Below are 72,089 nucleotides of genomic sequence, written 5' to 3'. Positions count from 1 at the left end.
CAAAAAAGAAAGTTCCAAATTTTTTTCAAGGGGTAATTTCACCCTTTAAAACCGAATTATGGCACCAACGGAAAACAGGGTCGTATTACGGATGACTTACTGTACTTGTATGCGAAGTTTCATAATTTTTTGAATTTCCGGGTTCCCTAACCTTCCTTGTCAGTTATCCATGAAAACGTTCTCATCGTCAGTACGATGATTTAAATAACATTTGCGTGCTATGCGAAGTTGGCACCTCATATTTTCAAAATGCTATTTTTTCAGGTATTTCGCCGGAACTATTTCTAAAACCTATCAGGAACTATAGAACTATTGCGGGTGCAAATAGAACTGTTGCTAAAAGTTTTGTTTTTTGAAAATGAGGTGCTAATTTCACAGACGTATTTCAATAATGCTATTTCCGAGCGCTTTAAGTAGGTACCTACAAGTCGAAACTTTAAACTGTTATAATCTCATCATGGAAATATCTGACAAAAAAATGTTTCAGACGAAATTTACTTGTTTTTTCCTGTAGAATCTAAATATGTAACGTTTTATAAGGGGTTCCATTTAAAATTATAAAGGTACCCCCGCCCCCCATTAAAGAAGAAGTGGGGGCCATTTCATGTTTATGTAGTTAGAAAGGCCCTTCAGATCCATGCAATTTAAGACTAAGAACTTTAAAATCGATGTCATAGTTTTCGAGATATTGAGCTGTTAAGAGTTATGTGGGCCACCCTGTATATATATATAATGTTATATCAAAGGTGAGTATACGTGTATATACGTGTAAAGCGTGGTTAATAATAGAGAAATGTAAGTATAATATAACGATTAATATATGGGTGATTGGAAAAAAAAGGTTTGTACCCGGGGGGGGGGGGGGATTAGTATGTAACACCTCCCTCCCCGGGAGAAATAAATTTTGGGCACTATGTCCAAAATTTATTTCCCATATGAGAAGAAAATGTAGTTCTAGTTGCTTTAAAGTCGCACACTCACTCCGAACAATATATTTTCAATTTCTGTAGATTGATTGCTGTTGACGAGGGTCCAGCGTCTTCTGGATCGGGCTCACTGGACTCACTATGTTTTGTTGGTGTTGCTGTTGTGGTTGCCGCCGCCGTTGGATCCCGTGATGGACTGCGACCCAGGTGGATAAGGAGATGCGTGATGGATGAGAATATTGCACCTAGTATATGGAGACTACAGCCATATACCGAGTGTAACGTGTATCCGTTTATCAAGGTGTCTATTAATGCTTTAAGAAATTTGAAGATAATGAAAAGTGCAAGAATTGCAGCGCTTATTGATCCAAATTCAGTGAATCCATTCCATATCTTGCCAATTGCAGATTTTGCTACCCTTTCTATAGAATGCTCGTCGAGCAGGTCGACGAATGAGATGGCGCTTGGTGATATACCCGAGTTGGTGACTCCTCGTGCGATTTCATGGATGACGGCAGATTTTTCAGCAGGAAACATAATGTGATCACGCAGACGTTGTAGTTCTGATTGCGAATAAATGCCGCTAGTAGCTAGCGACGTTGGCGTTAAATAATTCCAATTTAATTGAGAAATTGGTTTTGTTTTCTACGAAGCTGCGGTGATCAGTGGGGATGGTGTTAATTTAACCCACTGTTCATCTACCTTGTAGATCGTTGGTAGCGATGGGTTGCATTGACGTTTGGTGCCAAATCCCGTCAGAATTCTTGTTTTTGGTACCAGGAAGTAGGTTTCATTGTTGTGTATCACTGGTAGTTCATTGTAGCATTCCTCAGTCTTCCTTACTTTGACGTTTGCGGGGATGCATTGGAGGATGTGGATGACTTCGCCGGCGTTAACAGCTATGTAGCCGGGTTTCTTTGTAACTATGTACGCGAATTCTTCCGGGACAAGAGTGACTAACGAAAGCGCATTTCTTAAAATTTGGTTCTCGGCTTCACATTTTTGTAGAACGATGCTGCGGTACAATGACGTGAGCTGGTTCCTTATGTGTTTTTCAACGTAGATAAATTTTGAATTTATGTACGTAAAGATGTCTAGATTGTCAACAGGTGTTGGTTTCCGCCTGATTATGGGGTTGCCTTTACTGCTGTCGATGATGAATAGCCTTGGATGTTCGGTGGTTACGATTGAATAACCGCACATGCGGTGTTCGCCAGTTTTGGCTAAAGCGAAAGTTATCTCGCTAGTGGTGAGGCTATAAATGATGGGGTGTCGTTCCATTGATTCTTCTTCTGCTTTGTTAGCTAATCCCTCGTAAAGGACGTCATAGGACCTCAGCTCGCACGTATCGGAAGGTAGGGGTTGCCAAAACGTATATCCAGAGGCGTAATCGATGCATGATGCTGCGGCCAAATCGCAAACTGTCCCAGATGGTAGAATAATTTTCCCAGTGCTAATTTTGATTCGTGCTGCTTGATTGCGTAGTCTAATTTCGACGGTTGCTTATACGAAGACATATGTACATGTCCTGTAAGAGTCAGAGTAGGTGGTTCCTGCACAGGTTCCATCGGGACCTACCGACCCCGCGAGGTTGATAGTACGATGCGTAGTGGAATTTGGGGAGATTCCTGCAATAGGCGAACCTCCTAGTGAGAGCGTACCTTCTTCGTGTAGGCGTTGACACGACGCTCTGCTGATTTCCTGCATATATTCTGCTAAGCCATTCTGAACGGCTGATAAATGCGAGTGCATGCCGCAGTAGTAAACAATTCTTTTTATGTTGACTTGGCATTGAGTGACGTCAGCGTGGTCGTACTCAGATAGCTGGAGTAACTGTATGTACACGTTGGTGGTCTTGATCTCGGGGCCCGGAGAACGGCATTCTTCCAGGTCTAGCAGCGAAACGGTCGTATCATTCATTGTTGGTCCTCCACAGTCGAATCCGATGAGGCTTTCCGTGGGTTGCAGTGTCATCGTCACGATGAAGACAAAGATGAGGCAAGAATACATCCTGTGGGTAATGATCTTATTTCGCCTTTTTACATTTATTTTGGTGAACGATTTTATCTTTATTCTTAATCCTAATTTTTATGTTACGCGGAGGTAAAACTTTCAAAATCTGATGTGGGCCATGGTATTGATTGTCTAACTTGCTAGTTGGTTCTTTTAGTACGTAAACCCATTCGCCTGGGTGGAGTTCTTGAACATTTAGTCTAGCGTCATAACATCTTTTGGATCAATCCTTAGCCTGTATCAGATTTTGGCGTGCTTTATCTTGAATTTCACTTAATGTTTCGAATAAATTGTTTACATATTCAAAATAAGTGATCCCTATTCGATTGTCAAGTTCCGGTTCCGAACTCGGAATTCTAGCGGTTCTGCCAAATACTAATTCGTGTGGGGTATAATGGGTTCCCTCATGAACGCTCGTATTATAAGAAAACATAGCAAGGTCAAGCCAAGTATCCCATTCTCTGCCCTTATTGGTCTGTACCTTCAAATATTCGGTTAAAACATGATGAGATCTTTCAAGAGAGCCATTAGATTGTGGTCTATACGCGGTAGTCTTACACTGCTTGATATTGAATCGCTTTGCAAGATAGTTTATCACGGAAGAAATCAGGTTGGGTCCCTGATCGGTTAGTATGACCTTCGGGACTCCAAATGCACAAATTAATCGTTTCAAAATTTGGTCAGCAATAGTAATTGAATATGTGTTTTTAAGGGGTACAGCAATGGAGTACTTGGTAAGCAGGTCTTGCATTGTTAGTATGTACATATTCCCGTTAGGATTTATCGGGAGAGGACCCATTATGTCGATCGCTACCTTATCAAAGGCGCGCCCCGGTGTATCTGTGATAACCATCGGTTGCCTTGTTTTTACACGCGTCAATTTCTTTAGTTGGCAAATTTTGCAAGACTGGACGTATTGTTGAACTTGATTTTTCATACCGGGCCAAGTATATTTTTGGCGAATTCTTTCCAGCGTTTTTGTAATTCCTTTGTGTCCATTAATTACAGAATCATGAGTTTCAGCTATAATTTTCTGTCTTTGGTCAGTTGGAGGAACTCGAATACTGCCCAAGCAATACGTAACTATAATACGATAATCTTTCAACAATTCTCTTAATCTCTTATCTACGAGATACCAGGAAACATCTCCAAGGGAATGAGATTCTCTAATCGAAAAGCTTTTGAGATCGAGTTCGTCCAACACGGACTTAATAATACGTAACCCGGTGAGTGCTTGAGTTGTTGTTATCGGTGCTGTCGGTCTTTCCTGTATTGGGACCGATATAATATAATGATTGCCGTTAGGTTTTACGTTGGGTGTATCCGGAAGAATGTCAGTGGGATCAGGAAGTAACCCCGCTGCTTGTAGTTCTTTAGCGCCTTCGCACGCCGGTGTGCCCTGATGAGTCAAAAATACGACAAGGTTATCCTTTTGGAGAATTAGTGGTTCCTTCGTACGAGTAAGTTTTAAAACTTCGAGCTCTGATGCAGGATCGAACAATGATTCATCTGATTCGGGTTCAGTCGCGGTATCAGTGGATTCGGATGAGTCTCGATCCTCTTCCTCGTCTTCTATGTTATCGCGAGGTGGCTGGTCTTCGGGTTGGTAGTCATTTGAAGTTGATGGGCCTGGCTGTGTTTCCATGGATATATCAGGTTCTGTAGTTTGTCTTAGTTCCTTCTCGGGTGGTTCGAGAGACGTTGGTGATTCTGGGCGTTTCCTTTTGTTAAGATTTCGATCGGGTTCTGGAGATGGAGTCAAAGATCTTGGTTCTTTCTCGGGTGGTTCGAGAGACGTTGGTGATTCTGAGCGTTTCCTTTTGTTAAGATTTCGATGGGATTCTGGAGATGGAGTCAAAGGTCTTGGTTCACAGTTTGATGGGTGTAGCACGTCGTCGTCTGATGGAGATACGTCAATGGGTAGTATCCGTGGTTCTGGGGGATTGCGGGATAAAGCGTCCGCATTGAGATTGGCGATTCCTTGCCGATAACAAACCTCATATTCGTATTCGGATAACTTTAGTTTCCATTTCCAGAGCCTAGATGTCGGGTCCTTGATGTTATTTAGCCATACTAGGGGCTTATGATCGGTGACTACCTTAAACCTCCTTCCATATAAATAGGGTCTGAAATGGTTGATGCTGTACACTACTGCCAAACACTCCTTTTCAATAGTCGAACACTTTTGTTCGTGTGGGTTGAGAACTCTCGACGTGTACGCGATGGGAAGGTCTTTTCCTATATCTCCCTGGCTCAGAATACCATCTATTGCGTAGCCAGATGCATCGGTTGTTAAAATAAAAGGTCTAGTGAAGTCGGGAAACTGTAGGATGGGTGCCTTACATAGTGTGTCGCGTAGGGTATCGAAGGCCTTTTGCTGGTTTTCTGTCCATTTAAATGGTTTGTCCTTCTTTAATATATCTGTTAATGATTTTGCAATTTTGGAGTAGTTTTTTATAAATCTTCTATAGTATCCGGTGAGACCTAGGAACTGTTTAATTTGTTTTGGATTCTTGGGTAGCGGGAATTGTCGTACCGCTTCCAGCTTTTTAGGGTCGGATTTTACACCATCTTCACCCAGAATGTGTCCTAAATATGCGACCTCCTTTCTTAAAAATTCGCATTTATTGGGTTAGAGTTTGACGTTTCCTTCTTTTAATCGTTCTATAAGTCTCGTAAATTTAATTTGGTGTTTCTGGAGTGAAGAGGCATACACGATGAAGTCGTCCATGTATATAAACAGTTCCCAGCCCTGAAGGCCGGTAAGTAAGTTATTCATATATCTTTGGAAAGTCGCTGGGACGTTTTTCAGTCCAAAGGGCATACGCGTAAACTCGTAGTGACCATACGGCGTTGAAAATGCGGTTTTTGAGGCGTCTCGCTCGTCCATAGGTATTTGGTGAAAACCAGAGGCTAAATCCAAAACGCTGAAATACTTTGCTCCACCAACTTGGTCGAGAATTTCGGTGATGTTTGGTAATGGGTAGGCGTCTCTCACAGTTTTTTCGTTCAATGCCCTAAAATCAATTACAACCCTCCACCTTTTCTTCCCAGTGGAATCGGGTTTTTTGGGCACAATCCAAATGGGTGAATTATATGGTGATGTTGATGGTTTTACTATGCCATCACGTATTATCTCCTGGACTCGACGGTTTATTTCTTCTTTGTGGATTATTGGAAACCGATATTGCTTAGAGTTAATCGGTATGTCGTCAGTAGTTCGATGCGGTGGTTAACACCTTTTGTATGAGAGAGTGGCTCGCCTGGTAAGTGAAAACATTCTGGGTAGTTCCTTATTAAGTTAATAACGTGGTCCTTTTCTTCAGGGTTCAAATGTTCCAGACGCAGTTGTTCCAGGATCAGGTCGATTCTCGTAGTTCCGTCTGCTTCTTGTCGGGTGTTGCAAGTATTAACATGAGACGTTGGCTGGTTTATAGTGATGTATGGAATCGACTCAACGACCGGTACCTCGACAGTTTCGTCCTTGGTAGTTCTGTTGTAGCACAGTACATGTGTACAACCTTGGTTATTTGTAACAGCACAGCGCCCGAAAAAGACACCTTTTTTAAAAGTGTACAGTTCGATGTACCCCGTTTTCTCATTCGGGTGTAGCACATATATATTTATTGGAGTTACGGACCTTCGTTTCAATGTAATAACATTGTGAGTGTAAAAAGGGATGGTCCACTCGTTCCATCTGATTGTTTTATTTGAATAATTAACCTTCGCTGCATGGTCATGAAGAAAATCAGCTCCTAAGATCCCATCATGGGGAATGCTAAAATCGTCTTGTACGACATGGAATGGGACTGAGTACCCGAGTATGCGAAGAATGACTCGTCCTAGAGTCGGAGCTAACCCTTGATATCTACATCGCATACGTAGTATACATTTTATAGCAATGTCATTATTACTATATCTACATAAGATATAATGCAATATATATTTAATACGAATACCATTATTGGCATATCTATATTAGATATGTAATATACATTTAATAACAATGACATTATTACTATATCTACATGAGATATAATGTGGTATACATTTTATAACAATGTCATTATTACTATATCTACATGAGATATAATGTAATATACAGTTAATAAGAATATCATTATTGGCATATCTACATTAGATATGTAATATGCATTTAATATGAATAACATTATTGGCATATATACATTAGATATGTAATATACATTTAGTAACAATATCATTATTGGCATATCTACATTAGATATGTCATATGCCATTAATAACAATGTCATTAATACTATATCGACATGAGAAATAATGTAATATTCATGCAACAACAATATAATTGTACATATATCTACATCAGATATGTAATATACATTTTATAACAATGTCATTATTGCTATATCTACATGAGATGTGATGTAATATACATTTAATAACAATATAATTGCTACACTATCTGCATCAGATATGTAATATACATTTTATAACAATGTCATTATTACTATATCTACATGAGATGTAATGTAATATACATTTAATAACAATATAATTGTTACTATATCCACATCAGATAGGTTACATACATTTAATAACAATGACATTATTACTATATCTACATGAGATATAGTGTAATATGCTGTTACGTCCGGGTTTAATTTTCTATAACCCGCCCTTGCGTTTCCCGTCTTGTGCGCTGCACTTGGAAGAAGTTCCCTTAAGCCGGGTATCCACCAGTATCAAACGCCCGTATCGTATCACCGTTCCGAACCCTTTTGAATAGGCAGGCGTTGCCTTGTTGCATGCAACGGCGTGCTGCGGCTCGGACAACATTTCTTCGTTTCTTGATAGAAACGGTTAGGCAATAGGACTGGGCCACTACAGGCGAGGAGTTTCGTTTTGCTGCGAGCCGTTCCAAAGGAACGGAGGCAACGGACCCATCCGAAAAATTTGTCGATTCTTTTTGCCGTTCCATCGAAGGAAAGGTTCATGCGTTTTCACTTGACATAGCGTTTCGTGCCGTCACTTGGGTTTCAATTTGTTTGAAATCTTGCAGTATTATTGGATTCATTTCAAAATCGATGAAATTATTTATGCACTTAATCTAATTTAATTTAGATAAATTTTATCGTCTAAATACATTTAAACAGATCAATTATCTTCGGTGATACGCTGTACATAAAAGAGCAATGTTAATAATCACCTGTATGATTATTGAAAAAGGACAATGTTAATTTTCCAGAGATTTTTCCGTTGCCGAGTATCGAAAGTTCTATTGGGCTGTGATACGGAGGTGAAGGAACGGGCCGATCCGAAAATTGTCGGTTTCTTGCCGTTCAAAGCATAGGTTCGGAGACCACTTGAAACGTAAAAACAACATACCCAGGCGAAGGCCCGAAATGCTATTTCAAGTGGAAACATGACACTTGAGGCACGAGATAATATGATTTGGAATCGGATATATCAGTGAGATAATACTAATGCAACGACTGAACTTTGTTATGTTTCATGTTTTTCTTATAAAACTGTTACCAAAATATTTGTGACGTTTTTCTGATTAAAATGATACCAAACACGATATGGTTTGGACAATTCTTATTTATAATAGTATTTCCTACAGTGTGATTCTCTTGTGCTCGCAAATTCATTGTGCTATAACTTAGTAAAATCGAATAAATCTGTTGAAACTAGCAAATGGTTCTACTGCTGTTGTCGAAACAACATTGATCTTTTTCCGTATTGATGAGAAATATATAACTTCCTAATCGTGGTGGGGGTTTCGGTGTAGAAACTTCCACTTCCTCTATTGGTTGAAATTCGTATTTCAGATGTAATAAAAGTTGTACAGTACTAATTGTAAGCGACGGACTCCTACAGTAAAGAAACAGCATGCAGCAAATCGAAACTTCTCACCTATAGGAGTTTCTTTCAAGAAACGAAGAACTATTGGCCGAGCCGTAGCACGCCGTGGCATGCAACGAGGCAACGTCTGCCTATTCAAAAGGGTTCGGAACGGTGATACGATACGGGCGTTTGATACCGGTGGATACCCGGCTTTACGGGAGGCGTAAGGAAGGGCATTTTCTTGATTTTTCCGATTTTCGTATCCTGTTCGCGCTCTCCCTAACTTGTGTATCCCTTCGTTGAGTGCGCTGCACTTGAAAATATTCCACACGAGGAGCACAAAGAAAGGGGTTTGAGATTAGAATAATAATTCTTCTTTTTCTTTTCTGTTATTAGCTTCAATAGTTCAACTGTTAGTATACCAAGTTTGTGTACCTCGCCAGAGCGTAGCACTTGGAAATAATCCCAGGCGAGGCACACAAAGGAGGCTATATTTAGCTCTTTCAAATAATACAAGTCAACCTTTCCTTGGGATGATTGCCTAGTCGAAACGGCGTAGTTCAGAAACTAAGAAAGTCAAAACCGTTAAGGGAGAGGTATCATAAACATCCTTCGCTGCGCGGTTAAGCAGTGCAACGCACTTGGAAATTTCCCAGCTTACCGCGCCGTACAAAGCAAATTCTTGTTCTACCCTACTAGCGAGATACCTCTCCTACAAGCAAAGCATGCGTCAGCGGACCTTTCCACAAGAAATGAGTGCAATTGAGATCGAAACAATTGGTATGGAACGGAATGAAACTGTATGAATGATTATCGAATGCGAAGGTTTGCGTGACAACCACTGACGTTTGAAATTTGTCGACCGACGTTCAAGAACGTTCTAGTCGAAGGTCGACCAAGGCAATAAACATTGACAACGAACTACGGCTAAACGTTAAACGTAGAACGTTTAGAAAATACGTAAATCGTTAAAATTTGATGTACGCGGAACTAATGACAATTAAATGCAGTAACATATTTGCATACATCCGCGATTCGATGATAGTTATAAATATCTATTGCCTTTTTCCGTAAACCGCCGAAACGCGAATAAGAACGTAATAATTTAACATTATTCATTATTAATTATTCAATACAACAAGTTAAAACATCCATTAAGAAAGCTAGATCTTCTTCGATACCGAAATATCATTTATAAATATCATTTGTAAGAGCCTCTTTGATTAGTAAATTCGAACAAATAAAGTCGTAATAGATTTCGAACATTCCAGAAGTTTTAGAATTGCGAGGCATGGAATTCACATAGCGTTAGAGGGGTAAAAAGAGAAAGACGGCTTACGAAAGACAGAGTCAGAAGGAAGGTCAAGAAGGGATGAGAACTCAGGAAACGCGCCTATACAAAACCAATACGCGCGGGCCTTCCCCTTCGACACGTACCCTGATTTACCAAATGATGTCCCCACTTTGGGCCCATGATCGCGGGTCGAACCCTGAGATATGATCGCTTGACTGAGGCAAATCACTCTTCGTCGAAAAATCGTGAGGTACGTGTCGGAAAGCCCGTGTTCGCGTCGAGCAATAGTTTACGCGTGAAAATTGTAGTAATTAGCTGACCGGTAAAGTCCTTGTAAAAGGCAGAGTGCCGGGAGATTGCGGTTCTCGTTTTCCGCGTAAAAGACTCTTACGAATACGTTAAAGGATCTAGCCGTATAAGCATAGTGAATCGGCCCCAGCAACACTTTCGGTTGATATTTATACCACATAATGCTTTTTGCCTAAACAACAACTGTGTGCAATTTCTGTTGTAAATAGCTTTGTTCCTTATCTAGTATTAATTTAGTTTGCGGTTAATGGCATTAGTGTGCCAGGTGGCGCCAGTTGAGTTCTATTATATTTTCTTTTCGTTTATGTCATGTCTTTGTTTGCTTTTTTATGTTCTATGATGTTCTTCGTTCTTATTCTGTAATAAGTAATGGCGTCTAATATAAAGTCAGGTTTAATCCTGTGGACAGTAATATAATTAATCCTGTTCTTATCCTGTTCTTATTAAATACATTATACGCAACAGGTTATGGGCCCAGTAGCGCGGGTCAGTGCGTAAGTTGGTGGAAAAAGAACAGTGAAACGCTCGTGCGATCAGTACGAAAATAAAAAGGGTCTGTCGCACAGAAGACGCCATTTTTTAGAGACTTGATCATTTTTCTTTGTGAGAGCTCGGATTCTTCGGCAAGTAAGAAGGGCATAAAGGATACTCGCAGGGAGAATGGAAAAGGCAAAGAATTTCCACATACAGAAGTTCGACGGAAATAATTTCCAGCTATGGAAATTTCAGATGGAAATTATATTACGTGCAGAGAAAATTCTGGACGTTGTCGATGGTAGCTTGATCCAACCGGCAGTGACTGAAATAGAAAAAAGGAAGGCGTGGGATGAAAGTAATTCGAAAGGTATGTTGTTCATCTCTACGGGCTTGGAATACAGTCAATTACAAACTGTCGTCGCATGCGATACAGCAGCACAGATGTGGAATCGTCTTAAGTGTGTGCATGAACAGCGCAGTTCGGTGAATAAGGTAACGCTCAAGCAGCAGTTTTTTAGTTATAAAATGCATCCAAATGACAGTATCGCTCAGCATATTAGTAAAATTGAGTCGATGGCCTTGGCACTAGCAGATGTGGGTGAGCGCGTTACCGACGTGGATAAAGTTGCAAAGACACTCGAAAGCTTGCCGAGTAGTTATGGTGCGTTCATAAATGCATGGGATTCGTACGACGAGACGAAACAGACATTCGAAAACTTAACCTCTCGCCTTCTCAAGGAAGAGAAGCGGCTTACGCAGGGAGAAGATGTCGAGGCGGCATTTGCAACGTTAAATGTGAAAAAGAAAAATATAAGCTCTCGTACTCTTAAAAGTGAAAAAAGCGCTGATCAAGGAAAATCGACTAGCAAGGCGAGTGTTGTGTGTTTTTATTGTAAAAAGACTGGTCACATGAAGCGAAACTGTTACAAGTTGAAAGCGAACAAGACAAAAAAGGACGACCAAGACGGCGGCTCAAAGGATAATTTAAAGAATGTTGCGTTGAGCGCTGAATTTAAGAACATTTCAGTCTCCGGGTGTGAAAATGCGTGGCTTGCGGACAGTGCAGCGTCAAAGCATATGACTTTTCGAAAGGAGCTGTTTACAGAACTTCGGTCAATAGACGGTTCGTCTAATGTTGTTCAGATAGGGGACAACTCATTTGTAAAGGCGGAAGGCATTGGCACAGTAAAGGTTCTGGCACTCGTCAACGGACAGTGGGAGCCACGCACACTGGAAAATACTTTATATGTACCAAAATTAAAGAAAAATCTTTTTTCAGTGGGAGCGGTTACGAGTAGACAATTTAAGGTTACCTTCGACGATAGTAAGATTGAGGTGCGAAATCAGAATGTCGTTGCTACGGGCATGAAAATGGCTAACCAGTGTTATAAGATGCTGTTCAAGGAGAAAGACGTCGAGCAGGCGAATACAGTGACGGAAGCAACGGTGAAGCTATGGCATGATAGATTGGGCCATCCAGGTATCAACAGTTTTAAGGAAATGGCCAATCAAGGTTTAATTCCAGGAGTAAAATCGAGCAATATCGATAATCTATTTTGCGAATCTTGTCAATTTGGTAAGATACATCGATTGCCATTCCATACCACTTTGAATGCTCGTGTTTGTAAATCTGGAGAGATTATACATTCTGATGTCTGTGGAAAGATGCCGGTTACTTCGCTTGGTGGCGCAAACTACTTCCTGTTATTCAAAGATGAATGTACATCATATCGGTTTGTGTATTTCATGAAGGCCAAAAGCGATACATTCGAAACATTTTTACAGTTTCAGAGGATGGTTGAAAGACAGACAGGCAACAGGATAAAAGCGTTCAGAAGCGATAATGGACGTGAATATATTAATGAGCAGTTTGCTGAACACTTTAAAAAGACTGGAATAATTGCTGAAAGAACGGCGCCATATTGTGCAGAGCAGAATGGTCGGATCGAGCGTGAAAATCGATCAATCGTGGAATGTGCACGTACTATGCTCATCGATGCGAATCTTCCAGAAATCTTGTGGGCGGAAGCAGTAAACACAAGTGGCTGCATACTGAACAGACGACCAAGCAAGAAAAACGATAACGTTACTCCATTCGAAAAGTTTATTGGCAAGAAAGTAACTCTCAAGCACATGCGGAAATTTGGAGCGGAGGCTTATGTTCACATACCTAAGATTGCTCGTACTAAGTTTGATAGGAAAGCTGAAAAAGTCATCCTCATTGGTTACGATGAATACAGCACGAATTACAGACTGTATAATCCGAGTACAAGAAAGGTGACGGTAGCCCGAGATGTAATATTTAATGAGGGGAATACCTCAGGAGCTATAGTTAGCGATCCAGAATACGTGGTTTATCCGTCAACGGAAGATGTACAAGAAAACAATCCACCAGATGAGAATGAACAGGAGAGCAATGAACAGCAAGTCGGAAAAGAAAATACATCGCAGCAGTCAGCGAATAAAGGTCCTACACTTCGTGACAGGAAAACTCTCAAGGCACCAAACCGATTTGATGCATGTCAGGTGGCTATTGACATTGCATGTGCAGCGGTATATGATGAACCTCAAACGTATCAGGAGGCAGTTACTGGTGAGAATTCCAAGGAATGGAACGATGCTATGAAGGAGGAAATAAACTCGTTGAATAAACACGAAACTTGGACGCTGACACCTGCACCTCCGGATCGACAGATCGTTGACTGCAAGTGGGTCTACAAAATTAAAAGAAGACCAGATGGGAAGATTGAACGTTTCAAAGCACGATTATGCGCTAAAGGATATTCACAAAAAGCAGGAATTGATTATACGGAGACGTTTTCTCCGGTAATTCGGTACGATTCAATTAGAATTCTTCTGGCACTTGCAACGATTTGCGATATGGAGATTCTGCAGTTCGATATAAAGACTGCATTCCTTTACGGTGATCTAGCAGAGGAGATCTACATGAAGCAGCCGGAAGGTTTCCAAAGCGGCGATTCAAAAATGGTTTGCAAGCTGAGGAAGAGTCTCTATGGACTTAAGCAGTCCCCGCGATGTTGGAGTCAAAAGTTCCGCAAGTTCTTGTGTCTGTTTAATTTAAAACCACTGAATACAGATAAATGCGTGTATCGAGGAGTACTTAATGGAGTGGAAATTTGGCTGGCACTATGTGTGGATGATGGTATGCTAATGAGTACATGTTCTGACACATTGGCACTTCTGATGGAGGAACTCGGCTCGCAGTTTGAGATCAAGATAGACCATTCAAACTGTTTTGTGGGGATTGAAATCAAACGAGATAGACAGAGCAAAAGAATGTTTCTTGTTCAGCAGGGGTATATTGAACGTGTTTTGGCTAAATTTAATATGCAGGACTGCAATCCACAGGCGACCCCAGCGGATCCAAATGCAGAATTGCAGAGTTCAAATCAAAATAAAGATTTTAAGAAGGCTTTTAACATACCATATAGAGAGGCTGTTGGAAGCCTGATATTTCTTGCAATTGTGACACGGCCAGACATCTCTTTTGCGGTGGGTCAAGTAAGCAGATTTCTAAACGATCCGTCTGAGGTGCACTGGACAGCGGTGAAGAGAATTATGCGATACATCGCAGGAACAAGAGGTTACGGTATTTGTTATCAGGGCAATTCTAATGAACTTTCGGTATATTCAGATGCGGATTTTGCTGGAGATAAAGAAACTCGGAAATCTACAACAGGATACATTAGTATCCTAGCTGGAGCACCGGTTACCTGGTCATCGCACCGTCAAGGGTGTGTAAGCAGATCAACGACAGAAGCAGAATACATTGCAGCTTCTTCAGCGGCCCAGGAGACAATGTGGCTGAGGATGATGTTGACCGAACTCCAAGTGATCTCTGACGAGTCTACCAAACTCTTTGTGGACAATCAAAGTGCTATTCGTTTGGTGAAAAACTCTGATCACCACAAATTAACCAAGCATATAGACGTTAAATTTCATTATATTCGAGAATGTGTCGAAAACCATAGTATATCTATGCAGTATGTATCTTCAGAGAAATAGTTAGCAGATTTCCTGACAAAGGCCTTACCACGCGATAAGTTTTGTTTGAATCGAAGGTCAATATCAATATTCGATGTAAATGAACAAAGAGTGGGAGTGTTGTAAATAGCTTTGTTCCTTATCTAGTATTAATTTAGTTTGCGGTTAATGGCATTAGTGTGCCAGGTGGCGCCAGTTGAGTTCTATTATATTTTCTTTTCGTTTATGTCATGTCTTTGTTTGCTTTTTTATGTTCTATGATGTTCTTCGTTCTTATTCTGTAATAAGTAATGGCGTCTAATATAAAGTCAGGTTTAATCCTGTGGACAGTAATATAATTAATCCTGTTCTTATCCTGTTCTTATTAAATACATTATACGCAACAATTTCAACCCCCTACCCCCTCTGATAAGGGAGATATGAGGGTAAAACCGAAAACCTTTATCATTTTTTTTCTCGCAAACTATTTAAGATATTTGATCACAGTAAAGTGCAAATAGTAGATATTCATTAGCTGTATATCATGTATTTTTTCAAAATTTTTATTCGATGATTAAGGGTTGAAAATTAATAAATAAATTTTTGAAAATGATTTTTATAAACAATCCCTTGGATGACACCCACCGAAAAAATTAAGAATAATCCTTTACTATTTAACTAGTATCTGTAAAAATTTTAACAGTGTCGGATTGGTACATCATAGTTAAAAAAAAATAAAACCAATGCAACGCCCTTTCATAAGGCAAAGCCGGCCTGAACGATAGAGGCGCTCAACCTAACCGACCTACAGGGGAATACGTAGCGCCGACCCGCCACGTTTCTCGTACCAGAAACAGCTCTCAAAAGTATGAGTTCTTCTTTCCCTAAACTGTGTGTTATTTAACAGTCATTTATTTAAATAATATATTAACAATTTAAATTTTTTAATTAAGTTTTCTGGTCCTAACTTTTAACGTCCGTGTTTTCACGGTGTTTCTCGTTTTAAGTATGTGGGAGCCCTAACAAGAGCTGATTATGTTGTACGTTACAAATGGCACCCTTTGATAAATGCAACTAATGTGTTCCTCGTTTTAAGCATGTGGGAGCCCTGAAAAGGGCTGATTATTAAGCCCTAAAAAGAGCTGATTGTGTTATGTATTGTCAGGTTGAAGTATATGATTTGAAACAGAACACTCAAAAACTTTTTTTAAAAAAACACGCTTGTAAATAAGTTTTAATCTTCGTCGCTATTTTCATCAATAACTGGAATAATGTTAGTACATTTCCAGGTAGTACTGGTACGCTATAATATAATTAACCCTTTTCAGGACGACCATATACTTAAAACGAGGAAAACCTTAGTTACAACTATTCACAGGCACCAGCTACAATTTAATTAAAAGTAATACGTGCGTGAAAAGGTAAAGACGGAAATAGTTATAGAAGTCTATGTTCTTTACAGCGTTGAATAGAATGATATTGCAGTTATACCTGTGATACCTTCTTCGACTATTAAAAGGACAACTAATGGCATCTAAAACAGTGCCATTGTTCAAGACATGATATAAATCTGTGATTTAGGGCTCCCACATACTTAAAACGAGAAACACCGTGAAAACACGGACGTTAAAAGTTAGGACCAGAAAACTTAATTAAAAAATTTAAATTGTTAATATATTATTTAAATAAATGACTGTTAAATAACACACAGTTTAGGGAAAGAAGAACTCATACTTTTGAGAGCTGTTTCTGGTACGAGAAACGTGGCGGGTCGGCGCTACGTATTCCCCTGTAGGTCGGTTAGGTTGAGCGCCTCTATCGTTCAGGCCGGCTTTGCCTTATGAAAGGGCGTTGCATTGGTTTTATTTTTTTTTAACTATGATGTACCAATCCGACACTCTTGAAATATTTACAGATACTAGTTAAATAGTAAAGGATTATTCTTAATTTTTTCGGTGGGTGTCATCCAAGGGATTGTTTATAAAAATCATTTTCAAAAATTTATTTATTAATTTTCAACCCTTAATCATCGAATAAAAATTTTGAAAAAAAACATGATATACAGCTAATGAATATCTATTATTTGCACTTTAATGTGATCAAATATCTTAAATAGTTTGCGAGAAAAAAAATGATAAAGGTTTTCGGTTTTACCCTCATATCTCCCTTATCAGAGGGGGTAGGGGGTTGAAATTGCATACAATTGTTGTTTAGGCAAAAAGCATTATGTGGTATAAATATTAACCGAAAGTGTTGCTGGGGCCGATTCACTATGCTTATACGGCTAGACCCTTTCATACTTTTCAATTTCTATCCTTTCCTCTTTCAATTTTAAATCGTTCGTAATTATATTTTCTTTTTCTGCGTCGCGTCGTTTTTGAAATTAGTTTCGTATCGTCTCGTAACCGTAATACCGTCGAAAGGCCGATCGCGAACGCGTAGTGCGTCTGACAGGTTCTCATCTTTTCTTCGCCTTCCAGATTTCCAGACAACCAAGCAACTAGCGATTATCAGACAATTTATATTATCATATATCAATTTACATCGAGCTTGGTAAATTATCTATTTCATTTTGTCCAATACGACGAATCTGGATATAGTGAGGCAAAACGGGCGATCTTGAAACCGCGTGTTCTGGAAATTTCCCACGAGACCGTTCTGTTCAACATCGTGATTAAGGTATCGAAGATATTTTGCAATTTTTAATAACAATTCCGTTTAAGATAAAGAGAGGCGGCCCACGAGACCGTTGGTCTTGGAAGTTTTCCCCTTGGTACCGTTTCCTCTCTCTGCGTACTAATTGTTCACTGAAATCGCCGCTCGAATCATCTTAAAATTCTGACTTACGATTCAATAGATTTCAATATTACCTAATTTCACCTATCTTGTTAATACATATATCTAAATTTCATTTTTCTGTATTTCCAACAGCTCGAACTCTATGTAAACTAATTCATTTACTGTTATGCTTTTCTTTTTTGAAATTATATTTCTTTTTGTTACACATAACTAGTTTCACATTCATTTTTAGTTTAGCACACTTCCTTGCTATATATTCACGCTTACCATCTTCGCACAAATTCGCACGAGGGGCCCGTATGGGACTAGAGCATTGACGGACTCAATCAACAATCTTTCTAGAATCTATCTGAATAATATCGATTCTTTTTAATTTGTTCCAATCGTTACCGACCTAACATCGTCGAACACGATTGGGACTGGTGGCGGCGATAATACCGTTCTCAACCTCGTATTAATCATCCAAAGGAAAAGAAATAATAATATAACTAAACACTTAATTTCTTTTTTTTTATAATTTGTACGTCGCGGGCCGTATCACGCTCGCGACGTAACAATACATTTAATAAGAATATCATTATTGGCACATCTACATTCGATATACGATATACATTCAATAACAATATCATCATTACTATATCTACATGAGATATAATGTAATATACATTTAATAAGAATATCATTATTGGCATATCTACATTAGTTCTGTAATATGCATTTAATAACAATGTCATTAATACTATATCTACATGAGATATAATGTAATATACATTTAATAAGAATATCATTATTGCACTAATCCCTGCCCACAGATCAATGTACACATAAAAACAGTATCGTTATTACTATATCTACATCAGATATAATGTAATATACTGATCCCTTCCCACAGATCAATGTACATTTCATAATAACATCGTTGATACTATATCTACATTGAATATAATGTAATATACTGATCCCTTGCCACAGATCAATGTACATATAATAACAGTATCGTTATTACTGTATCTACATTAGATATGTAATACACATTTAATAACAATATCATTACTACTATATCCACATCAGATGTAATTTAATATACTGATTTAATCCCACAGAATATTACAATAGATCTAATGTAGATATAGTAATAATGATATTGTTATTAAATGTTTATTACATATCCAATGTAGATATAGTAATAACGATAATGTTACAATCTGTGCATTGATCTGTGGGAAGGGATTAGTATATTACATTATATCCAATGTAGATATAGTATCAACGATATTGTTATTAAATGTACATTGATCTGTGGGATGGGATCAGTATATTACATTATATGTAATGTGGATATAGTAATAATGATATTGTTATTAAGTGTATATTACATATCTAATGCAGGTATAGTAATAGCGATACTGTTATTATATGTACATTGATCTTTTTTATTTTTTTTATTTTTTTTTGGCGAGGGGGTGGCAAATGCTTTATGCACACCGAGCGGGGAGGTGTAAGCCCGGTAGTGTGGGACTCCTGATACCCACTAAAAACCGCACCCCTCGTACGTACCCTATGTCTGTCTACCGGAGACCAGGCAAGCCGGAACCGCCTGTGGGCATTACTTCGGCCACCTGTTAGTCCCCCCTTATTCATTTACCTCGTATTCGTAATCACCAATTTTAATCTTAATTAATTATGATGTATGTTTCCCCACTTTCGGTGCTGATTCGTCATCACCGAGCAGAACACCGCAGGTTCCTTGGGAATTTGACAACTCTAAGGCCCTACTAATTTAGAGTCCCTAGTTCCCCTTTATTTCCTATTCATCGCATCCTCTAGAGAATACTTTTCCCAGGTTTGGTTACCGTTATGAGCCACAATGCACGTTGCCCATCTCTATTACCCGTAGTGTATGGTCGACGCCAGGCGCCATTACCGCTCATCGCTGTTTGACACGTATGTTTCTATTTCGCTTCACTTCCTTAACTATTAAATAATATAATATAAATATATTTATAGCACCTCCTTTAAGTTAAATATAACCAGTTCATATAGTGGGTTGTAAGTTTTAGTGTGTTTATTGGCGTGCTGTTGTAGTTGGTGCTCAATATTTGCATTCTATACACTACCCCTGCATGTCTGTGTGCATGTGTGAATGTAAATTAACATTATATCTTTTATTTACTAAGCAACCGCATTTGTGCACAGATAATATTACAAAGGCACTGCCTCATATCCCTTCAACCTATTTCTATCATTGTGTGTTTTGCCCACCACCGTGCTACACTTCCTTTTTCTTTTTTACCTTTGATTCCCTCTTGTCATTTACCGCTGTGTACCATTAACTCACTATATTTTTGCTCGTTTATAGGTTATTCACCCTCGTGCACCAGCGAAATCACGTAGCCAACAGGCCACCGGCATCCAGATTAATAAATACCCACACTTTGTCCGGGTTACCATGTGTTATGTCGTCGATATTTGATATCACGACTTACTTTCTGAGTATCGTGCTCATTCCACTACCCAGGCAACCAAGCAAGTATATCTTTAAGTACCAATTGTATAAGCCATTTGTAATTAGCTAAACATTGAATAGATAAATACTATAGTACCGTCACTACCCTTGGCCTTGTGGTCCGTTCCATAGATAAAATAAATATATAGCTACGTATAATAACTAAATAAGTAAATCTTATCCGGTTGGCGAAGCCTAGTGTAATATCCATAATTCTATTTACTATATTAGAAATCTGAGAACAGCCTCCACTAACCCGTATTAGATGGAGCCAGTCCAGTATCCTGATCAGCGAAGGAACTGATTCAAACTTTGTTTCCCTTCTCTTATATAACTCTACATCTAATTAGCATTTCTTTTTGGGTATTCGTCCTACTTATTCCCAAGGGGCAACTCCTAGACTATCGCGCACTACCAATCAGTAAGGCGAAGATGGAACATCATACATTGTTTTTAGACTACCCTTCCGTATCGTGGGTATCCTACAGGTTTATTCAGGTATGGGCCCTCCACTTAGATTTCTTTATATACACAACGCATATATATACAGTTTACAAATCATTACACCTTATTCTTACTTTTTTTGCTCACATGGAAATTTCCCATTTCCTTTATTTCTGCAGGTACACTTCCCATTGAGAATTCAGACTGATTCTTTCTCGCCAATTTTACTGGATTATTAGTGATTGATGTGGGACCCAAACTACAAATATATTTAATGTTTCAGGTACGCATTTAATCATTTAGGCATTATTTTCCTTATCCTTTTTTCTTTCTTCTAACCGGTATAGCCTTTCCCATTTTTCTTTTGGTTTCAGACAGTTTCCAAGGAAATTTCTCACAAAACCATTCATATTTTTGTTTTTCAATAGCTTAGTAAAGTTTTGCACGTTCCAATTTTCTGGGTGTATATTATTTACTAGCTCTTGTCTTTCTAATTCCCATCTAGGGCAATTGAAGAGTGTATGCTCCTGATCATCGTTCGGGTCATCACAGAACCAACACTTCGGCGACCTCTCTGTTCTTAATTTATTTAGGTGAGCACCTTTCCCTGTTAGTGCCTGCATTGTATGGAAGTCTAGAGTTGGCATTCCGTTCTCGGTCCACTCTTCTATATTTGGAATTAATCTGTAGGTCCACCTTCCTTTAGTTAGCATATTCCACTCCTCCTGCCATTTTTCCTTAGTCTTGTCTCGTTCTTCCTTCTTTATTTTATTAATCGCCTCGGTTTTCTCCTTTATCCTATTCATTTCTCCTTCAACTTCTTTACGTATTCTAGTAAAAATTTTGGCCCTTTCTTTAGCCGTGTACTCCCATGGGATATACCCCGTAATTACACACAACACTTCCGTGCAAACGGTCCTGTATGCCAGACAGGTCCTGTTTAAAGGCATCCTCTGGACATCCCTCAGCCGCTTAATATTTATTTTATATTGTAGTGCTCGCGCCCATATCGGTGCGCCGTACAAAATCACCGATTCGACCACTCTGTAGTAGAGGTTTCTAGCCATTATCCCCGCTCCTTTATTTTTGTTTGTCATCAGGATGCTGAGGTATACTGCGTATCTGGTTGCTTTCTCAGTGGCCTGCGTAATGTGATACTTGAAAACCTGGTTATTTTTAAAAAATACCCCCAGGTATTTTGCTTGCTTGCAGATCGGAAACATCTGTCCCTCTATTTTGACAGGTATGCCTAATGGGCGTTTCCTGCCAGTGAGTAGTATACTCTCAGACTTATGGGGGGCTAGGTCTAACCCTTCGCTCTTGTACCAAACCATCAAGTCTTTGATGGTATCATTGGCCGTCCTGTTCAGGTTCCAATCAATAATCACTATCCCGACATCGTCTGCAAAAGCCACCAGGTATACATCCTTTCTTAGTCTAATTTTGAGCACCCCATCATATACTAAATTCCACATAAAGGGGCCGATAATCGACCCCTGGGGGACCCCTCCAAAAACCAGAGCTTCCTCCTTTCCATTACTTGCATTTACCACCAGCCAGCGATCACTTAAATATGCTTTGGTTAGTTTAATTATCGTTTTGGGGAATTTCCTTTTCTTCATTTGTTTAATTACGCTGTCCCACCTTAGCGAGTTAAAGGCATTTTTAACATCCAGTAAAATTAGCAAGCAGTGTTTGCCATTTTTCTTCGCTGCATCCCACAGTCCCATGACTCTCTCCATAGCATGGATAGTACCCATACCTTTCCTAAACCCAAACTGATTTTCCGAAAGGTTTTCTTTCTCTTTAGCCTCCAGTAACTTGTCTTTAATTACATGTTCGAAAATCTTCGCCATATTGGAAGCAATGCATAACGGTCTGAAATCAGAGGGTTTGACTTTATATGTTCCGTTTCCTTCTTCCTTACCAGGTTTGCCCTTGGGTAGTAGAACCAGCCTCGTCCTTTTCCACTCCTTTGGCCAGTAACCTATGTCTAGGCAACTGTTTAAAAATTTGGTCCAGAATTTGATTGCTCCTAATCCAGCGGCTCTGGCTACCACAGCCGGGATTCCGTCCGGTCCAGGTGCTTTTTTAATCCTAATTCTACCGTATGCCGTTTTAATGTCACCTTCCGTTATACGGATGTCAACATTATCATCCATATCAGTATCCTGCCCCCTATCCTCACCTAGATCCTCTCTATTAATTTCTTCCCCATCTAGTACTACTGGTGGTTTCATAATGAACAAACCTTCTATAATTACTTTTGTTTGGGCCAAATCCAGTTTCACAGGTGGGGTGGATCCCTTTAGTTGTTTCATTATGACTTTATATGGTCGCCCCAATGTGTCCTGTTCCACTGTTCCGATCATTTCTTCCTTTTTTGCTAACCTGATCAATTTCTTAAGTTCATGTTTGGCTATTTTGTAGTTCATTTCGTTTCTATCAAGATCTTTGTGCATTTTTTTCGTACTTCTAGTAACTATCCTTCTTTGTTTATTTACATGCTTTCTTGCGTTAGCTATATCTGCATTCCACCAGTATACCGGGATCCTACCAGGCATACTATTGGTAGTCTTACTACTTCTAGTCCCTATCTCCTGGATTACGGACATGGTTTGTTCTATCTCTTGTTTCGTATACCAATTCCTATGTTCGTCGTTACCCTCGTCTTCAACTCTGTCTATAAATGCTTCCATAAATACTTTAGCATCTATTTTCCATTTAGTGTTATCTATGCTAATCTCTCCTTATTTTTAGGTTTTCCTATTACTACTGCGTGCCACAGGTAGAGATGATCGGAACCCGTAAACTCAGGTAACATATAGCTTGTCTTAATTTTTTCTTTGAATATATTATCCACCATCATAATATCAATCTTAGACCCGTTTCCTTTTATACAGGTATTGCCACCTTCAGTGAAGACCGGGTTCAAGTCATTTGTCAACATAAACTCGGCCAGTGCGTACCCCCTCTGATTCCAAATATTGCTACCCCAGACCGGCGATTTTCCATTAAAGTCCCCTGCTATCACTATACCTTTCCATTTACTTAGACCTATAATTCTCCTTAATTCATCAAAACTATCATCTGCTTCGCTACTATCAATGTTGGGTGAAATATACATACTCGCAATCAGCATATCGTTGTATTCTATTGCAATTATGCCATTCCCCCTACTTACTATATTAATCTTTTTCCCTTTGCTAAACCCATTGCTTGTTAATTCACACCGCCGCGTCACCCCTGTCATCCTTGTACCAATATCCCTTACTCCTGCGTCTGTTCTGCTCGGTGATGAGTACTAAATCCGGTTTTCTATTTTCTACTGTAGCTTCTAATAAATCGTGTGCTACCTTGCATCTATTAAGGTTTATTTGGAGTAGATTTAGTATGAATTTTATTTCTTATTAATTCCCCCGCTTATCGCCTCCTTATATTGCAGGCATCTTATTGAACCCGCCACATGAATGATACTAATACCAGTATACCCTTTGTCCATGCACAGCCTACACTTCGACCTATCCGCCTGACATTGGGCCATCGTTTGACCTTCTTCTCCGCATCTTCTACATATAATCGTATCACCTTTAACATTTGTACATTTTAGCGCTATATGCCCAAAGTTATGACACTTAAAGCATCTGATTGCACTGGGTAGCTGCCTTATTCTGCACACTACCCATCCTATCTTTACTTTGCTCCCCTCTATTTTATTTATAATATCGCCAGGACCTTCTATTATTGCCACTTGCGTCCCCATGTATCCCTTCCTGAGGGTTTTGCAGATTATATCCTCTACTTTCACTCCACCTGCCTGGGCTACACTCTGTATTATTTCTTCCTTTTCCACTGCCGGGTCGATATCTAGTATCTCCAAACTTACTTTTGGTGTCAATTTCCTAACTTCTATGTCATCGCCCATTATTCCTTTCGCCTTCGCATGAAAATCTGTACTGTCCGTCTTGTTATCAAATTCTACTAGAATATCCCCTGCCCTTGTCTGTCTTAATCTTTTAATTCCTTTTACGACGCGACCCATTTTGTCCTTTTTGTCGCCTCCGCAAACGTTAGTGTACTATTCACTTTAATCGAAACTGCCTCATTTCTTTTGACCAAATTTGGTTCTGTCCTCTTTAGCTCACTCTTAACTGACTCTTCTCTGTGTATGTTTTCCGCTACTGGGTGTGTATTTTTCCCTTTTTCCTCGTTCTTTTTCCTTTTTGTTTTTACTATTTCCCATTCTGACTCTGAGGATATCACCTCACTATTGTTCCTAATAACTTGCACACTCCTGATGGTTGGCAGAATTCTGTTTTCCCTTATATTCGTTCTCGTTTTTTAGTTCATCTTTTCATTTTCGGGTGGGGTTGTTACTTTCCTCTTAGTATTGATGCCCCCATTTTCTATCCCATTGTCCCCTTCTCTGTTTTTGTTATCATTCCCTTCTTTAATTTGATCGTGTAATTGGTATCGGAAGATTTTCTCTAATCTATCCCTTTCCTGACTCTCGATTTTTTCCTTTTTATATATTTCCTTTGCTTTCATAACCATCTCTTTAGCTTTTGCCAGTTCCAGCCCTATCTTGATGCTTTTGTCTTTGATGGCCACATTAGCATTTTTCACCCTCCGTAGGTATCGGATAACCATTTCGTTATCATTTTCCAGCATCCCAAGTACCTGGTGCAGTGCCGTCATAGCGAGACCTACTCATCCTGACTCACTGTCATAGTTTACTTTTTCCTTTTCCTTGGTTTCCCCTCTCTCATATTTCCTTGTCTCTGGAACTGCAAATTCTTCCTCATCTCCAGTGAGGTCAATGTCTGTCAGAAATACTTCCTGTGCTACTTTATCAGGACTTCTCGGGATCGTTCTGGCTGGACTAAATGCCATTTTAAATTCACTTTGTAGATTCTCCTTTACGGCAGATCTCTTATCTTCCCTGACTCGGTCGTCATTATAGCTGCCATCGATCCCATCGGTCATCTTTTCCTCAACTCCCTCTTGCACTTTGGTTTCTTTATTCGTTTCCCTATTCATGCCGATTTCCGTTGTCTTCAATTCCCTTCCTGCTGTTTTATTATTTTTTTTGGTGTTGTTTATTTTATCTATAGTATTTCCCACGAGTAAGGTCGGAATTCCGTGTCCGTCCCCGCAGAGCCGCCTTACAGGGATAAGCCTTCTTACTCGGGGGGGGACGGCCGGTACCCCCGAGGGACCGTTTGCGGCTACACAATTTCAGTCCCTGTAGCCATGAGTCTCTCGGCACGGTTCCTCACACCTTCAACTAGGACTATATTTGAGTCCGGACCCGGTTCTATATTAAGATTTGCCGCGCTATGTCTCTCTCATTTTTCCCTCGTTTCCTTCATTCGCTCTTAGGTACCCTCACTTTATTCTTGCGTTTTCTTTAATGGGTCAAATACTCCGGTCGGCGTACTCCCTACGCTGTTTCATGTGTTTCATCCGCGTAGTTGAACCTTACCTCTTATCTTTTTATATTTATATTTGTATTTGTTTCTAATCTCTACATATCTTTTTCTTGTTCGTTTCTAATCTGGTTTACCCCCCTCTCTATTTCACCCGGACACACGTGCGTAGTTTCGCTCATGTGCACTGCCAAGGCGTGACTTAGTATTACTCTGCAACTACTACGCATTTCCCATACCCTGGGTTGAGCTATTTACTGTGTCCTATTTTCATTCTTATTCCACTCTTTTGTTATTACTAATTTTTCTCTGTCTATTTTATTATATATGTTTCCAACTTAGAGTTGTAATTCGCATCTTGTTTACTATCTTTGTATTATATTTTACGTGTTCAGTGCAATGTGTTCTCTCTTTAGTCATGTGGAAATCAGTGATGTTTCATTATATAGAATTTAATAAGTGTTTTATATCGGTGTTTTTAGTTTACTATTCTTTTTTAACTTACTTTCTCACCTACACCATGAAAATTGCTCCATTAGCTCCCTGTGTTGTTTTACGTCCGCTTTTTATTTTATTTTCTATGTCTTTATTATTTCCTGTATTATATATTATTTCCTGTATTATATCTACCCCCAAATCCTTTATATTCCCTAATTTAGAATCATCGTTCCTATTTCTCTAATATATATCTCTATTCTTCTTGTCAAGTTCTATCGCCTTTCCTTATTTAATAGTATTAGCTCCTCTTGTGGATATTCTAGCTTCTCTTTCCTCGCTCCTTTTGCTATCCTATTTATACTATCTTCTAGTATCTTTCCATTTTTATGGATATCATTGTCTTTTATATTTGCTCGTATACTCTCTACATAATTCTATGCAATTTACTAGAAGTTCGTAATTGTAATTAGTACTATTATCATTTTATACTTCTTAACACAACCTTTCACCAGCTTTTCCTCTACCCTTATCAATGTTTATCAATCCCTATTTCCCTTTCAATGTTTAGCTTGAATTACATAAACTTTCTTATTCTAATTTAAACTTAGATTAACGTGTTTTGTAGGTTTTTAGTTTCCTACCTAAAGCCTGTTTTTCTTTTGTTTAGTCCTGTCTTCACTTTTATACGTATCATTCCCACTATTTCCTATGCTGTATCCTATTTTTCCTTTATGTTTTATTCTTTAAGTACATTAATAAGTAATTATTATGTGAGTGCCTACTCGCATCACACGTAAATTGATTTCAATTTAGTTATTTTAGTCTAATACCTTTTCTATTTATCTAATGGTGACTAAAACTACCCCATGCCAGTTTCCTACAATTTAAATAGATTACTACCTACCTTCCGTTGCCTTTATTCCCTTATTCACTTCTTTTTGTTTGGTACTTTATACGGTGGTAAGGTAACCCTTGTCACTTTCATATTTCGTTAGTTTTAGTAATTTATTGACTTAAGTTACATACATTATTGATATATACTATTTCTTAATACAATATTTTACCTATTTCAGTCATTTTTCCGCAGTTTATACTATTTTTGAACTTTCAATTTTTATTCCGTTTGCATGTACATTGTCGCTCCTTATTTCAATAAAATTATTAATTTAAGGACTTAAATTATCTAAAATTAATATGTACGCCAGTAAATAAAGTGATTTTCTAGTCAGTTGTACACTTTTTACACCCCTTTTCCATTCTTTCGGATTTTTCTTTATTTACCTACGCGGAGTGCGTGCTCTGTAAGTCTGTACTCATCCGTGGCCGGGACCGGACTCATATGTACATTGATCTGTGGGAAGCGATCAGTATATCACATTATATCCAAAGTACATATAGTAATAATGATATTGTTATCAAATGTTTATTACATATCTAATGAAGATATAGTAATAACGATCATGTTACAATCTGTGCATTGATCTGTGGGAAGGGATCAGTATATTACATAAGATCCAATGTAGATATAGTAATAATGATATTGATATTAAATGTACATTGGTCTGTGGGAAGGGATTAGTATATTACATTATATCTAATGTAGATATAGTAATAATGATATTGTTATTAAATGTACATTGGTCTGTGGGATTAAATCATTATATCAAATTACATCTGATGTGGATATAGTATTAATGATATTGTTATTAAATGTACATTGATCTGTGGGAGGGGATCAGTATATCACATTATATCTAATGTAGATATAACATAAATGATATTGTTATCCAATGTACATTGAACTGTGGGATGGAATCAGTATATTACATTATATCTCATGTAGATATAATAATAACGACATTGTTATTAAATGCATATAGCATTATATCTCATGTGGATATAGTAATAATGACATTGTTATTAAAAGTATATTATATATCTGATGTAGATATAGTAACAATTATATTGTTATTAAATGTATACTACGTATGCAATGTAGATATACTAATAATGACGATGTTATTAAATGTATATTACAGTGTTACGTTGCGCGTGCGACGGCGCTACGTAAAAGGATTGAAAAAGAAAAGGGTGAAACTGCTGTGTCAATTAGATGGTTGAAATGCAATTCCCTATTCTTTCTCCCCTATTCTGACGCGATGGTTGGTATCGCTGCCACCAGTCTTGAGCGGGTTAACGCTCTCGACAGTTAACAGACGAAAGACAAGTTTATTAAGATGTTAGAATTAGAATTTAGCTTATTAGTCTTTCGTTGTGTTCGTTCAACGCTTGAGGTCCCGTACGGGTCCCTCCTTGAATCTGTATGTGATGGTAGGCGTGTATAACTGAAAAGGTGTTAGGTGTGTTTGAAATGAAATTGAAACTGTTTAAGTAATGAAAACTGGTTTAATTTTGAACGGAAAAGTCAAGTAAATAACAGAATATAAAATGCCAAAAATTGACATGTAAATTAATTCGGAAAACCCGTTATTGAAAATACCAGTTCATGCAAATTGTTTAACAAGTGTAAAGATGGTTAGTATAATTTAACAAAAGTATATATAATAATATGCAAACGCTCTGATATCACACTTGAAACTGAATAAGTAGTATACAGGTCTCCCCTGGAGGCGGGGGGTTACAGAATACGTCTCCAGCCTCCTTGGCTTGTCGTAAAAGGCGACTAAAAAGGAACCGCGCACGAAGCCCCTTCAGGTAGACAACGACGTGCTCGTCGTACACGAACGCGGCTCGTTCGCAACCCTTCGGATATCGGCCGATGGCTGACTCATTGACCCAGTTTTGGCCACTATCTGCGAGCGGGTGACGCAATCCGTGCATCGCCCGTTTGCACGCGCCTCCATCCACCCAACGAGACGCTAAAATCTCACAGTTCTCACGCCGGTTCTAAAATCCAAACTTTGAAAACCAAATTAATATATGCTTTATCGCCTGAATACCTACTTCTCCCTTTGATAAAATTTTGAAAACAATCTGTATCAACTTTAATTCGCGAAAATCGTATTTAATTACCTCTAGATTTAATTTCCATTTAATCTTCATGACAATTTTAAAAGTTAGTATCGATACATATCAATTCTCAATTATAATTTCAACGTGGTTTTCAATTAAAAAAGTATAGAATTGAATTACGTACGCGTAGTATAGAATCGAACGAATTGAATTTGAATGAATGGATGAATGCATGCGACAAACGACAGGAGCCTACCGAGTGCTACCGCGTGCTCTCGCATGAGCATCCCCTCGTTCGAAAAGTTTTCGCGTCCTCTTCCACGCCCGGAATTCGCTCATCGAGAGATTTAGCTCACCCAAATGTGTCTTGCGGTCGAAGGTGTCCAAGCGTCCCGGGCATCCCCCATTCGCGGACTCTCACGAGCACTCCCTCGTTTACGCGTTACGCCTCACATCCTTTCCTTCATCTGGAATTCGCCCGCCGGGTGGTCCAGTTCACTCTTACGAGTGCTGCTGACACTGGCGTGCAGGCGACCCGGAACCCTCGCGCACCGACATTCCTTCGATCACGCGATACCTTACGTTTCCATTCCTGAAACCGGCTTTCGCCCATCAAGAGGACAGCTCACTTAACCCGGTGCTGCTGCCCCTGATGTCCAGGCGATCCGGCCTTACCTGCCGCGAGCTCACACGAGCTTCCCACGGAGACGAATTACCCTACGCGCTTTATCCTTAACTTGGAACTCGCCCATCGACCCAAAATTGTGTTGTGGCTGCAGATGTCCAGGCGATCCAGGTCGGTTCGGTACGCGTTTTAAAGGGCATCGTTGCGCGCTGGCAATGCTCTTTCGCGAGTCCACCTATGCTTGGTATTTGCCCATTAAGAGACTTAGCTCGCCCAAATGTGCATAGCGGTCGCTGGTGTCCAGGCAACCCAAGCTTTCCTTTCGCTCGCTCATGCGTGCATTCCCCAGTGCGCGTAACCAATTCCAGACCTGAACTCCGCTCATCGAGAGGCTTAGCTCACCCAAATGCGTGATGCGGTCGCTGGTGTCCAGGCGGCTCAGGTTCTCCTTTTCTCGCAATTTTGCGAGTTCTCCTGCGTGTTCGCGACCTCTCCCGGGCTGAAATTCGCCCATTGAGAAGCTTAGCTCGCCCAAATGTGCGTTTCGGCCTCTGATGACCAAGCGACTCAGCTTATCCCATCCATTTCCTGCGTAGCAAACATACGGATAGGGAAAAACAACTCTTCAAGGAAAATTTTACACTGTCGGCGGTGTGTACGCACAGCGGCTGTAGGGTGCCCACCTAATGCATTCTGTACCTTCTGTGGCTAAATGAAATCACCGTCGGCCAAAACGAGCCTGCACCATGAGCGGAGGTGCGCTGGGGTTTATCCGCGACGTTCTTGGGCGACTGAACGCCTTTAGGTCGTCCGAGGGGTCGATGGGTAAGCAACATCGTGGCTACACAGTATGCTCTCCATTAAGGCCCTCTGGGGTTGCCGGAGGTGTCTGTGGCCGATACGGAGCAAGTTTTTAGTGGGTATTAGGGTACTGTAACGATCCAACTCAGGGAAACCTGTGTTGGTACGTACCTTCGAGTCCTACACTGCCCGAGACCCCTCCTAACCCGACGGATCCCTCGCGTACGTAAATGTATTTTCTTGCTGTCAAAATATATAAAAAAAAAAAAGTAGTATACAGGTCGCGTAAATGCTTGCTATTTCGCTTTCCTTCGAATTAACGTGCAATCGGCGAATTTTCGCCGTGAGAGTACACCCCAGCCGGAGATACTCTCGGCACCCTCGAAAGGGCTGGACTAAGGTGTCCCTTTTGATATTATAGAAAATAGAAAACGAAACCGCAACAACCGAATAGCAATAATAGTCGAAAATAACAATCGATACCTCGTATGATGGAACGATCTGACCGGAGATACTCTCGGCACCCCAAAAAGCTGGACCAGATCGCCCGTTTTGCCAACAGATAGACGTCGTGTTCAAAATGTAATAAGATCGACTTACCGAAACGCTGTTAATATAATACAAGATAATATGTTCGTTTGTAGTTCGCTATATGTATTCGCTTGATAATCTGGAACACCAAAGAACGGTAAATTTTCGATCACTGCACTTGTCGCGGCGGAAAACGAATTAATTATTCGGACGAGTACATCGACGAGAGACAAACGAATACGAAACGAAGAACAATACATTTTTACGCGGAATGAAGTTAATACGAAATTTTATGCGAGCAAACGATTTAAAATCAGAAAGAAAAAGATACTAATTTAGGTAGGAAGAAGGTTTAACGTGCGCGTCAGTGAGACCTTGTTAAGAATCGGATGATTTCAACTCCCACGGCACTCTGCCTCGCTACGCGGAGGTCTCTACCGCAGAGGAAAACTATCGCGACTTCCGAACAACTATGTCTCTCGGACACACGGGTTCCCGATCACGTACCTCGACGATTGAGCGATCAAGAGTGACAAATTTTGCGCGAGATCGACGGTCGAAGGGCCCGTCGCGCGATCATCGTCCTTGGAGGGAACGATTTGACGAATCGTGGCACGTTTTCGGTAGTGTCGCGTGCCCGATGATTGGCTAAGACGCGCGAGCTAGACGAAGATCGTTCATCCCCTTTCTTTGGTGTTCCTCTTTCTTTCTATTTCGCCGCTATGATAGTTTCAGCGGTTTTCTAGAAACTACGCAGTATTTCTCTGTATATGTATAATTATAAAATGATCGATTTATGTGATTGTTGAATAATTAACTATTAAATTCTATTGATTTGGTTAAAATGCAAGATGAATCTGAGATTAATATATAATTTGAGAGATGAGACCGTCATCCGTATATTTTCCCTTAACAGGATCAAAATTATTTACTTTCCTAATTTATAACAAAGATCTTATCAGTGTAAAGCGGACGATGCATTTACGATAATCGCAATGCCGATATGCATTTGTAACGACCCAATAACCAAACATAATACTTTTTAATTTCATTTTCTTTATTATAACTAATTTTTATGTTTCATACAAAGTGTTTTATTTGATTTTTATTGTTAATATTTAATGTATAAAATTTTAGTAATAAACATTTTCATTTTCGTCGATAACCAAGTTTGTTAAATTCGTCGATAAGAGTTTAGTCGATAAGTCAGACGGTAAAACAGTTTATCGATAAATTATCGACGTCTGACCGCGCACGCGCCAGCGCAACCCCGATAAACATACGGTGGGGTGAGATTCTAGAGTGGGGATGCTGGACCACCACGTGATGGGGAAAACCCAGCTACCCCAAGAACTCTATGCGAAAAAAAAGTGCCAACTCAGCAAGATCTGAGTATAAATAGAGGCGTTCCGCACAGTTTCAAGGCAGATCTTCTCAGACCACGGTCTGAAGCAGACAATACTCTGAACAGTAGAGAAAAGCTTGCGCTGAACTGTTTAGGCAGCGATAGAAGGCGAGTTTGCAGCTAATTCCTACTAATCCACTGGTGGCGTGCAGTACTACAGATCAGTGGACCTCCTATTCACAGTACGCAACGTGTTACACAGGTGTTACGCTAAGCCAACACTCAAGTGTAAAGAGCTAGCGAGGAGCGGAGCTCCTTGAACGGCCTACGTCTAACACGGCTCTGGTATAATCAGAAACCGATTGCGACCTATAGGAAAGGTTAACTTGATTCTAATAGTCTAGCACAAACCTCTGGAATTTAGTTTCCTAAGTTATTTGTGAAATTGAACAGAATATTGACTGTGGTAGAAGAGTTAAGCCACTTTCGCGTTAGCGCTATCGATTATCATTAATTACTATAACTCATTACTAATTATTAATTACTATTTTCTACCACTAATTACATATTTCTTATTGTATTCCCAATCTAGGGCGAATGTATTATAATCTCTTATTGTATTCCTAATTCTAGCCGCACTTATTGTGATACTAGCGATTTTGTATTATATTTCAATATTCACTTACCTTTTTATTTTTGAATAAACAATTTTCCATAGTTTCTGGCACATTGGTGTTTGGATTTCACTCCTTAACCGCAAACCACACGAACCTAAAATCCCTAAAACACTGATTACGAGTCGCCTTCTAAGGGAACCGCTCTCCCTACAAGTCGGTGCAGTAACGTACTCACTCTGGGTCGTTACACATTCATTTACAATTTATTCGCATAGTAATTTCGGTGGATTCGGCATTTCGTTTCCTATGAATTTAAACATTTCTTCGAGAACGTTCCATTGATCAAAATTTGCTGTTGTCGCTAGGCAGTTCCTAGAATCTCTAATACAATAGTGTTTATTGCTTTGAACGACCCTTGATTTTCGAACGGCGGTCGAACGTTCGCGAACGTTTGAATTTATAAGGGTTCTCATTCCTTAGTTTCATCGTTTAAAAACATATTCATCCATTCATCCTTTCACACTATCATTCCGATTAGGTAATAATGACCCTGGTTGGACCGGCTGACGCTTTGTGCAATAGAAGGAGAAAGAGTCTTCTTAATAAAGAAGTTATTACGGTTTTCCCGTTTCTACGCAGTTACCAAGGGAAATTCCCGGAATGCGAAGCACTGGCTAACTGCGTAGCGCTGGTGTTATGCTTACGGCTCTCTCTCGAGCTCGAGCTGAGCCCGAGTTTTGTGAGTGGTATTAAACTGTATTGTATTACTATGGTTGGCGGCGATAGTTTCAAGGAGGGTCACGTAAACTATCGTAAAGAAGGAAACAAAAATGACCTTTCCTCGTGTACCTCGCATCAGAAATTCTCGGAATCCAAGGGCTTGACAAGATACACGATTCCAGGGTAGAGTAGAATAAAGAAAGAAAGCCATAGAATAAGTCAAAAATAGAAAAGCATTAAACTCAAACTCTTCCCTGCACACCCCTGCATGAGAAAACCTCGGAACCTCGAAAGGCTTGACAAGAATGTACAAGGTAGAGGAGGAATGAAAGATTGGCGGAAAAGTGAAACACCCACCTCACGGCCCTTACATGAGAAATCCTCGGAACCCAAAAGGGCTTGATAAGGGACGCAAGGCGGATAAATTTCAAAATTTCCGCCGGGGCGTAACCTAATAATGACATGGTATATATGTATATTTCATACCTGATGCAGATATAGTAACAATTATATTGTTATTAAAAGTATATTACATTATATCTCATGTAGATATAGTAACAATTATATTGTTATTAATGTATATTCAATTGTATCTCATGTATATATAGTAACAATTGTATTGTTATTAAATGTATATTCCTTATATCTCAGGTAGATATAGTAATAATGCCATTGTTATGTAATGTATATTACATAGCTCATGTAGATATAGTAATAATGACATTGTTATTAAATGTATATGCCATTATATCTCATGTAGATATATTAATAATGACATTGTTGCCAATTATATATTACATTATATCTCATGTAGATATAGTAATAATGACATTGTTATTAAATGTATATTACATTATATCTCATGTAGAGATAGTAATAATGACATTGTTATTAAATGTATATTACATATCTGATGTAGATATAGTAACAATTATTTCCTTATTAAATGCAACATACCATTATATCTCATGTGGATATGATAATAACCACATTGTTATTTAATGTATATTACATTATATCTCATGTAGATATAGTAACAATGATATTGTTATTATACAGGGTGTTCGACAACAGGTGGGCAATATTTTAAGGGGTGATTCTAGGGATCAAACTAAGACGAAAATCAAGAATAACGAAATAGCGTTTACGGCTTTGTTTTCCAGTTATTAACGTTTAAAAATTCGAGTAGAAAGCGCCAGAAACCTGCAATCCGCTCAGCATCGACGACCGAACGTCAGCTGAGCAAGGGTCGGTACAGTCATAACCAAGAATCGTTCAATAGTAGAAACTTACCTCGTGCTATTCTGTTTCTCGGTACTCCACCATTCGGCTTCGATTCTTGGTTAGACTGTACCGACCCCTGCCTCAGCTGACGCTCGGTCGTCGGTGCTGAGCGGATTGCAGGTTTCTGGCGCTTTTTACTCGAATTTTTAAACGTTAATAACTGGAAAACAAAGCCGTAAACGCTATTTCGTTATTCTTGATTTTCGTCTTATTTTGATCCCTAGAATCACCCTTAAAATATTGCCCCCACTGTTGTCGAACACCCTGTATACAGGGTGTCCCGCGTAACACTTTTCACGGTTTTTCAAAGTACTTGCGATAATCTAACAAAAAATATTTTTAATAAAAGTTTATCGTTTCAATTGACTATACACTCCAATAAAAAAAAGTTTAACAAATTTTTTTTTTTCGTAATTGTCAAGCTCACGTACAATTTTTAAATGACACTTTATATTTTTGACATTATGGTATTATATCCCGTATCAGGGACAATTCAACGACCTAGTACACCATGACCTTTGGATAACCTTGAGGGCAAGCCATATGAAATTTCAAGAAAAAATGATAATCTGCTTGAATGGGTGATAGTAACTTGTATTTATTACTAAGCCTCGAAATTACATTCAATTTAATAACCTTGAGCAAATAACTGCAAACGATGTAAATGTTGTAGTACTAGAACGTATCTACGAACTTATCTACGAACTGTCAACAATTGTGCCTGCAACAACATGGTCTAATTTCGAACATTTGATGTGAATTCTTCACAAAATGGTTTGCGTTCATTTACTCAAGGTTATTGAATTGAATGTAATTTCGAGTCTTACATTAGTAATAAATACAAGTTAGTATCACCCATTCAAGCAGATTGTCATTTTTTGTTGAAATTTTCATTTCCCTTGCCATCGAGGTATCCAAAGGTCATGGTGTACTAGGTCGTTGAATTCGCCCTGATACGGGCTATAATACCATAATGTCAAAAATATAAAGTTTCATTTTAAAAAATGTACGTGATCTTGACAATTACGGAAAAAAAAAATTTTGTAAACTTTTTTTTATTGGAGTATGTAGTCAATTGAAAACTGATAAACTTTTATTAAAAATATTTTTTTTGTTAGATTATAGCAAGTACTTGAAAAATCGTGGAAATTGTTACGTGGGACACCCTGTATATATTCTCTATCTGTGGTTACATACTCTTTGCTGACTTCAGGTGTTGCGCGTCACTCGTTCGTTCTCGTATTCGCTCACTGTTCATTCACACTAGAGGTCTCGTTTACACTGCTTCGCGGTTCGGACGATACACTAGACTCGCGGCGCGTGGCTACGACTCGACCTTGGAGATATTATACAAGCGGTTGGTGGTGGTCCTGCACAGCACACGGGTGCACTCCTGACTTGGTCCAATTATGGGTCTGTTATAATCAGACCACGGCGATACACTCGTGTTGAACCGTCGGCCCGAGCACGTCGTTGATGATCTTCCTGGTCTGGAGTAGCCTTGCACGCGGATCTACTGCGGGTCGCGAACGGACAGAACTTCGGTCTTGCTTTACGCTATCACGGAACTGGCGTACCTGCGTTGCGCCGATAACTTATACTCCCAAAAGGGGAGTAGGTCACACTCCTGCTTGCGAAACCTGCAAGCAAAGGGTTTTCGCCATCGCATTCCGCGAGTTCCTGATTTCGTATCGCAAGCGTTGCTAAGCGAAAAAAACGCTGATGGTTCGCAGATTCCAGAGCAAGACCTCTTTGGAATGGCGAAAGACGAAAATGGGTTATAACTAGGGACGTAATAGGTTATGCTACAATATGTTACGTTGGAGTGAGGAACTATAAGTGAGAAGGAAAAATAAAAGATGGGAAATCCCAGAAAAATAAAGTTCCTTACGTTACACCTTTTTCCATATAAAATGCTAAACGGTTAGGTTAGGGTTAGATTAGTAAATAAACAGTGAATGAATATTTAAAGAAAAAAGGATTAAAATACTGCCCAGTAAAGTACAAGCCTTTTTTATTAATAAATACTATAGTAGAACATAAACTGCGTACACTTATAAGATAATTGACAGTAATTATTAAACAAACATTATGTATACAATTTGGTTGAGAGATACCGAATATCTTCAACTATCATGCTGTACACCCTGATTTGATCTGTAAAAATAAATAAGTTTAATAACAATTACTTTTTGAGTTTATACTACTTTAAGTAAAAACTGGTGGTACCTACACTTCCTGATGAATCCAATCATTTACTCTATTTCTGACCGATATTCTTGCAATGGGTAAAGAGTACATTGTCATTGAACCTACGATAAAAAGTTGAATACAGTTCTAATCAATCTGCATGCAATAAACATGTAAATGTATGTGATTTACTTATCTTTATGCTTGCATTGTGAAGAACTGGTCCTTTCCTCCCTTCGGTAGAACAGGATTTCCACCATTGATACTGGTCACTGAAAATAATTAAATAAATTCATATATGAAATTCATGATGATTCCAATTCACCAACTACTTGTATACCAAAACATATTTTTCAACAAAAAAAAACCGACTTCGAAATGCACTAAAAAGTGTAAATAATTCTATATCATTTATTACCAGTATTCCACAGCTATTAATAAAATCTACTTAATCATTAATAGGATACTAAATACATTTCACCTTTTTCGGAGGCGGCGCAAAATTAAAAACCTTTTCTTCTATAGGAAGATCATAGTTCATGCGTCGGCAACCTGTGACAAATGACCCGTTGACTAATTGAAAGTTACAATATTGAAGGGGAATCAACATACCCATTGCAGATTAACGATACCTGCATTGAGTGTAGACCATACTGAATCTGCGACAGGTGTTACTAGGTGTAGGGACATTTGTAATAACTTGTGTGTTTCTCCTGTATGTACACTCAGTCCCATCGAAGTTGTCGCAGTGAAGCTGGCGCGCTACGCATTCCACGCCGCGGCGGCGTTAGCGCGCCAACTTCACTGCGACAACTTCGATGGACTGAATGTACACCTTGCTTGTTACTTTACGATCATATAATTGTTTCTTTGAAACAAAATAATAGTAATTTCATTGTATCGTGTATCTGTACCATCTCATCATCGGTTAGCACCTATCGTACGTCATATATTTTCTGTCCGCCATTTATATGATCGCAAAGTAAGAAGCAAGCTGTAGAGGGTAATCACACACGTTATTAAAAATCTCCCTAGGACCCAGCGAGCGAGTTAAGGTGTGGTCTGTCGTGAATTGCAGTAGACCTGTACATCAGAAGTGGTAGCAACTTTGATACAATCGTAGAATTAGAAATGTTTCTGCCGTGTGTATAACGTTTCGAATTGTATTTCTACGACTGATGAATTACCAAGTTTGCCATACCGCTGTGGAATTGTTATTAGCAGGATCGTATATTTTTTTTTTTTTATTTTGCGCCGCCTCTGAAAAGGTTGAAATGTATTTAGTATCCTATTTAATGATTAAGTAGATTTTATTAATAGCTGTGGAATACTGGTGTAAATGATATAGAAATTATTTTACACGTTTTAGTGCATTTCGAAGTCGGTTTTTTTTTTGTTGAAAAATATTTTGTTCCGTTCGATGGAACATCTGCACGAGGATTTCAAAAGTTAGTTTATGACGGGACCATTAGGCTGTTTGAGCTAGGACATTTCAAAGTTTTTTCTTTCAATTTAGTTTCTCGATTTCTTCTTTGTATTCGCAATTTAATTTTCTTTTTGTCCTCCAGCCGTTTCCCTGTCATAAACTCGGTTATTCCCGAAGGGTGAATACAGAATGGTCACTTCCGGACGTACGGTTACCTTCTGGTCGACAAATGTTCGCCTGGAGGAAAAACCGCGGTGTTGTCGGACTTTCGGGGTCCTCTCAGTGACATCGGTCTCGCCCCACCCTTTCTAGACGAAGACGCGCCAAGGGCGCTAGAGAGGGTGGGCCCATACCTCAAGGGGGACGCTGATTGGTATTTTTACGCTTTTTTTCGAGTGAGTACCAGTCAGCACTCCCTCCCGACTCCAACGTCTTCGCGGGGGTCAAGTCGAGAGCGTCTCGACACTTACGTTTTAACCAGCGATCGAAAACGTCTTACAATACATTCTTTAAAATTCTCTGGTCTCAATCGTTCGGAGACCCGAATCGAAATAGGCGTTTTATAAACGAAAGTTTAAAAAACCCGCGTCGCGACCATCGGACGAACTCTAAAGGAACGTTGAGACTTAAAACCTCAACGGAGGAAGGAATCCGCGTGGGTGTTCGCGACGAGGCAACGAAACGCGACAGTTGCCAACGTAAATATGGTCCTTCGAGCCGGATTCCACGATCTACGGACAAACAGTGCAATCGTGATCCACAAACAGTGGCTAAAGGATCTGTTGGATACAACAAATTTACAAGGAGCAACTCAGAGGTTTGTGTGGCAGGGGACGAAGGACCAAGGTCCAGAGGAATCAAGCTGGGAGCACATTAATTGGGTCAGCAGCATCCATACCTGCCCAGGACAATTCCAACCAGCGACCGGCATCGCATCAGTCAAGGTAGGTCGTTGAGAATTGCCGATTGTTTCCCTCTTTACTATTTCCTCCTTCACTCGATCTCACTACGTACGTAAATGCCACCAAACGTCAACTCACGAATCCCGATTCACGACCTAACTGCCGACGATTCGACCTAATGAAAACCAACACTAGCGCCGCACGTTCAAAGCGCAAATCACGATTATCAGTAAGTCGCTCGAAACTTATCAGATCAGCAAAGGAGCGCGTTTAAACTCCGCGAACGCATTCGAACGGTTGCGGAAACCAGTTTGAAGGATTCAATGAAATCCAGGACGAGTTAGGGATTATGAAAATTTCGAACAAACGGAAGCGGAACGCGAAGCGGTTACAGAAACAATACGACGACGTAATAGCTACGGCCATTACGCTGTTACAAGAAGCTGAAGCAGTCCGCGATACATGCTGCTTCAACCGCACCGAGAACCGCGAAACGAATCGCCCACATCGGCAAATCTTCAGCCGCGATCGGAGTCTATCTCCCGAAGATCGATTTACCAAAGTTCGATGGTCGACTAGAGAAATGGATCGCGTTCAAGGACGCTTTCCAGACCCATTGATACACGCGCATCCGGGACTGAGCGACATTCAAAAGTTGCATTATCTACGTCTATCATTGTCGTGGCAGGCTGAGTCCGCCATCGAATCCTTCACGATCAGCGAGGATAATTACAGGGCGGCTTGGGACCAGTTGATCGAGACGTACGACAACACGCGCGCGCTCGTCCTCCGACATTCCGCGTTACTTCGCGATGACCCGCGAGCATGACGATACGGCCGAAGCGATTGCGATTTGGTGAATCATATGCAATCCCAGATTCGTTCCTTGCACGCATGGGAAGATCATGGGAGGATATCGCGAATGATTTATTGACCAGCATCGCGATATCGAAAATGGGTCGCGCACGAAAAGAGAATGGGAACAAACACTGTCTGACACAACGATGCCGAAAATCGCGGACATCTTTCGGCCTCTCCGCAACGCGTCCCATCGTTGCAGGAACGAAAAATTCGTCAGCCCCCACATCAGGCTCCGATTTCAAACGCTCATCGGGCTTCATCGACGAATAACGCCGCCATCGAGTCAAACACCCTCGAAGAATCGTCAACGTTTTCGAGACAAAACGCCAACGCTTGCGAAAAAAAACCCCTTATCGCCGCGAACGAATAGACGAAACATTCGTCGCAGCCTCCGGAACAAGCTGCAAGCTTTGCAACTCGGTTCCATCCAGCGTTTCAATGCCAGCACTTTTGGATATGGCGGTGTAAAGACAGATTACAGGCTGCACGTAAGGCCAGCCTTTGTCTCAATTGCCTTCAAACTGACCACGCAACGGAGCTGCAAGGGGGGAAGTGTCGCGTTTGTCATGGGATCACAACACTAAACTCCATCAAGATGCCTGCGCTCTCAAGACGAACATCCGGAAAACATGGCAATGTGCGAAGCCTACCGGACGATCATCATCAAGTCAAACAGGCACCTCCTCGGACTCGGACGAACAAACGAACGGATTATTGGCGACCCGCAATCGTTGAGGTATTGGACAACGACAGGCGACCCTTTCGCTGCCGCACACTGGTCGACACCTGTTCTAACGCCAACTTTATCACGGAGGATCTCGCACAGAAAACTACGTTTGCCATCGACGCGGGCATCCGTGGCAATTCAGCGGCTTAACCAGGTGAATACCGTGGCAAACAAATGGTTTCGACAATCATGAAATCGAGATTGTCAAATTACGAACGAAAGCTCACGTTCTTCACGATCCTCAAATTTCGGACAGGATACCGGACGCACCGATAGACCGGTCGAAACTTGGCGGATCCTGCAAAATATTAAATTGGCAGATCCATATTTCCATCAGCCGGGAAAGGTCGACATGCTAATAGGCACCGGTCCAGCGTTGTCATGTCTCAGCATCGGCCAATACGATCTCTCTGACCGGACGAACGGACGAGACTTGGTCCTCCAGAAGACGCAACCTGGGTTGGATCATCGGCGGGAACGTCCCCAACTGCGACCCACACGCGCGGCTCATAGAACATTTTTCGCGAATTTAGATCTTCAATCTTCAACGATTCTGGGAAGTGGAGGAGGGACCACGCGCGCAACATCCTTCATCCGAAGAACGTGAGTGTGAGGACTATTTCAGTGAAAACAGTTGCAACGTGACGTGAATCCGGACGATACATGGTTTGCGTTACCATTTAACGAAAAGAAGGACAAATTAGGGGAAGCTCGGTCGCGAGCCCTGAATCGTCTTTTCTCCTCGAGCGAAAATTGGAGCGTAACCCCGATTTTGAAAGAACAATATACCGCGGTAATAGACGAATACCTTGTGCTCGGACACATGGCGCAGGTAGAGAAGTTCGACGCGCCTGGCTTCTACCTGCCGCACGATGCCGTTATAAAACTTTCTAGCGCCACAACGAAGGTTCGGGTTGTTTTCGACGGTTCGGCGAAATCTAGCAGCGGTATATCGTTAAACGACGCGTTAATGACCGGCCCTACAATACAAGACGATCTGTTTTCGCTATTGTTAAGATTTCGAACTTACGCATACGTAATCACCGGGGACATTGAGAAAATGTATCGCCAGATTCCTCGTTCGTCCGGAGGACCGCGCATATCAGCGTATTCTATGGAGAGACAAAAACGGCATCGTAAAAACGTACGAAATAAACGTGGTCACATTCGGACTCTCATCGGCTCCATTTTTAGCTATTCGATGCGTACATCAGCTCGCGGACGACGAACAACACGCGTATCCGGAAGCAGCAGTCATTTCTAAGCGAGATATGTACGATGACGATCTTCTTACGGATGCTAACACGGTGCAAGAAGCGAGACGCATCCTAAACGCGAATTAGCGAGATGGCTCAAGGGAGGAGGGCTCAGTATCGTCAGTGGGCCTCTAACCGAACCTGACCTTCTCAAGGGACCCAGCGAAGGACCAGATCCATCCGAAGATCCTGGGTGACGCCGCCGTGATGAAGAGTTAGGGCTATGCTGGACCGCGAGAAACGACACCATCCGGTAACGGTCGAAATTCCAGTAAACGATAAGATCAGCAAGCGTACCATTCTGTCAACCAATCGCTACATATTCGGCCCCTAGGACTTCTTGGACCCGTCACAAATCACCGCCAAGCTCCTAATGCAGCGGCTTCTTGGCAATTAAAGGTTGACTGGAAACGAATCGCTTCCCGCCAGGCCTCCACACCGAATGGGTCACATACGCGACAAATTAACAAGCGCTCCACCACATGGAGTGCAATCGTCACGTGACATCGCATCGAGCTCCCGGATTTTGTGATTCCAGCGAGCGCGCATACGGAGCTGTCTATACGTACGCACAATAGACAAGATGGAACCTATCGAAAACCCATCTACTTTGCGCAAAATCCGGGTCGCCCCGTTAAAAACAATCACGCTCGCGCGTTTGGAATGTGTGGTGCCGCACTTTAGCATCTTTGTACGCGCCGTTCGGCGTGCAATTTCGTGCGATATCCAGGAGGTTTTCTTTATGGACCGATTCACCATAGTCCTCATATGGATCCAATAAACAACCTTGCATGCTAAAAACGTTCGTGGCCAATCGCGTGGCCGACATACAGGACAAACCACCATAAAATGTGGCGACACGTCAAATCAGAACACAATCCGGCTGATTTGATCTCGCGAGGAGTCATGCCTGCGCAATTTCACTATAACGCGGTTCTGGTTCCACGGTCCGAACTGGCTCGTAACCCATCAAGCAAGGTGGCCAGAATCAAAACTTACTTTCGCAAGTTAGGTGCCCGAATTAAAGGGGTTACGTGTCTCGTGAACCTCAATCGTTCGGAGCGACGCATTAAAAGACTTACGCGAATCGTCGCGTATTGCTCCGTTTCCGTCATCGCACCGTTGGACCTCTGACCGTCGAAGAGATTCAAGAGGCAGGGCTGCGCATCGTCAAGCTAGTCCAAGCAACTTGGTTGAAAAGGATATAAGGACCTCGAGACGGTAAAATGCATCCGAAGAGCCAACTTCGGTCGCTTATCATTTCCTCGATGGCAGGGGTATACGTGTTGGAGGACGCCTGCAACACTCGAGGTATCGTTCTCCCAAAAACCCCCTTTTTGTTGCCGAAGGGGAACCATGTGACCGACCTCATTATACGCGATGCTCACATTCAAAATCACACGCAGGTTGTAACGACAACACTTTATGATGTGCGACACAATGTATTGGCCTATCGATGGGAACAAATACAACGACGGAAGATTATTCGGCGCTGCGTCAGGTGCTTTCGGGTCAAACCACCTGCCGTCAACTACATCATGGGCAATCTACCAGCGGCGCGTGTTCACCGCAAACCGGCCTTTCTATACCTGCGGCGTAGACTATTGTGGGCCCTTCTACGTAAAGGAACGGCGCTATCGGAACCGAGCTCGCATAAAGGTTTACGTGGCAATTTTTACCTGCTTTGCGACCTAAGGCAGTGCATCTCGAAGTAGTGACCGACTTAACTACCGAGGCATTCATCGCGGCCATCAAACGGTTTATTGCACGGCGCGGACTTTGTCGACACATATATTCCGACAACGGAACAAATTTTGTTGGCGCAGATAATGAACTGACGGCGCTATACATCGGTCATTATCAAAGAACGAACAAGTGCAGAGATTCGTGACGGACAAAGCGATCTCGTGGCACTTCATTCCAGCGTTATCTCCTCATTTCGGACGGTTTATGGGAAGCCGCCGTGAAATCATTTAAGCACCTCTTCAAACGGGTGGCAGGCGAAGAATTGTTCACCCTCGAACAATTTAATACGTTAGTAATCGAGATCGAGGCAATACTAAATTCACGCCCCCTCACTCCTCTCTCTACAGACCCAAACGACCCATTAGCGCTGACTCCTGGGCATTTCCTTATCGGTAATTCCTTGACGAGCATTACTGAGACTGATTTCAGTGAAACACCAACCAATCGGCTGTCCACCTGGCAGCATATACAGAAGGTCAAACAGCATTTCTGTACCAGGTGGCACAAAGAGTACGTGAACCACCTGAATTTACGACACAAGTGGACATCCGGGGCCACCACATCCAAGAAGGGACCATAGTGGTGCTGAGGGAGGATCATCTTCCGCCGCTGGCCTGGCAGCTCGGCCGAGTGGAGACCACTCATCCCGGAACGGACGGGATCATTCGAGCCGTTACAGTTCGAACCAGCCACGGAACATACCGACGGAATGTGAAGAAGATGGAACCTCTTCCAATCGAAGAAGAGGACCCTCCGTCTACGCCCGATCGAGTTTCGTCAGCGGATCAAGAGCATTTCACATCTTGATAGACATGGTCTCTCAACGGGGGGAGCATGTTCCGTTCGACGGAACATCTGCACGATGATTTCGAAAGTTAGTTTATGACGGGACCATTAGGTTGTTTGAGCTAGGACATTTCAAGGTTTTTTCTTTCAATTTAGTTTCTCGATTTCTTCTTTGTATTCGCAATTTAATTTTCTTTTTGTCCTCCAGTCGTCTCCCTGTCATAAACTCGGTTATTCCGAAGGGCGAATACAGAATGGTCACTTCCGGACGTACGGTACCTTCTGGTCGACAAATGTTCGCCTGGAGGAAAAACCGCGGTGTTGTCGGACTTTCGGGGTCCTCTCAGTGACATCGGTCTCGCCCCACCCTTTCTAGACGAAGACGCGCCAAGGGCGCTAGAGAGGGTGGGCCCATACCTCAAGGGGGACGCTGATTGGTATTTTTACACTTTTTCGGAGGAGTACCAGTCAGCACTCCCCTCCCGACTCCAACGTCTTCGCGGGGGTCAAGTCGAGAGCGTTTCGACACTTACGTTTTAACCAGCGAGCTGTTGCTGCAGCAACGCAAACCTCCCCTGTCCCGTTCCTGCTGCGTGTTCGCACTTGTGCTGCAGCTGTTGGCTGCATCTGCAGCAAACGCGTTCATAATTTTCGCTTCTCTGAAAGAAAAAGGAGGATGTAACATGCATGTTTTCGAATCATGCAGTATATAACCTTTTTCACTGAAGTTTGAATTAAACTTCCGTTCATTTGTTTTCAACGATGTCTTTCATATTTCTGTGAACAAAAAGACGTTCATAAATAAAAAGAAAATAATCCGTTCGCATTGTGGATGAAGTTCGGAAAAGTAATCACCCCTATTCTTTAAAATTCAGTAATGTACGTCTTTTATACGCTGATGACGAATATTGTAGACAATGGTATCGAACTGTGTTTACGAGCTGTTAACGGTTACATGTAAGTTTTGACTATATGATATTGAATGAATGTGATAGTGAAATTTGGCGACAACTTGATTTTCATTGTAAATGAAAGAATTAAATTTGTTTTACGTTATCTCATTGACTACAAGTGTGAACATCCTACAAGAAGAATGAACAAGAGAAATTTAATAATTAATATTTATTAATATATTTATTCATTTTTTTTTTCGTTTTTATATAATTACCAAATTCGTTTTATTTATTTTTGTACTACATTGATTTCAATAATTAATTTATATTTAATAACTAACAGAATCTTTATATTATTAATATTTACGTTTAACAAAAATTTATATACTTCAGAATATACGTCGATAATTCTACCGCGTCGATAAAAGATTCGACACAGCGCGCGAAATAAATAGGAAAGACAGCAATAGCGAATAGAAAGAGATAGGAACAAGCGCAGAGTAGAAAGAGACGGCAATAGCGCGTAGACAGAGATAGCGATACGCACGGAAGTCACGTACGCGCAGGTCAAAGTCCGAACACTTCCGGTATCGAAAACACAGGTAGAAAAACTGCTACGTCAACAGTTCTCCGGTATAAATACGAGCGTGCCGCGCAAAGAATTTTCACTTCGATTCTGATCGTAGTCCGAGACGGGTCTATGATACGATTTATATAGAATTCAGTAATCTTAGACTCTTTTGTCGGCAAAGCGGCAAAGGTTCCGCGTCAGACCCGGGGCGCTCAACTATCGGTTCGCAGCGGTTCTCCTACGTGTCAGGTTCGCACCCAAGCTTAACGAGCGAGCGAAAGCCGAGCTCCTTGGATGCGGCCTATCAGTACACTGGCTCTAGAGCGACGATACCGTTTTGCAGAGTTCGCTACCAAGCTTAACGAGCGAGCGAAAGCAGAAGCTCCTGGATGCGGCCTGTTCATTGACGGCTAAGTTGCCCAGAAACCGAACTGCGGCCGAACGAGCCAACTCCTACAGCGTCGGAACGGATCTTGGCCAATTTCCCGACAATTCATTCAAATCATTATAATTATATTAAATTATATTAATTATATTAAATTATATTAAATTATAAATTCAAGTTTTATATCGTATCTAGAACCGCGTTCACTAATCAATTTATTACTCTGTATTTTTATTTTTAGGTTGAATTATTTTGTATAATCTAATTTCTTTTATTGTATTCCAATTGAGGCACAAACACGATTGTTAGTTTCTTTGTATTTTTCAATCCAGGGTGTACTCATTGTACCATTACTAATACCATTATTTTCTTTTGTATTTCAAAAACAGGGCGCAACATTGTTAATTAAACTACATTAATTCAATTCAATATTTAATTACTTCAATTCATTATTTAAATTCAATATTAATCACATTATTTAATTACGTTCAAGATTCTTTTATATTACTTACCTACTTTCTTTTTTTTATTTTTATATTATACACAAGACACCACATTTAATTTCTTGAATAAACACTCACATATTATCATTTTGAGAAAGGAATCTAGCGTTGGATTTTACTCCTTTACCGCGTGCCACCCGAACCTATAATCCCTTCTTATAATTAATACATAATATATATATATATATCATAAAATACGAGTCGCCTTCTCATAGGGAACCGCTCTCCCTACGCGTCGGTGCAGTAGCGTGCTCGCGAATAATTCCGGGACGTTACAAGTGGTTCTGAGAAACGGAAGCAGTACTGCCGCAAATAGCAAATCATAATATCCTGAAGTAATTGAATAAACGGATGTACGTTTATCTTGTCGCAGTCGCCGCCACAAGAATTTGAACTATAATGTTGTTAAAGAATGTAATTATTTTTCGCGTTAAACGGTGCCGGCCGCCTTACGATGGTCCATAAGTCGCCAATTTTTCGCTTACGATATTCGTAATCGGTGTCTGAACAAACCTAAGATACATATTTTTTTTAAATCCAAAAAAGGGGGGGTGAGTGGTTTCCGAACTATACCCACCAAACCACGAACGATTAACGATGAAATTAATATGTTCAGTATAATATATATTATATAAAGAAATGAAATAGTGCTTGTTATTTGGTACTTACGTCTGAACAGCAGCTCGTTCGGATTGAAAATGAACAAAATCTATGTCTTCTAAAGGAAGACAGTTGGTGGGGCACATTCCATGATCGCATACACAAACAATTTTCGCTGTTGCGTCGTATAGATGCACAAATATCATCTAGACCGTACATTATTTGAAGTTTGCCGACTGCTTCGAACGTAAAGAAGGACAGCGATTGAAAAAGAGGACGGAGCGAAAACATCGACTGTATGTCTGTCGAACAATACTAATGCAACGGACGAAAATTTTTTATTTATAATGTTTTTTGGTTTAAAAGTGTTATCAACAGATTTGGGATATTTTCTGATGAACATAAGAGCCCAAACCTGAAGTAAATCGGACTCGTTTTTTTATTAATCAGTTTCAATTGATGAGGTCAATCATTACTAGGCAATGAAAGTCAAATTAAACCGATTTATGTCGTGTTGGTACTCATTTTAATCGGAATTACCTGAACAATCCATTCATACTATTTTTTGGAATATAAGACAAAAATTATTGTAAATGTAATGTTCTTTACTGGATGGTGATTTGTTTTACTCGCGGCATCCCTTTGGAATGCATCTATCCCGTTTTCTCGCGTAATACATATTCTCTTTCCTTTTTTATGACGGATTCGAAGCTCTGCTGGGTTCCAGGAAATTGGCAGTAGGGGAATGTCACGCAATTTTATCGGCCAGCGTAGGGGAAATGGGGGATCCGTTGCACACACCGCTGTTTTCTTAATTTTTTACACGAGCCAAGTGAGCAGATGTAGGTGTTTCGACCAATAATATATTACGGTTGCAAGTCGTGCGAGCAAAGGCGGGGCACGACCAATCCTACCCAAATTTTTGGCGACGGGCAAGTTACGATCGGCGAACAGCAGTCAGTTTCAATTAATACCTTGCAACGCTGCTTTCTATTGAATTTTTGTTCAATATATTGTGTTGTGAGGTAAATTGTAACAATTATTATTGCAATTTTAATTTTATTTTTTTTAAAATTTATTTTTTGTAATAATTTATAAATAAAGAAGAGGGTCCAATTTTGCTTTCAGTAAGTAATTGTATTTGAAAACAAACGGACCAAGTCTCCTTTAAGCGACTTATTTGTAAAAGAAGTGTGCTTGAAGCGACGAATTGTTAAAAGAAGTCTGCTATAAGCGAGCATAAAAGAAGTCTGCTTTAAGCAACTGATTGTTAAAACAAGTCTGCTATAAGCGACTGATTGATAAAATAAGTCAGCTTGAAACGACTTATTTATAAAAGAAGTCTGCTTTCAGCGACTGATTGTTAAAACAAGTCTGCTTTAAGCGACTGATCGATAAAACAAGTCTGCTGTACGCGACTGATTGATAAAACAGGTCTGCTTTAAGCGACTGATTGTGAAAATAATAAAAAAAGCGCGGCAAATCCTTTTTTTAATCCTTCATCTTCACTGAAACTAGGTACGTCTGATATATGAAAGTATGGGTAGACGTACAGAAAGTGCATCCCGTATGAGACAGAGTCGTGCAAATGAATCAGATGATGCCAAACAATTATGTCTTTCTAAAAAACGTAAAAGAACCGCAGAGGCACGGCGTCAAGAAAGTATTGATGAACGCCATGCGAGATTGTCTCCACAGCGGAAATATGCTGTTTCGAAATTATCGCGCGAAACGGTCACTGAGAAAAAACGTCGGCTAAGCAAAATTTCTCATCGTTTAAAGAACAAATCTGCCGAGCAACGATCACGTCATATCGGATTAATCCGCCGGCGTGTAGCGAACGAATCTGCCGAGGAACGATCACGCCGTTTCGTATTAATCCGCAGACGTTTAGCGAACGAATCTGCGGAGGAACGATCACGCCGATTCCGATTAATCCGTAGGCGTTTAGCTAACGAATCTGCCGAGGAACGATCACGCCGTTTACGATTAATCCGCAGGCGTTTAGCGAATGAATCTGCGGAGGCACGATCACGCCGTTTGCGATTAATCCGCAGACGTTTAGCGAACGAATCTGCCGAGGCACGATCACGCCGATTCCGATTAATCCGTAGGCGTTTAGTTAACGAATCTGCCGAGGAACGATCACGCCGTTTACGATTAATCCGCAGACGTTTAGCGAACGAATCTACTGAGGAACATTCTCAACGTCTAATGGTTATGAGAAATCGTACGCGAGAAGTACTACGAAATGAACGTACCGAATCCCGAAATACGCGTTTAAGGAATATGCGTGAAGTAGCGAAAATCGAAGAAAAGAACTTCTCCTTCAGGTAGACAACTTTAAATGTACTATTAATATTTTTGCTGATGTACCATGTGCAGTGTGTTACAAGACTTTATATCCGCAGCAACGTAACGCTTTGCACACGCAGCCTTTGTCTGGTCTAATTCCTGCAAAACTAATACAATCGGAGAAGATAACAACATGTTCTCGTTGCCTACATAATCTTAAAAAAAAAAGTTCGATCTAAGGCATTCTGGCATAAAATGGAACTAATGGCTGTACCTCAGGAGATAGCAGATTTATCGGAAATCGAGAAACAAATGTTGTGCAGAATAGTACCGTTTCTTAAAATCATGAAAATTCAAAATCGCTTCAGTCAGGATTGGTGCAAAGGTCAGGTAGTTCTATTTGCCCGCGATGTGTTTGAAGTAGCCGAGCAACTTCCACTTAGATTAAACGAAACGGTATAATGATTGTAGTGGAAAGCATCGAAAATTTGGAGCGACAAAGACAATTTGAAATAGACGTTGGCAAACTTCGAGTAGCTTTACAATGGCTATTACAAAATAATGCTTTGTACAAAGATGTGCGACCATGTTTTTCTAACATTACCAATAACATTTTGGAAATAGCTGATGTCGTTAAAGAGCCTTGTATTATACGAAACGAAATGGAAGTTGCAGAAAGAAATACTGATTCAAACAGTAGATTTGTGAATGTTGGACCGAATGTAGCTATTTTACGAGGGTCGTGCCATCAAGCTAGCGATCGCTTCAGTATTGAATCTCGCGGTAAGCAATGTACTGGCATAGCTGCAGTTGCTTGTGTTGCGTTTCATTTGCTCGACCCTAGTACGTGGTGTACTAGTGATGTCGATTATGTACTTTTAGTAGGAGATACATATTACCGTGATTGCATTGAAGCGCGAAGTAATCCTGACCTCAGAGAAGTCAATGTCGACTATTTAGCCGTTACCGAATTATTGCCAAACATATCGTTTAATAACAACAGAGTCAATATTAACATTGGTTATGAAATGGCTGTAAATGGTCATATTGATATTGATAATGGCGATGAAGGATTTCCAAATTTAAAGAACGCTTTGATTACGTTTTTCCAACAGTATACGTACGGAATTCTTACTGCCAATTTTACATCAATAGCTGTATCATGCGGTAACCAGTCGGAAACTACGTACTATTGGTTGTTTGATTCCCATGCAAGAGGTCCAAAAGGATATAAAGCATCGTCACGGGGCGTCTCATGCTGTATGAAATGTACTAATATTGATGATTTCCACATCATTTTGCGTCGTAATTTATATGCTAAAGGAGGCAATAGCAATGTGCTAAATATCTGTTCACTAACACTTGTAAGAATAGCACCCGAAAGGAATAGATCTGCTGAAATACAAAGGATACAACAACCATCTGTTGCGACCGCTCGTAGAGAATCCGGCGGAACAGAAATTATTTTCGCCACAAGCATGTTACGTTCGACTGACGAAGATGTTCCCAACATCGACAGTATCGTCTCTGTCAGTAATAATAATAATAACGCAGAAAATGACTCGATAAACCTTGCGAATATACATAGAAAAACAGTGCCTCCTCTGAACCTAGAAAGGGAGAGAAGGATGGAAGAACTGTGTTGGTTCTTCCTGTTTCCGGATGGTAAAAATGGATTCGGAGAGCATCGAGACATCTCAATTACACCACTGGATTACTTCCAAGCGCGTATTCTGAGCAATGACAAACAATTCCAACGAACAGATTATTTGTTCTTCGCATTATCTGTTGTTGAATACTACCGCGCAAAAGCTAGCGTTTCAGTATCACGTAGAATGCGCCAAGGGGAACATACTCCATAGGGATTAGTAGATAATATGCACCTCACGATGAGAAACATAAGAGGATCGGCATCATACTGGAAACGGTGCTGTTCGGAATTAATCGCCATGGTCCGAAGTCTTGGACCGCCCACATGGTTTGCTACGTTCTCTTGCAATGATCTAAATTGGCCAGATATGTTGAAAGCATTACTACTATCCGATGGTCGCCCCATTACCGAATTTGAAAACCTAACTTTTGCAGATCGACTAAAGTTGGTTCAGAGATACCCTGTAGTTATTGCAAGACAATTTACGTTACGTGTAAACGCGTTAATGCAGTATTTAAGAAACTCCGATTGCTTAGGTGGCGTTGTTATCGATTTTTGGCATAGAATAGAATTTCAGAACAGGGGAAGTCCACATTTGCACATGCTTGTTTGGTGTGCAAACGTACCTGATTTCCTTACCACGAAGGCCGCAACGTTATGAGAAAGTTGTATCTTGTTCATTGGAAGCAGAAAATGAAGATATGAGGGACATAGTTCAAAAGGTCCAAATTCATAAACATTCTGCTACATGTTACAAAGATCGTAATAATCGTTGTTGTCGTTTTGGATTCCCGAGACCGATAAGTGAAAGAACGATAGTGCTTAGGTCCAGATGACACAGTTGCGAATAATGGACGTTTCTGCGTACTTAAGAGAACAGGAAATGAAATTATGGTGATAATTACAACCCAACTCTTTTAAAGCTTTGGGAAGCAAACATGGATATTCAACCATGCGGAAATGTTACAGCTGTCGTATATTATATTGCTAAATACACAAGTAAATGCGAGCCGCAGGGACACAGGAAATACTATTAAAGAAGCCATTTTACGAGCGAAACGCCGGAGCGGTACCATCCGTGATCAACTATTTTCGGTATCTATGGCATTCTGTCTCAATGGCGTCGCCGCCCGTCAATATTAGGGAAAACTCTGCATTCCATGTTCTCCTTGCCTATTGAAAAAGGTACTGCAATGACGTATCGGCGACTGACAGGACAAAGAACTCGAACAGGAGAGACGAAAGTGCGTCATACAAGGTGGTTGATTATTACGAGATATCAATAAGATCTTATGAAGAATTTGCGAATAGTTCATGTAGGATTGCAAGAATTGAAAAGCAATGATAAACGATTTGGCGGCGTAAATGTACTTCTCTTCGGCGATATCATGCAGTTGCCCCCAGTAAAAAGACACTGGTGTTTTGAACAGCCACATTGGTGTAACTGCAGAAATTAATTTATGTCACCAATTTTCATTCTGCGAACTCACCATTAATATGCGACAAAGAGATGACGTTGAGTTTATCGACTTACTGAATAACCTTCGGTTTGGAGAAGTGACAACTTCTCAACTACAAATACTATGCGAACGAAGAAGAGTTCCCCTAACCGGAGAGTTCGAGGATGGTGCAGCAGTAAGAATATTCCCAACGATAAAATTAGTGGATGAATATAACACAAAATGACAGATGACTTAGCAAAATCACGTCGAATGTACGTCATTGATTCAATAGACGAGTTCCGTGAGGCAGCTACATATGGAAAAAGGCCACCAGAAAATGTCATACCTGTAAATGTAAATATTGTGGCGGACTGTTACATACAATAACATTAACTGAGGGATCTCGAATTATGCTGGCGACGAAACCTATCAATTTCTGATGGTTTGATAAACGGCGCAATGGGAATAGTAAAGAAATTTACATGACCGGCACTTCGAAGAGATCAACTAGAACAGGGAGAATTGCCGGATTCAGTACTTATAAAATTTGACGACGAATCCATTGGAAATAGATTCAAAGATATTGATGGTAACATTCCTATATCTCCAGTTTTAGCAACGTTTCAAGCGACAAAAGGATTTGGAGACGTCGAGCGCAGAATGTTACCACTTATTCTGAGTTGGGCAGTAACGGTGTACAAATTACAAGGGACTACATTGAACAAAGCTGTAATTGATCTTGGCAAAAAGAATTTTGCAAAAGGCCAAATTTACGTTGCACTTAGTCGTGTAAAAAATTAGATGGTCTAGTTTTATCTGATTTAGCACCAAACAAAGTCCTCGTTAAACCTCATGACGAGAGAGCACTCGCAGAAATACAAAGATTACGACAGTTGCTTTTGCGAAGAAACAGTCCAAATCAGCTTCCAGCGCCTGATTAGTGTGAAAAAGCAAGCCAAGCCTTTTTTTCTTTGTTTTATTATTAGCGACCAAGTTAGTAAAGAAACTGACGAAGTTTACTTGCATGGGACAAGTTTCAAAAATCGCGGCGCTCGCTACCATTCCTCGCAGAATAACCGTAAAGAATATGTTTTGTTTTCAATAACGATAGTTATTAACAATAAGAAGTTACATACATTTTGTAAATGAAATTATGGTGGAAAGATGTACGAGATGTGAAAAGTTTCATCGCAATCGATGTATTCTTTATAGAGTAGCGGTATAGAATCCGATATTGCAATAACAATAGTTATTATTATTATATGTCTATGCATACTGGATTTCGATCGACGCGATATGTGTATAGAAACAGTAGAGAATGGGCGACTGCATGCTGACTCATACACCAGTAGAAACACGTAGGCATACGTAGAATTCAATGTAGTAGTAACAATAGTTTTTCACGAATATCTCGGTAACTAAAACTTTCCGTTAATTATGCATAATGAAAAAGTTGTTCAGAATCATGTCCCCCGACAACATATTAAAAGGTCATTGAAATCGTCCAATCTTGACATTAAAAACTGCCTGTATTTTACAATAACAATGAAAAACTGAAAAATTTTTTTTCAATGGGACCAACCGGAAGACACACCCTACAAGATGTAAAAGGTTTCGTTCCGATTGGTATATCCATCTCGGAGTAATCGGTGAACACACAAAAAAAAAGAAAAAAAAAATACATACTGATTGAATTGAGTAACCTCCTCCTTTTCGAAGTCGGTTAAAAAGTATAAATGTCATACTTACGGCTGTCATACATTGTACTCTTCCTGTGCAAAGTAAGGAAAGTAGCTGCAAGTATAAATTATTATGAGAGTGTGACTCTTCACAGAGTGTGGGTCTCTACCCACCACCACCCCCGTCATAGAGGGTCCTCGGTTAACCTTTACCAAAAGGTGGGGACGTAAATCCGGATGGATCATATGTCATTGGAAAGCCCTTGACGAGAGGAACACATGGTGTGGGTGGGAGGTCCTAAATATGTGACCTTGACCTGGTAGAGGTCAAATATATATATTGAGTTTACTCAAAAGCTCGACGTTAAATCCGGATGGGTGATATGTCATTGGGAAGCCCTTGATGAGAGGAACACAATGGTGTGGGTGGGAGGTCTTAAATATGTGATCTTGATCCGCTAGAGGTCAAAAACTAAAATGCCCCAAAACATATAAATTCATTAACTTTTTTTTTCCTTATTTAACGAGGCGAAATCTTCGAAAAAGACACCCTAACCCAACCTAACCTAACTAAATATGGCGGTGACGGAGCTGTATCTGCGGTGGTTGCGCGTTACACAGCAACATTCGCTTTCTTATCATAATCCACCGTCAGGAGCGGAGTCTAACCTGGACGAAAACCCTCTCGCACAACAAAATTAACATAATTTTAGTTTTGACCTCTAGCGTTTCAAGGTCACATATTTAAGACCTCCCATCCACATCATTGTGTTCCTCTCGTCAAGGCTTTCCAATGACTATGACCCATCCGGATTTACGTTGAGCTTTTGAGTAAACTCAATATACATATTTGACCCCTGCCGGGTTAAGGTCACATATTAAGACCTCGCACCCACACCATTGTGTTCCTTTCGTCAAGGGCTTTTCAATGATATGACGCATCCGAATTTGCGTCCCACCTTTTGGAAAAGTCCAACCCGGTCCTCTCCACTCTCAGTATTTATCTTTTAGATACCTTCGTATTTACATTTTGGAACAGTATTCGACAGCTCTTCATATCCGCTGCACACACACCGGTGTATTGGCATTGCATTTTTTTGGTAACAGCTCTTCATATCCGCTGCACACACGCCGGTGTATTCGTATTGCATGGTGTACTTTACTCTGTACTCGTTCATGGTCCTCCTGTCTTTATGTTCGGAGGTTCTCTAATCGGCTGGTGTCGATTGAATCTACTATCTATGATTTCTGGCAACATGCAGTCCTTATAAAACTTCTTCATTTTTCCTGCATCTCTGTTGCCCAGAATGTATCATTTCTTGGTACTTTGACAATTTTCATTCCTTTCGGCGTCCATAAACAGAACAGAGCACACTGTCTATTCGTTATGTGCAACTGTCCTTGCACTTGATAATAGTAGTGATGAATTTTATTCATTTTCATCACCCCGGAAAATACGCCGTATTGCAGGAAGTTGCTCTATTGCTTCAGCAATTTGACTTTGACTATGGTATCATCGTCTATGATGCCGTCAGGAGTTGCACCTAAGTAAGGCACACGGCATCGATGAAGAGGCCACATGGTAGAATATGAATTCCCTAATTCGTCTTCTAATTGCCTCAAGGGCGTTTGCCTCGTTCTCTCTTCCGTATTCGAGGGAACGTAAATTCGGTATTTGCGGATACATTATACTCTTCAAAGTATTTGCCCGCAGTGTATCTTTTCGTAATCTGCATATCTTGCCGAAATTTGATGCGGTTAATAATTTTCTCCTGTAAGCTATCCACTTTTCGCTTTTCGCTTGATCACAGTTTCCGCTTCGATCGTGTGCCGCTCGTCTGCCACTCATGGAGTATACCCATGTGCCTTTCATACTCGGAAGAGTATACAGTCTCTTCCATATCTGGTTTTGCTGCACGGGGCCGTAATCCTGGTCGTACGATTGTTTCTGATTTCTGAAGGAGGATGCTTTCGCTTCTTTTTATATTTCGATGCTATTTCTGCTGTACGCTTCCGACGTTCTTCCATCTTTCTTGCGATGGTTGTCGGCTCTTTATTCATTGCCATACTCAGTTGCTAAAGATCTCTTTACTGTTAAATTGGACGAGAGCAGCGGAGACTCTACCCTGATATGAAGCCTCTTCGTCCAAAGTTTATCCTTTTTCCTCCGATGAATTTAGCAATTATATTATTAAAGCTTTCTACAGCATTATTATTTAAAGCGTACAACAAACTTCAGCTTGAACGAAGAGTGGCTGCATCGCTTCTTCAATGCTTTGATATATACCACCTTGCTTCAATCGTGGAACATAATTTACTCTGTTCGGATCAGAATATTTGTTGCAGAAATATGCTAACTTCTGACACTCCTTGTGTTCACCGAAAACATGACTCGGTACATTTTTCATTCCTCCTTCAAATTTTTTATTTGATCGACTAGTCTGATTTTTTCTTTGAACCGGTATTCTGCAGCTTTCTTTATTCCAGTACGCAGCAGCAGAGCATTGTCCTTTACGACAGCTTTTAGCTCTTTGTAGCGGCCTTTTGCTACGATGTCGTTTATTTTCCAACTGAAATTCCGTAGCAGGTGATTGGTGCATTCTATTTTCCGGATATGCACCATATAATCTTTATATGGGTCATTGTCCAATATTTCTTGTACACGCTGCTATCGCCATCGGCAACTAATATAGAATATACTAGGCCGTGCATTCTATGCTGCATTTGAATCCTTCGACGATAGTAGCACTTTCCATACCGGTTGAACTTTGCTAACGGCCCTAGTTTTGAAACAGCGATGTTCGCAGCGCTGCTTTTTTCTTTTTGCTGCTGTTTGGCAAATCATACAAAATTTATTTTTAACGCTGATATACAGCACTTTTTTCGTATGATATCCCATGATGGCTCCTACGCCAGAAAGAGAATTGTAGTCTCCTCCGCGGTACGATCTTCTCATCCAGCTGCCATCTGCGCAACTGGAATCCACGTATATTATAGCCTGCAGTACATCGCTTCTTGCAATAGCCAATTCTCTTTCTTCTTTTCCAGCTTCTTCTTCATTTCTTGGTGTGCAGCCACTTCGAAACCATCGATTATGTCATCCTCACATTTTCTCGTACATGCTTTTTGTCATGCAAGACATGTTCACGGCCAGAGAGTAATTCCTCCAGTTGATTATATCCGCCGCCCGTAACCATTGTTGCAGAAACAGCGGCATGGTTAATATCCTAGTGCCATCATTCTTTGAAGACATGGAATTTGTCCTACGTAAGCCATATTTTTGACATCCAATTATTTCGAAATGTTCAATGTCACAGCCAAGAGGTGAATGATTTGCAAGATTTTTTATTTCTTCGAATATAATATGCAAAATCAGCAAAATCTATTCCTTCCGAAATTGGTTCTTTTGGCTGTTGTGGTTCGACTTTCTCTACCAACCCAATTTATTTCTTCGTCTTCATCGGTGGTATTCAATTGATCTTCTCCTGTATAGAAATCTTCTTCTTGTACAATTTCTTCGATACTTTCCATTTCTTCAACATTTTCTATGTTTTCTTCATATAATCTCTCCGTAAGAAAATCATCTGCGGCAGATGTACTTGCGATTGTTTCTTCGGAGATACCTGCACAGGTACCTGCTTCTGCCGCGGTACCTTCGCTTACCGTGAGGCATGCTGCCTTTTTCAATTATTGCCTGCAAGGAAAGTGTTAGTAATCAGTAGTGTTGCCTCGAAATAAGCAACTCGTTCGGGGTCGAACAGTTGTTTATTACGGAGCAGGTGGTGCTACACCGTTTGACTTTGTTCTCCGAAACGGGAACGATCGAAAAAACACGAGAAACGAGTGACAGATCGGAGGTAGCGGCAAACCATAAAGTGATCGGCCGAGCAGCGATGTTATTTTTTGAAAAGAGATAGAATATAACATATAACATCATTTTGGCACTAATTATAAGCGCTTTCGAATGAACGTAGAATCACACGAATGAAACACATCAGAATCGCTAATGCCAGAATGAGAAAGGATTATATATATTGTAGATAATAATTAGACCTAAATTCAGATTCTTGTTATAAATTTTAATTACAATTTGATTTTACAAGAATTGCTACTGTGGGAACTGTTTGGTTTGCCACTCGCTCTAAATCTGATCGCTCTGTCTTTTGTAATTGCCGGTTGATACACACGCTTCTCTCTCATTCTCCCACTCATTCTCTCCTCGCTCTTTCCTCATCCAATCTATCATTCGCTCTGTTTGAATTGTGATCACTCATTCAGTGTTTCATATTCGCGCACGTTCTCTCTCTCTCTCTCCCTCTCTCTCGGGCTGAAGTCTCGGTTCGATAACGATACAGTAAAACCGGGATATATGCAACAGATTATTAGGACCCAAGCATTTCGTTTATAGAATCGAGATGTCGAATGCGGGTTACGCGCGACGCCAGCCAAGCGTGAACGTAGAAAGGGACAGACAGTAGAGGAGAGAGAGACGTCAAAGAATTCAAAGCGAGGAGCCGAAACATATCGGTGTGACTAATACTAATTTAATTACAGTAAAACTTGGATATATGCAACAGAAGTTTGTCTGGATATATGCAACATCGCTATCCCCTCCACTTGGGGGGATCCCCCTAAGCCGGACCGAGCCGCTCGGCGAGGAAACCGTGTAATATGATTCGACCGTAATATCGGTGTGACTAATACTAATTGAACGATAAAACTTTTTTATTTTTAACTTTTTCTTAATGAAACTTTTACTAATGCATTTGTGAGATTTTTCTGATTAAAATGGTACCAAACACGATATGATTTGGCTACATATGTATAAGGCAGGCCGTACACCAAAGATACATGAAACACGCAACATGCAACATGCAACACGTCGCATGTTATGTACGAACGTAGAATAGGTAACGCGGCACGGTACAAACGATTTGTACGGACGCAGAATCGACACCTCGCTTGGATATATGCAACATTAAATGCCCAGAATCGACACCTCGCTTGGATATTTGCAACGTTTAAATGCCCAGAATCGACACCTCGCTTGGATATATGCAACGTTTAAATGCCCAGAATCGACACCTCGCTTGGATATATGCAACGTTTGAAACCCGAGTCGACGCCGCAACCGGTTTTCATTTCCAAACCTCCTTTGCTTTTCGCCAACTTTTAACATCAATTTTAACAAGTAATTATAATTCAAACTATATCGTGTTTGGTATCATTTTAATCAGAAAAATTTCACCAATGCGTTAGTAAAAAATTTCAGTAAAAAAAAGTCAAAAATAAAAAAGTTTTATAGTTGAATTAGTATTAGTCACACCGATACGTTTCGGCTCTTTCCTTTGATCATCGGACCTCTCTCTTCCACCACTGTCTGTCCTTTTCTACGTTCACGCTTGGCTGCTCGTCGCGTGTAACCCGAGATTCGACACCTCGACTGGATATATGCAACGCCTGGGTCCCAATGTTTGTTGCATATATCCAAGTTTTACTGTATAAAACTTTTTTATTTTTTATTTTTTTTTACTAGCGCATACAATTTTTGCTAGCGCATTGGTGAGATTTTTCTGATTAAAATGATACCGAACACAATATAGTTTGAATTATATTTATTTATTTATTTATTCACAATATGCTGCGGAACTATTGACTGCAAATTAGGTGCTTTATGATGTTAGGAAAAGCCCGTGATTTCAACCGGACAGTTTTTTCCTATTGAAAATTAAAGTAATCTACAAGGTAACAATAATAATAGAATAATAATAAAATAAATAAGCAATAATAATAGAATAAAGAACATCGAATCGAGACCTCGCCTCGGCTTGCATACAAACGATGTCTGCGGACGCAGAATCGATACCTTGCTTGGAAATGTGCAATGTTTTCATTCGATCTCTCTGGCTTTTCGCCAACTTTTAACATCAATTTTAGCAAGTAATTACAATTCAAACTAGATCGTGTTGATATCATTTCAATGAGAAAAATCTCACCAATGCGCTAGTAAAAATTTTATTTTAAAAAAGTCAAAATAAGAAAGTTGTATAATTGAATTAGTATTAGTCACACCGATACGTTTCGGCTGCTCGCTTTGAATTCTTGGATCTCTCTCTCTCCTCTACTGTCCGTCCTTTTCTACGTTCACGCTTGGCTGGAACCGCATGTAAACATAGAATCGACACCTCGGCTGCAATGTTTGGATCGCAAATCTCTCTTGCATTTATTGTGCTTTACTGTACATAATAATAAGAAAAACATGCAGTAGAGAAGAAAACAGGCATAGTAAAAGAAGATACAGTAAAATCTGAATTACTGCATTTTGCTCAGGATTGAATGCGATTTGAACTCTAATACAGGACACGTTTCTCGAGCGAGTTCAGCTCGTATTTGATGTGACAGCCGCGAATCGAGGCAGCGTACGGGGATAGAATCAAGGCAGCGTACTGGGATAGAATCGAGACGGTCTATTTTTGACCCGTTTTCTTTTCAAATATACATATCTGCACAATCGTCTCCGGTACTCGCAAGCTGACGCAGACACAAGCAGGCATGTCTCTGCTGCGATTCACGGCTGTATGTCTTTACAAGCACACATGCAGTTGACCGCCTGGAAAAGATTTCGGTAATTATTGAGATTAGGTTACACCTCACCGATTTTGATGAAAGGGTATAGTAGGATAAGATGGTCAAAAGTGCCCTTGAGCCGATTTCACTTCGCAATGCACCATTCGATAGCTTATCCCAAAAAAACATGGTACAACCAAGTTTCAACCCCTGTACCTCAACCGGGAGGGTAGTTACAGGGTAAGAAAGAAAAAGTAGTTTTTGCCATATTTCTCCTATTTAACATTATGCAAAAAATCTGCAAAAATTCTACAATATTCTAGACATGTTTCTTTATGATTGTGAATTTTTTCAGATTTTTCGGTTGCAAATCCTAGGCGTGAAAAATCAAAAACGCAAAAAAAAGTCGAAAAATTGAGATTTCGGGTAGAAGCTTTCGAGCGACTAGATTTTTACTTTCACAGTAGTTAGATATTAGCATGACTATTATCTCCAATTTTTTTCAGATTTTTAGGTGTGGTGCAACGTACTTACAAAAATCAAAAACCGTCATTTTCTGCATATTTTGTGCGATAACTTGAGAAATACTTTCAATTTTGACATTTCCTTTATATAATTAGTGGATTGTGAGATTTTTAATATTTTTGTGTTGGATGGAGCAAGATCTAAATGGAATGATTGAAGTTATTGTAAATAATTGAAAATTACGCAGATCTCAATAAGTATACATAAAAATAAGTTGTGCACTACTGATAACAGCATTATCAGATATTTTCGAAAAACTGTTGAAACTAACACATTGAATTCTGGCCATCCGTGTGTGTCCGTGACAACGTACGCATCAGTATGGGATCGCCGCTTTTCTACTGTTGTTGCAGGCAGCAGCACGGCGACCGACATCAATATATATATATTACAGGTGGGCTTAAAAATTAAATTTAACTAATTTTCATGATTTTGAATCTCAGTATGTGTGTCAGAATATCACTTTACCCTAACCTAACTTAATTCACTGATTAGGTAGAGTAGATTAGGTTAGGTTAGGCTATATTAAATTCCCAGGTGCCATCATAGCTACGATACATTGAAATCATGAATGCAGAAGTACACAAGGTATATATTGGTCATTGGTCGCCGTGCTGTTGCCTGCAGAAACAGTAGAAACGCGGCGATCCCATTCTAATGCGTACGTTGTCACGGACACACACGGATGGCCAGAGTTCAATGTGTTAGTTTCAACAGTTTTTCGAAAATATCTCGAAAACTAAGGCCGAGCGGCGGTTATATGTATAGGAAAAAGTTGTTCAAAATGTGGAGTTTTACAATATATTTAAATTTCATCAAAATCGGTGAGGGTGTAACCTAATCTTAATAATTACCAAGATTTCTTTTCAATCCTTGAAAAAGTCCAGGTTTGCGAAATATTCGATTGCAGAAAAAGTTTAGGAAACCTGTTTTAGAATATCTCTTCAACGAGGGGCTGCAGGGTGGTATTTCATTTTGGTGGCAAGTTGTAAACTAATGAAGAAACGAAGGGGTCCATAAACACGTGTTCGCCTTTCCCGAAATAAACCCTGCTTGACCGCGCCGGTGACAGAAAGCATACCTATTCAATTGTCAGAAACATTTTCTAAGCAGTTTTTCGAACTATTCACAATTGACTAGTCAGTTTCGTACACGTGTTTAGGAGGTCATGGGAATATATATATATATACTGATCGAATTGAGTATCCTCCTCCTTTTCGAAGTCGGATAAAAAATATAATTACTTTTCTTACGTCCGGATAGATATTTCTGGTACGCAGGAATGCATGAAAGATTTGACGATCGATATTGCTACGAAACGGGATCGAACGTTTCTACGACGACGTGCACGTTCTTTTTTTCCCATTCAATGTGATCAAGATCTCGGTTACGTTTATTTATTTTAGACGAAGTCAACCGTACACATCGGTGGGGGTATGCCAGACCTCTGAGCGAGCAGCCACGAACTATCCAAAGTACTCGTATATATGGAACCGAGTAATAATAAATGTTATAAAACAATTACGGGAATTTGAACTTTCATTTCCCCGGATTCAGGACAATAGCGACAAGTTGAAATACCATCCTGACACCTCAATAAAAAAATATACTTCGAAATTGGAAAATATTCAAATTGTGAATAGGATTGTAGGATATGTATAGCTATATAATTCGTAGCGCGGTATTCTTACAAAAAACTGACTTGACCTTGACATCGCTTCTACTACCTCATTCATAAAGAAACGTACTATTATCAAACAGAAATATATTAAACAATTTTCACTTGTTGCAATAATTCGTAAATGATAAAAGATTAAAAAGGGGACAGTGTTACACCTAATTAGTAAATTTTATCATCGTCTCTCGGTTCGAAATCTAATTTGTACGACGTAGGTTCAGCAAACAGTATTCTTCGATCCTCACGGTTACTTTGTCGCTGTCAATGGATCGTAAAAGAGAAGGATACAACGAGGGTCGTAGCAGCCGAGAAATAAAGCCAGCGGGTAGTAGAGCGAGAATAAAGGTTCCATACACAACTGCATATGCGAGGCTGCATGAAATGTCTGTTATAATTCAATTAGTAAATATCATGAACTAGTGAATGTCATCCGCCTTACGATAGTCGAATTTAAATATATAACCTAAGCTAATACATTAATAATATTCATTTGTAATTGAGTTTTTCTTGGAGTCTTGTATATGCAGTTGTGAACGGAGCCTTTACGTTCCCCCGATCCTTATTTCTAAACAGCGGATAGTGGCCAGCGGATAGCAACCAATCCTGACGCAAAACGTATAGAGTTTGAAATAAATTTTCTGCCGTTTTTCAAATGAAAACAAAATGCTACATTAGTATTGTCTAAATATATGTAAAGAAGAAAAGAGAAATAAGTATTCAGAAATGTATAACATATAATGAAATTTAAAATTTCTACATTTCGTTTCATCGGTACAAAAGTTGTAAGGACGTACTACTCAGATTTTTCACATAAAAGTAAGTCAAAACACAGTATAAATTGCATTATTAATTAATTAAATAAAAATGATGAACGCAGAAATGGGAAAACAATGACTGAAGCAATAGTGCTCAAGTAATGACATGTATTGCGGTACGCATAGCATAGAATATGTGTACCTAAAACATAACTTACCTTTGTCGCCACTTCTTATTTTTGGACAAACGTTTTGTACATAAATTAGGCGTATTCCTTTTTGTATTGCCTTTCAAAAACCGTTTGTCTGTATCTGCGCCTTCCTTTTTTCCATACCAATGGAATTATCGCACGTCGCATACACTTATCACACACTTCTTACAAATTACGCAGAAATGAAACAAATCACAAATTATGAATGTTCCATATACAAAAGCTCGATTGCCTTCTGCGTCTTTGCCGTAGTGCAAACGACGAAGAACTGATCAGCATTCATTCTCAATGCATTAGATGCAGATCTTGAGAGGCTGAACGAAAGATAAGGAGAAAAGGACAGATACAGTCACTCACAGTGAAAATCGACCACCCGCAACGGGGCGTATATTAGTATAAATAAAATAATAAATACAAATAAAATACAACGATTGCGCATATGAAATTATTCTACATAAATAACTACATAATATAATGTAAAAGCAAAAGATTCTGTGGAATAATAATCTAGATATGGCATTGCAAATAGAATCATGTCTGAAATGAACGTCACAGTGAAAATCGTCCCACCTACAACAACGTTTGATAAATTGCAATAGTTATTTGATTTTGTAATTTTTATTGAGTAATTCTTATAGATTTTTGTGTGCTGAAAAAAACTATTGCAATTACCCTGTGCGTATACTTTTGACGTATCAAGGACTTTATTAGGGAACAATTCATATTTCGTTCTACAGTTATCCTTTCCCACTTCCCTAACGGCGAGGAACACCCCGCAAGTATGCGCGGGCACGCCGCACGTTTTCAAATCTTTGCGCATTCGAATTTCACGCGGGCCGCCTGACGTATCCCTCGTCCTTGGTGCAAGTGAAATACAAAATATTGAGTGAGTGAGAAAGATAGTTTGAGCCTTGTCCACTTTTGAGGGTAGCAAAGCTCGATCGTCAGAGAAAAAGTGAACCGTCAAGAAAGTGAACATCGTAAGTACTTTCTCGCTTACTACTCCTGTCTTTTTCACTATATGTGGCCGGTAATATGAAAGTGGTCTAATTCAAAATTTTCCGTTTATTTACATTTCACTTATTTTCTTCAATCATTTTAGCGCATTTTGAAATCGGTTGCATTTCTTGTTAACATTATTTTATCTTTTATCGTATCATTAATTGGGGGATGGATACACATTGATGATTTAGTGAATTTATTACGTATTACATCAACATGATACATAATAAACATAAAGTTCAATTTATTTCTTTTTTTAATGTCGACTGACGCCATTTTCATAATAACCGATACACGTCTACATTTTACTTTCAACCTAAGACGGTATTTAGACATATTGCAGGTGAAGTTTCATTATCGTCACAGTATTGTTATAATTTTGTGTGCGAAATGTATTGTGCCAACTGTGACTGTTTGAGTGTCCGCGGGTTATTTACAATCACAGATTCGTGTATTCGTTCTCACGTAGAATAATAAAGTTATTTTATAATTCACCTGCAAAATGTCTAGAAAAAATATATACATTGGGGTGCAATATAGGTTTCCTTTAGTTGAAATGCAGTTGAATTTTAAAATCACAAAAGTTAGACATTTGAAAATACAGATATTTTGAAATGTGATAATGTAACAATTACAAATTTTGGAAATGTTTGCATTTCAAAGCCTTTGAACTTGGAAATTCCAGCGTTTATAAATGTGAACATTCCCCTCTTGCGGTAAATCTTGGCCGAAGGCAGCCTATATTATACCCGAATGTACAACCTTGATAAACGTATACTCTTCTACTGTAATTTCAAATCCATTTTATAGTTTCATTATTTCTTTGACTTGTTTTTAGATGAGTAACAGGGAAAACAACATCCCGACTGCCGGGACGTCGCGTCGTTGGAATCGAAAAGAGACGGACTCCGTCCCAAAAAGGGACACGGAGTCCGTCCCGAAAAGGGACACGAAGTCCGTCCCGAAGAGGGGCACGGAGTCCGTCCGGAACAAGGAGGCGACGTCCGTCCGGAACAAGGAGGCGAAGTCCGTCCCGAACAAGGGCGCGAAGTCCGTCCCGAAGAGGGACACAGCGTCTGTCTCGAAGACGGACACCCAGTTCGTCTCGAGGAGGATCCTGGAGTTCGTCTCCAAAGAGAGACCCTACCGAATCATCCACCACGTGGTGGAAGAAGTACAAATTATATCGGGGGATCGCCCTCAAGTATAAAAAGCAGGTACGTACTGTTACGATCGATTAGCGTAGGTCTTTATTGGCATGAGTATACTGTTTCAAACAAACATATGCATTGTAATTAACCTAAGCTTTATGTTTATTTTTCAAATTACAGATAACCGAGCTGAAGAAGGCGATGAAGCTTTTAAAATATGGGGCAGGAGGAGGAAGAGGAGGAAGACGAGGAAGACGAGGAAGACGAGGAAGAGGAGGAAGAGGAGGAAGAGGAGGAAGAGGAGGAAGAGGAGGAAGAGGAGCTTGCATGACCCAGACCACTTTTAATTATAATCGACTATAATAAAAATAAAATAAAATGGAATAAATAAAGAATAAAGTGTTTTTTATCGTTCTTCAGCCCACCCTTCTTTTGATTTAAACTTTCACTTTTAAAAAGCATACATACATACGCATATATATATACATATACGCTTACTATATGTTTTATACAATAGTTGGTAGAATAAAAAAGAATAATAATAAGAGGGATAATTTAAAATAATTACTGTAACTTCCATACTTTGAAAAGATGTTAGTAAATCAGTACTACCAGTATTAGCAAAAAAATTGTAATCTCTGTTTTTTTATTAAATAATATTGCCATATAATTGGAATAAAAGTTCGACAGTGATTTCAAGTGTTAGAACCCATGTCTTCGATGATCCAGATTCGATGCGCCACCTGCAATCGAGTAGGGCGATCTGTGTAATCCGGATCGAAGGACAAAAGAATAAAAGCGCGGGATGCGTAGCGTCGGGAGGCTTTCCGTAGTTAGTGCGTATTCAATCAAAATCCAACATCAAGTAACCGATGACCTTTAAAATAAGCCGTCCCTAACATACCTGTAACCTAACCTACAATCGTACAGAAATGGATACATTGCCTGCATCACGCTCTTACTGTGACATATGTATATGAAACTAACGCTTCGGTTTTCCTATGATTCCACGTTGGCAGTCCTCCTGAGTAGGCGCCATCTCCTACCCTCTAGCTGAACTAAATTTGTCACGTAACTTGCTCTGTATTATCCAAATAATGGCGGAACTCGTCTGTGGGAATGCTTTTACGGGAATACACTTTTCGTCCTTATATGAAAAGATTTTGATCTAAATAAGGGTTTATTCGAAAGAGGAAGGTTCAATGCAGGGCGGTCTGGTCATCGTTTGAGTCACAAAACTCTTTTAGTGACCTAAAAATACCTTGGATTCTGCGGATGTATTTTCTCGATTTTTCCTCTACTTTGGACACTCATATTATTAGATATTAACAAAATCTCATTCAATCATGACCAGAGCGCGCTGCATTGAACCTTCCTCTTTCGAATGAGCCCTCACCCAGCCTCAAATATTCTCATATAAGGACGAAAAGCGAAAAATCCCGGACCCCTTTTTAGGCCCATTTTTGCCGGTAATGTCACCTCGCTGCATTACCCGTGTCTACCCCCTTAACATACCTTTACGTTTTCGCTCTTATACTTAATCGGGAGACCTGTGGTCGAGTTCCAGTAAACTTCCTGTTCGAATTTACCCGGAGGCACCGACTGTCTCGGTCATCCCGCACCGCTCGCTTATGCAGGTTTCTTACTCGCTCGGACTCTCACGAGTCCGGTTGATCGGGAATACTGCTGCAGGTTGCGTGTGAGGCATGAGAGCAGTCTCGAAAGCAAAGCTAGAGTACGGGGTTTCGCAATACCTGGCTGGCTTGCGAGGAGTGCGTGTTTCTCGATTGATTCTACCTGAGCCTGGTATGCGTCTGTTCGCGTTGGAGCCTCGACGACAAGTGCTCGTTCCGCGGATTGGCAGACACCTCGCTCGGTGCTTCCGGCAGCGAAGGGGAATCTTACGCTTGCGCGATTCGTACCGTGACATGATGGTGGGGCCGGCCCTAGGGGCCCCACCTCTATGTGGCGTATCGATGGCCTAATCGATCGGTTATAACGGTACATCGGTTTAGTTGAGACATATTTCAGTTTGTAATTTATAATTTCGAAATTGCTTACTTTATGGAACGATTACTGTAACCTGCAATTCTTTGATTCGTTCTACGACTGCTAATTTCGTTTCTATTTATCAAATTCGAAATTTGTGCTCAAGAAACGCATTTTATAAGTAACGTGTCACGTGTCTCAAATTGCCCCATAGCCGGGGCTAGTTGATACTGAAGCGGGGCAGGTTGATGCGATCAATTTATATTTAAACTAAATAGACGTAAAGAACAAAGTATGATATATTCTTCTGATTTAACAAATAGTATTAATATATTAATATTTAGAAACAGAAGATAGAATGCTAAAGGGTTACAACATTCTTTACTTTTTATTTTTTTTATTTTTATTACAAAACTGGGACGTTTCCCTTATACCTTTTTTCTCAATTTCAGCTTTTTTAACATTTTTTTTTTGTTCTTCATGACGAAAGGCTTCTTTCTCAGGAGTGTCCGGCAATATAGCAGATTTTCTTTTTCTCCCATTATTTCGGTTTACACGCGGTTTACTTTGTGGATACGGTCGAATTTCTTCTGAAGTTATGTGTGTTATTGAAAAAAGAAATTATAAAGAAATTAGTACCCAGGGGCATGTTGATACGCCGTCTCAATATACCCCAAATCACATGTATCAACATGCCCCTCCTATAATGTATTCTTTAATTTGCGATTTTAAGGTTAAAATTAGTTGTAGATTATGTGTATAAGACCATTACAATGTATTAATAATGAACTTGCCTAGAAAATGTTATATATTAAGAATATGGAGTCTTAATCCATATTAAAGATTAAACGATTGAAGTATAATTAATAAATATTTATTGAAATTGAAATTAATAAAGTTACCACGTCTTTTCAGTTTGAAGAATATTTAAGGAATGAACATTCAGAAAAGTTATTTGAATTTGTTAATATAAAATAAATGATCAGCGAAAATGCTTGATAAAGGTGGCGTTGAGAATTTCTTCTTAAAGGGCGTTTTCTTTATTACCCACTTCGACTATATTGTTGCGACGGCGAGAAGTTTCCGCTCTTTTGACGCATCGACCGCTTCTTGATGTATCGAAAGAGCCATCGACTGCCCCGTCCGAAGCTGTCGACGAATCATGACGAGAAGCTATTCCTTGTTTCGAGCGGAAACACGTCACCGGATGTTTGAGGTCTCTTACACAACCGCACGTCTTTTGAATATTAGAATGTATCGGGAAGCCGACGTATACGGACGTATTGTGTAAAACTTCTGTGTATTTGAAATATAGACAGTTTAATTTACTCCTTGTTAACTTAATTGACGATGGAAAGTGCGAACTCCACTCCCCGGCGCAACAATATATTATTTACTTATCTCGAATGACATACGAGATATTAGGTGCATGCATGTATTCTGATCATTTTTTTACTTTAAAAAGGCATTTATTGAGAAAAATTGGTACAATATACACTGCTCAAAACAAATATGGCATAAAAAAATTTTAGGCAAAAGTTAGCCAACTTTGACTGACGGTAACTCCGCGAATAGAAATTATGTTCTATTTTTTAAAATTAAAGCTTGAAATCTCTACTTTAAGAAACTATAGTTCGATTTTAGGTGTAATGCATCCCTACCACTGTAACACCTTAAATCTGAGGGCATGTTTACATTCCTATAAATTTAAAAATTAACGCGTTATTAACTAGTTCCTTTAAAATGATACTCACCTAAACCTATTAAGTCCAAGTAGAAATGTGACTGGCCCACTCTGCATGATATAATGTCTTGCAGTGTAGGGTCATTCTGGAATCCTGGGTCATCGAGCGCTCTATGGAAGCCTCTACCCGTCATCCGAAGTAGTGAGAATAAGTGACTTGACCTGTCTTCTGTCCCGAAGGCATAGAACTCCATGTATCCGGCTCGAAGGACCAGTGATCCTTTCGCGTGCACTGATGCGGAGGATCGTGAACAATCTTTAGAGAGGATGAGCGATTTGGTGAAATGCACTTGAACTGAACTTGAATGAACTTTTTGCTGAACACGTCTTGATTGCTTGAATCGATGAACAGTAATGGCGTCGTTGCGCGCGAGCCGACGAGAAGAACCCTGCTCACGCGTTGACCTAGATGATCGACTTCCGATGTTTCTGCTTCTGATGCGACTGGTAAGGCCTCCGCCCGCCTGACGTCGAGTTGCGCATTCATTTGGACGATTGACGGGCGTTTCAAGTTTTTTGGCTGACTCGTCTGATTCAGTTGAGTGTTAAGCTTTAAATTCTTGCTTAAATTTTCAAGAGTTTTTGCGGCTTTTACATTTTCTTCCAACTTTTCTCCGAAAAGCCACTCATCGACGGTGGTTGCGTTAAGCGTCTCTTTCATCGATGCATTAATATTCTTTACAATGAGGCTCCGACGAATACTGGATTCTACATGTTGAAGATCTGCCATGAGTTGCAGAACTCCCCACAACGATTCTGTCAATTCCTTTGTTGGTAGCTTCTCTTTGCTTCTGAGACTCGTGATTTTAATAAGTACGTCCAACAGATCCGCTGGACTAGTAACGACTAGGATAACGATCCTCGCCTGCTTCTCAACGAGTCGACTGTCTCTCCTTGTTACGGTTTCCTGAAGGCAAGTTTTTAATTCTGGATTCAATTTGGGAGGATCCATCATTAGACAATTTCCGAGTGACGGAAATTTTTCGAGCAACCCTTTCCTTTTGTCCGCAGGAAGACCTCTTTTAATTACTTCCTCTATTCCGGCCACAAACATTGTCTGTATGGCAGGCGCTAGCTTCCTATCCGGATGAACCCTCTCTCCTATAACCCGAAGGATCTCGGGTTAAGGTCTGGTTCTTTCTTATTTTGTATACCTGTTGATGAGGACTTCTCCTCAGACTGATTCAATCTTTGAATAGACTTAGCTTC

General features: G+C 40.1%; 1 protein-coding gene across 1 annotated transcript; it reads left to right on the top strand.

The window, feature by feature from the left end:
- The first annotated feature begins 39,664 nt into the window (after positions 1–39,664).
- Positions 39,665–45,259, top strand: LOC123988488. Its single transcript, XM_046288746.1, is given in 3 exon segments — positions 39,665–39,904; positions 44,631–45,003; positions 45,006–45,259. Coding segments are annotated over 3 exon segments (867 nt in total).
- The last annotated feature ends 26,830 nt before the right edge of the window (positions 45,260–72,089 follow it).

Source organism: Osmia bicornis, chromosome 14 (genome assembly GCF_907164935.1).
Source record: "Osmia bicornis bicornis chromosome 14, iOsmBic2.1, whole genome shotgun sequence".
Classification (NCBI taxonomy): Eukaryota; Metazoa; Arthropoda; class Insecta; order Hymenoptera; family Megachilidae; genus Osmia; species Osmia bicornis.
Note: the sequence above shows the minus strand (reverse complement) of the source record. Positions and strands in the feature narration are given on the sequence as shown.